Here is a 67,500-nt window from a genome sequence, read left to right as displayed (position 1 = left end):
ATCAAGTTATATATTTTTTTAACAAATTTTAACTAATTAAAAAATGTGCTTTTAACATTTCTCGTACATGAATAATCCATAAAAGTTATATTATAATAACTCCCCTCTTAATAAATATATCTCTGAAATAAATTTCATAAAAAATCTTAAGCGTCAAACCTGTGGTTTTAGGCAGATATAAATTACCTATCACTTTTTTTTTTTCACTGTGTCTTTATTCTTTTTATCAGTATCACTTATTTCCACCTCAATTCAATACTCATAATTCATAAACATGAAAGCAACATCACGTGCATACTCTCTTTCTGCTTTAATGATAGATTTTTCTTTTCCTTTATTAAGTCCAAGTGGATATGTCTTACCTGTCACTTTCCTTTCCTCAGCTCACTTCCAGAGGCACAAACAAGTTGAGGTTATCAAGACAAGGCAAGTATTTGTTGTTGCTGTTGCAGCTCGAAGAAACATTCTGTGTTCCCAGTGGTTGAGTTGAGGATGCTACTACCTAGGACCTTCTTTGCTTTCTTACTCTTTGCACTCTTTTGTTTCAGATGCCTAGAATATGCAGAATCCAAACTACCACAAGAGGAGGGTAAGAATCATTTTTTCTTTTTCATTCTAGTGTTTGTGGAATCCTGAACAAAGTGTCAAAAGGGTACACAAAACGCTGGTGTAGGGGGAATGACGGTGTCCCCTGTGCTTTGTTTTTGCTTGCATCATGAATCTTTCTTTATTCATCACCGTTCTCTTTTGTGTTGCTAGTAACACATCTTAGATACTTCTTCAATATTTGGTAGGTTAAGTTTGACGCATTTTACTAAAATTGTCGTTTTGCTGTAAAATGTCAGAAATTCTACCAAATAAACTAATTTGACCGTATGAACAGTCCCTTGACTTCAATTCTCCCTGCTCATCTTAATAATAGAAAAAGAATAAATGAATATATAAAAAATAAAAAAAATGGAACTAAAAATGTCTTCTTACTGTCCATTGGTATGATTTGTTTTCCTCAATTTTGAAGGGTTTTTTTTTTTTTTTTCCTCTTGTTGATCTGATTTGAAGGATAGGTTGTTGTTCCTATTTGTTCTTTACATGACAAGTGTTAAAGCACACTTGGTCCGGAATAAAAGGAATACGCCCCCTTCAGTTTATTAGCAACGAGGAAAGAGTTATGAATATTTTGGTCTTGGATAAACTTAGTTTATAAACATTTTTAAGAAAGCAAAATAGAGAGAAAAAATAAAACAAGTTTCTCCCTTAAATTAATTTATACATAAGTTATTTTATAAAAGTTACTTTTTTATTAATTTTTCTAAATTTATTTTTGATTTATATATAAGTTAATTTTAGTTTATGATCAAATTTATTTTAATTTTTTTTCCAATTGTTCTTTTTTAAAAATGCCTATAAAGAAGTTTATCTAATTAAACCTTCTATCCTTCTACGTTAGATTTAGTACGGGAAGAAGAGTAAGTCTCTATAGTTGGGGCCATTTTTTTTATTATCTGTAGTGATTTTAAGGATCAACCTCAGCTGGCTTGCTCTGGGTAAGACTCTGTTTCCTTTGCATTCCATGAATGCTTTTGCTATTTTTTGTCTAAGAATGCCATCAAGTTTGACTCAAGTCAACCTCAAAAGCCGAGTTCAAGGGGTGTGGGCTCAAGCATTATCTAATAAGCCTAATAACAACTACTTGTATAGCCTTCTTAAACAATCATAGAATTTGGGTTTGAGCCTAACTCTCAAAAAGTTAGATCTTGGAGTGAGAGTTGCCCCTAGTTAAACCAAAGACGTTAGTGAGGGTCTAAACAGTTCACTATTTTAATCGTAGTTAGTCAATGTAAGATCTCCGGCAAGTTTGTAAGAAACAAGGCTGCGATAGAAATAAACAGTTGACATTCAAAAGGTCATGTTGAGTAATTCAACTGAAGTTTTCACACAAATAATTCACTGAGAAATCATTTTTGATGGTATTAATTCTGAGGTTATTTGTTATAAACGGTGTCAAATTCTCTATAAGAAACTTATTGTATATTTTACCTTAGGTGTGTAAATATCTCGTTATTCTCTTTAGAATTTTCTTAGATTTTTCTATCAAATTTTTAAGCCAATCAATCATTGTACACAACTTATAAATATACATAATATTTTGTGCAGTTGACTGAAACTACTAACAACACTTGATCACTTCTGAAATGTTTTTACTCGTCCATGGTCGATACCAATTTAGATAGTGAATCTAGTGTCAGTTCCACATATTATATTTGGAGATACCTTATATCAAGCTTTATTAAGTTCCAACTTCCATTTTATTTTTTATTGTTTTTTTTTCTTATTCTATACAACTTGATTTGTTATGTCATAATTATATTGTCAAATTTTTTCAGTTGATGCTCTTAAGGAAATCACTAGCACGATGGGTGCCACCTATTGGGAGTTTGATAGTGATTCTTGTCATATTAAAATGCTGGGATTAACACCAGAGCCACATAAAGGAAATCCAAGCAGCATTGATTGTGATTGCAATTTTGAAAATAACACCTGTCATGTAGTAAGGATGTAAAAATCTCTATCTTAGCCTGAATGCTTTGAAGTAATTTATGTTCTTCTATATTCATTGATATAGCTAGCTGTTTATATATTTAATCTATTGTTTCCTTTTAGTCCTTTTAAAAATAATTTTCCATGTTTTAGTATCTTCAAGTGGTACAATCTTCCTGGCATGCTTCCACCTCAATTGGTTAAGCTTCCTTACCTCAGAGTGATGTAAGAAACTTTGAACACCTTAAAAATACTTCTGTATTTGTCTAATTAAAATTTAGATTCTTGTTTTTTTTGTCTGAGCTTATTTTTGTTCCCATCTTGGTTGAACTTGTCACCTTGCCAATTAAAATGAAATTTGCTCTCATCGTAGTGATTTTGCTTCCAACTACCTAAGTGGTACGATCCCAAAGGAATGGGGTTCAATAAAATTAACTTTCATGTAAGTTCTTATCAAATAATTGAATTATTCATCAAGTTACTTGCCTTTTGTATTAAATACAATATATTGTGCAGCTCTCTATTTGTTAATCGTTTATCAGGGGAAATTCCTATGGAGTTGTCAAATATTACCACTCTAACATATCTGTAAGTTAATAAATAAACTTTCTCACTTATTTATTTTCTGAAGATTTATGTTCATTGAAATTCAAAGGTGAAACTAAATTTCTGGCTCATATTTCTTTTGCCATAATATAATTCTGGAAGTTTCAAGCAGTATTCTGGCCATGTATTGTGATTACTTATCAAGTACGTAGTTTCAATTCTTAAAGTGTTGGAATGCAAACAAGTCACACATAGATAAAATAAGAGAAAAAAATAATAATTTATAAGGCACACATATTCCAATGATCGTGAGGTTTTTTGGATGATGATCAAAAACAAAATCTTAAGAATTTAGATCTAAAGCGGACAATATCTCAAATAACCCCTACTTTTTTCTCTCTCACTTTTTTTTTCGTCTGAACTCAAATCAGGAACCTTGAAGCCAACCGTTTTTCTGGTGTTGTTCCCCCTGAACTTGGAAGTCTATTTAATCTGCAGACTTTGTGAGACAATGAATTTCTATTTATTTTCCAAGATTGACAATAAATTTGAAAGATTGAACACTCGGTATCTGATGGTTTTTACTTGCAATGTTATCTTTGAAGGATTTTATCATCCAATAAATTGTCTGGGAAGTTACCAGTGACATTTGCTAGGTTGCAGAATTTGACAGATTTGTAAGTTCCGATTAACTGTTTTATTTTGAAAGTAAATACCGAAACATTCCCTGATAAAGATCATTTTATGGTGCACTACAGGAGGATAAGTGATAACAGTTTCAACGGGAAAATACCTAGCTTCATACAGAATTGGAAATTGCTTCAAAGACTGTGAGATTACATTTCATTTTTATTCTTCTTGTTTTTAACAATACTTCAAATGCACTCTAACTTTTTACAATAAAGTCTTTATTACTTTAAGATAGGCATTATCATTATAATGTGCATCATTGTAGAGAAATGCATGCAAGTGGACTGGAGGGACCTATCCCATCAAGTATATCTCTTTTGAGAAATTTAAGTCGGTTGTAAGTATATTGCCTACTATTTTTTTTTTTATTAGTTTAATGTTTCCTCCGGTTTATCTCATTACATCTATATTTAGCTCATGGCGCCAAATTTGATACAGGAGGATCAGTGATATCAATGGTCCAAGTCAGGATTTTCCTAATTTAAGCAACATGACAGGAATGACGATATTGTATGTTGAGTTCTGAGTTATAAAATAGTTGACATATTTTCTGTGCTATTGTTTAATTTAAAGTAATTCACGCTATTCAATTTAATTAGGGCTTTGAGAAATTGTCATATTACTGGAGAGCTTCCTGGCTACTTTTGGAATATGGAGAGTTTGAATATGTTGTAAGTAGGAATTTTAAATTTTTTATGCCAAGGTTTGCTTTTCTTTCTTAATTATTGAAGCAAATACAAATTCCTATACATGCATAGATACTTACAAAGATATTGGTACTAGTATATAAAAATATCGTTAAAACAAAAAGAAAAATAAGAGTTTATAAAACACATACATATTTCATTAGATAAAGGATTTTTGAGTGATGAATAAAAGTAAAACTATAAAGGTGTAAGTTTAAAGTGAACAATAATCTTAATAGGAGAGTCGTCAGTTGATTTGATGAGAACTAATAATCCATAATGTGACATCTTCTATCTTGTATGTCATAACACATAATATAATATAAAACCGAAATGCCTCTATATAATACATAAACTCAAAATTCATACGGGTAAAAAGGATCACAATGTTAACATAAATTATATTTAATGGAAATAACAAATTACAAATGAATTAAAATCAACTACTCAATTTAAATAACATGAATCAAATCCTAACTAATTCTCAGTATTACGTGTTCTATCAAAGCAAAATTCAACATTGAGAACTAGGCCTCATCAACAATATCCTCGACACCATGTTAATGATCACCTACAACAGCTACAAAAAAAAATAATACAAAAGAAAAGGAAGTGAAAAATATTTCACTTTGCCACACGGTGCAGGAATACAAATAACATAAACAATTACACATCATCATATTTAATTCATTCATAGCATAATGAACAACAACAAATAAGATTATAACACATATGCAATAGACACGGATTACATGTCATCATACATGTGACGCTAGTAAAAATATCATACTTGTGCATTAGTCTAGGAGTACATGTTTGTTGAGCTTAGGGGAGCTGAAGACTTTAAGAGTTTTGATGATGACAACCCATGAACTAATCCATGAACCAATATTCACTTAACTTCTTATTGTGCCATATTGTGCCACGAACCACCTGCACAACACACACACACAAGCACAATACCTGCAAACAACAACTAAACACACAATACATAATACCATTTCTCCCCCTTCGGCATTATCAAAAACAAAGTAAGCCAAGGTTAACAAAGAATTGCCATGTACAGATTCTCTCCAGCAATATTATCATAAATGAACCAATTTTGGTTCTGCAACTCAAACCAAATTTTAACCAATTTGTGATGCCAATTGTGCACCATATCACAAACCAAACCAAATCAAGTCAAGATAGTCATTTTCACAGTACAAAAACAGAGTATTCCAAAGCACAAATAATCACATGCATTAATAAAATGTCATCCCGAGACATTTGTGCATGGTTGTGCAACCTTGGTTTTAACATTCAGGCAATAATGAAAGAAATTAAACGAGAGTTTTTCTTCATACCTCCCGCCAAAAATTTCTTGTAGTTGGTGTTAGATGGAACCCTTTGACAGTCCCGGAATGTTGTCAGTTCTTCAAAATCCCCGAAATTGAATGGTTGGGGTTTCTCCTTTCCGGTTCCGCTCAGCCCAGCAACCGCTTTCAATGTAGGTCCATCCAGCCTGATTAACTTCCCCTTAATGACAGATTGCATAACCCCATCATTAGTGGAGGCAAAACAGAGGAATAACCTGATTAGCTCCGGATAATAGGGTCCTCCCATTTCCAAGAACGCCTTCAACTTCTGATGCTCCAAAAGGGTTGGAAAGCTAAACCCCTCGTTCTTGAACCAATCAAGCTTCAAGGTCTTCGGAGGAATGATTCTCCGACCGGCGTAACACTCAAAATAGTATTCTTGAGCTTTCTCATCCGCAAACCACTTCGTGATTAGCTGCCCAGAGGGAAGAGGACGCTTGCTCCCCCTCACTTCGAGCTTCTTGGGCCTTTTGGAAGAAGATGCCATGGTTGGGTCTTGTAAACCTTCTTGCTAAAAGATAGTGGATCAAATCTTAATCAGGTGGTGATTAAGGACTGGATGTAGGTCACATGTGGAGTGGCTGAACCAGTATAAAAGACTTGTGCAATCTTCTTCAACCTTATCTCTTATTTTGTAATTTTGTTGGTTGTGCTTTAAAGAAGATAAAACTTGATTAACATGTGTATGTGAATTTTGATGGTTTAAATCTATAATTGGATATTATATTTGAACCTCATTGTCTTGTAATCAAGTTGCACATTGCATTCATATCATTGTAACAAGTCTTTAAGAGTGCTTCATTTGAAAATTCTGTCATAGAAAAGTTTTGATTGAATTTAAGATCCAAAAACTCTAATAAATTTTTAAAGGGTCATTGAATCCAATTCATCCCCCCTCTTGGATTGGGCCATTCTTTTCTAACAATTGGTATCAGAGCTTTGTTTAACACGTGACAAGCAGTGTTAATAGCATCAGCCCAAAAATATTTTGGCAAGTTTGTTTCATTCAACATTGTTCTAGCAAGTTCTTCTAAGGACCTATTTTTCCTCTCAACAACCCCATTTTGTTGAGGTGTCCTAGGTGCTGAGAAATTATGGTTTATACCATGTTCCTCACAGAATTTTTGAAACATTATGTTTTGAAACTCACTTCCATGATCACTTCTTATAGAGGTGATGTTTGAACACTTCTCATTTTGAACAAGTTTTGCAAATTTTCTAAAGGCATTAAAAACATCATTTTTGTTTGCAAGAAACATAACCCATGTGTATCTAGAATAGTCATCAACAATTACTAAGCCATAGTAGTTTCCGCCTAAGCTCATTGTTCTTGATGGACCAAACAAATCCATGTGAATTAATTGCAAAGGTCTAGATGTTGAAATCTGATTTTTACTTTTAAAGCTAGCCTTCACTTGCTTGCCCTTTTGACAAGCATCACATAGTTTGTCTTTTCCAAACTTGAGTTTAGGTAGACCAACCACTAATTCTTTCCTACACAGTTTATTTAGGTGATCCATATGAATGTGTGCAGCTCTCCTATGCCAAAGCCATATGTTTTCTTCTTGAGTTATTAGACACTTAGTGTTTGACATTGTTATAGAGTGTTCTAAGTCAAGCATGTATATATTGTCAATTCTTTTACCAATGAATCTGATTTCTTTACTCTTTTTATCACATATCAAGCAACATGTATTATCAAATTCAATTTTAAAGCCTTTATCACTCAATTGACTAATACTCAGCAAATTATGTTTCAAGCCATCAACAAGCAAAACATTTTCAATCAATGTTTGAGAGGAGGAATTACCAACATTGCCATGGCCAATAATTTTGCCTTTATTGTTGTCACCATAGGTAACATACCCTTCATTCTTCAATTTCAGACTTGAGAATTTGGAGGGATCCCCGGTCATGTGCCTTGAGCAGCCACTATCAAGATACCACAGTAAATTTTTTGCCCTCAAGCATTCCTACAACATAAATTTAGAGGAAAAATTTAGGTACCCATGTGGAGGGTCCTTGTTGGTTAGTTCTCAGCCTTTGACTCTTCTCAACCCAAATCATTTTTCCACTTGGAACTCCATATTTTCTTGAATAGCAGTTCCTAATTGTATGACCTTTTTTACAATAATAAAAACAAGTTGCTTGTCTAGAAAAGTTGCTTTTGAGTTTTCTAAAATTTTGACTTTTCACAAAAGCTACTTTCTTTGACACAATTGGTATGCTTGTACTTGGATTAAAGCCAAGTCCACTCCTATCAAAAGTGTTTCTTTGTTTTCCCAAAAGAATATTCAAATTTGCATTTCCCTTTGTGAACCTTGCAAGTGTGGATTTTAAGTCAGCATTTTCTTTTTCAAAAACTTTGCAATGTTCACAAACATCTTTTGAGGAATGAGCTTCACTAAAGTTAAACATAGTTTGAAGATTTTCATGCTCATGCTTCAAATCTTCAAGCTCTTGTTCAGCTTCAATTAAAGCATTTTCATACCATTTCAGCTTGTTTTTCAACTTTGAATTTAAGGCACCTAATTTGACAGCTTCTTCATGAATTTGTATAAAAGCTTCTTGAAGCTGATCATAATCCGGATTGGATTCAAGGTCAGAGTCACTTACAATTGTGTCATGGTCAGTTCCAGCCATCAAGCACAGGTTGTTCTCCTCACATTCAGATTCATCACTTGATGTGCTTGAGTCATTATCTTCCCAAGCAATGTAGGCTCTCTTTCCTTTTGCATTTTTCTTAATTTTCTTCTCCTCTTGTTGCTTCTTCAAGAGATTTGGACACTCAGCTTTCATGTGTCCCGGTTTACCACATTCAAAGCAATTAAAGGAGGATGTGCTTGCTTCCTCTTTCTTGTTTGACTTCTTATTGAATTTGTAGGGGGAATTCTTCTTTCTTCTCATGAACTTTCTGAACTTCTTTACCAGCAGATTGAAGTTCTCGGTTTCGGAATCATCGGAGCTTGTTTCTTCACACACCTCTTTACCTTTGGCAGATTTCAAGGCTTTCAATGACACTCCTTTGCCTTTCTTATCTTGCTGCTCATGTTCATCAAATATGTGCAGCTTTTGCTCATGCTCCCTTAATTTCCCAAAGAGAGTAGCTAATGTCAAGGAGGTCAAATCCTTTGATTCTTCAATGACTGTCACCTTTGCTTGCCATGATCTATCCAAGCATTGCAGCACTTTTAGATTCAGCTCTTCCTTTTCAAATTTCCTGCCAAGGTCAACAAGGTGATTTATCAAGTGTGTAAATCTTTTTTGAAAATCAGAAATAGATTCACCATTTTGCATTCTAAACAGCTCATATTCTCTAATGAAAGTATGCTTTCTTGATCTCTTTACATCGCTTGTTCCTTCATGAGTGACTTGCAAAGTGTCCCACATTTCTTTAGCAGATAAGCATTGTGAAATTCTGAAAAATTCATCAATAGACAATGCAGATGTTATGATGTTTTTGGCTCTTTTGTCATGTTGGGCTTTTCTCTTTTCCTCATCACTCCACTCACTCCAATGTTTTTCCTTAAGCTCACCATCATCATTCTTTTTCATAGGGATATAGGGTCCATTTTCTATAGCATCCCATACAGCAATATCAATAGCTTCAATGAAAATTCTCATCCTAATCTTCCAATAGACATAATTTTCACCATTGAAAATAGGAGGTCTATGTATAGAGACACCCTCACCATAGGGTAGGTTGTTGTTGGCCATTTTTAAATCTTGAATAACTCTCAAGAACCTTGCTCTAGATACCAATTGTTAGAAAAGAATGGCCCAATCCAAGAGGGGGGGTGAATTGGATTCAATGACCCTTTAAAAATTTATCAGAGTTTTTGGATCTTAAATTCAATCAAAACTTTTCTATGACAGAATTTTCAAATGAAGCACTCTTAAAGACTTGTTACAATGATATGAATGCAATGTGCAACTTGATTACAAGACAATGAGGTTCAAATATAATATCCAATTATAGATTTAAACCATCAAAATTCACATACACATGTTAATCAAGTTTTATCTTCTTTAAAGCACAACCAAGAAATTACAAAATAAGAGATGAGGTTGAAGAAGATTGCACAAGTCTTTTATACTGGTTCAGCCACTCCACATGTGACCTACATCCAGTCCTTAATCACCACCTGATTAAGATTTGATCCACTATCTTTTAGCAAGAAGGTTTACAAGACCCAACCATGGCATCTTCTTCCAAAAGGCCCAAGAAACTCGAAGTGAGGGGGAGCAAGCGTCCTCTTCCCTCTGGGCAGCTAATCACGAAGTTGAAGGCGTTCTTGGAAATGGAAGGACCCTATTATCCGGAGCTAATCAGGTTATTCCTCTGTTTTGCCTCCACTAATGATGGGGTTATGCAATTTGTCATTAAGGGGAAGTTAATCAGGCTGGATGGACCTACATTGAAAGCGGTTGCTGGGCTGAGCGGAACCGGAAAGGAGAAACCCCAACCATTCAATTTCGGGGATTTTGAAGAACTGACAACGTTCCGGGACTGTCAAAGGGTTCTATCTAACACCAACTACGAGAAATTTTTGGCGCGAGGTATGAAGAAAAACTCTCGTTTAATTTCTTTCATTATTGCCTGGATGTTAAAACCAAGGTTGCACAACCATGCACAAATGTCTCGGGATGACATTTTATTAATGCATGTGATTATTTGTGCTTTGGAATACTCTGTTTTTGTACTGTGAAAATGACTATCTTGACTTGATTTGGTTTGGTTTGTGATATGGTGCACAATTGGCATCACAAATTGGTTAAAATTTGGTTTGAGTTGCAGAACCAAAATTGGTTCATTTATGATAATATTGCTGGAGAGAATCTGTACATGGCAATTCTTTGTTAACCTTGGCTTACTTTGTTTTTGATAATGCCGAAGGGGGAGAAATGGTATTGTGTATTGTGTGTTTAGTTGTTGTTTGCAGGTATTGTGCTTGTGTGTGTGTGTTGTGCAGGTGGTTCGTGGCACAATATGGCACAATAAGAAGTTAAGTGAATATTAGTTCATGGGTTGTCATCATCAAAAAGGGGGAGATTGTTGAGCTTAGGGGAGCTGAAGACTTTAAGAGTTTTGATGATCACAACAACTTGGAGACAACAAGTGTACAACAACAACATTGAACACAAAAACAAAGTCAAGGAAGAGTCAAGAAAAATACCTTGAAGTATAGCTATGTTACATAGCTTAGGAAGCAAATTGTTATGAATGAATTGTTATATTTGTGTCTGTGTGTGCTTTGTGCATTGAGCAAATCTTGTCTAGAATCAAGTAGGGAGTAGATGATGATGAGTTAAACATTGAAAAATTATTTTGAGACTTAAAATGAAGTTTTAAGAACTGACTCAAAATAATCGATTATTGTTAAATATAATCGATTATTTCAGCAAGTGGGCTAAGTGGAATGCCTTGCTGTAATAATCGATTATTTACCAAAATAATCGATTATTTCAGGAACAACTCTCTGGAATAATCGATTATCCAGCTAAATAATCGATTAAATTGTTCTTGATTGATTTCCAGAAATCTAAAGAACAAAATAATCGATTATTCTTTAAAATAATCGATTATCTGGGTTTGAATTTTTATAAATAGTTTGAACTCTTTTGAAACTTCATAACATTGAGTAAAAACTGATAATCAACTGGTAAAAACGTTTTAGAGAGTCTGTGTGACATCTTGGAGAGTTTTCTTTGTGAAATCCAAGAGAAAAACGTTTGTGAAAAGCTTGTGAGGAAATCATCATCATCATCATACTCTTGAAAGAGGAAGACAAAGATTTGTTCAAGAATTCCAGGTGAATTCGTTTCATTTTATTCTTTGTGAATCTTTGTGAAAAATCTTGAGAAGGGTTTCTCAAGTGGTGAAGTTTCTTGTAGTGGGTTCTACAAGGGTTACTTTCTTAGGGTCAAGAAAGTGGTTATCTTTTTGTAGTGAAGTATATGCATGTGTGTGCTTGTAAACCTTCTTGCTAAAAGATAGTGGATCAAATCTTAATCAGGTGGTGATTAAGGACTGGATGTAGGTCACATGTGGAGTGGCTGAACCAGTATAAAAGACTTGTGCAATCTTCTTCAACTTTATCTCTTATTTTGTAATTTCTTGGTTGTGCTTTAAAGAAGATAAAACTTGATTAACATGTGTATGTGAATTTTGATGGTTTAAATCTATAATTGGATATTATATTTGAACCTCATTGTCTTGTAATCAAGTTGCACATTGCATTCATATCATTGTAACAAGTCTTTAAGAGTGCTTCATTTGAAAATTCTGTCATAGAAAAGTTTTGATTGAATTTAAGATCCAAAAACTCTGATAAATTTTTAAAGGGTCATTGAATCCAATTCACCCCCCCTCTTGGATTGGGCCATTCTTTTCTAACAATGTTGAGTCACATCTTCCACACACTCTCACTAGAAGGACATATTATTAGGATCTCGTCAAGATAACTAAGTCGTGCAAGATACATCCCATGCTTACGAGGGCAAGATTGAGACTTCGAAACCGAGTTATCTCCGAGGTTGTTTCCCAAACTTTTACACAAGGGACTTCTACATTCTCACTAAAAGAACATACTATCATGGTCTCATTAAGATAACTAAGTTATACAAGATACTTTCCATGCTCACGAGGGAAAGATTGGGACTTCCAAACTAAGTTATCTCCAAGGTTGTTTCCCAAACTTTTACATATGGGACCTTTTCTAGCATTGTATTCCATATCATACCCCTTCAAAAACATTTTGTGCTTATGATACATGACAAACAAACTTTATGCATCACATTCACATGATTTCATAATCTCACATTTTACACATTCATCATATCTCATTACTCATTAGATGCCTTCATATATTTATCAATGGAGTTCAATTCACATCCACATCATTACATTACAAGAGTCAACTCACGCCCAGCGGAAGCGTCACAAGAAACCCTTGGAGTTTTTGTTCCTGATGAGGGTCATCCACACCTAATGCGAGAGACCCCGAAAACAAATTTTTCTCTCGACCTTGACGACACCCGATGCACCTCAAGTAGCGTTTGATGACATATAAAAAAACACATGCAACACAAAACATAAAATTTTGAGTCACACCCTAAATCACCAAAACATACAATTTAATGGTAAAAGAGTTCTATATCATGCAATTAATATTCAATATCCCTCAATTTACACATACAACTATTATCTCTTCACCATCATCATAACAAGTTTCCTTAGTGTTTCTCATGGGAACCTACAGGGCCCCAAATCATATAATTACCATCCCAAAATGTACGTAAAATTAATAATACATTTAGACAATTCATAACATTAATCTTGCACAAGAAAAATAAGAAGTAAAACAAAGGATTTTATAAGAAAACGCCTCTTTTAAAAATCTTAATCTCCCTCTTACCCTCTAGTTAAAACATAATAACCACCATGATTATCCCGAAATTTTCTTCTCTTATTTAATAAAATATTATATTATCCTTTAATAAAATATCATATATTATATTTTAAATATATTACATAATTAAAACAAATATATAACAACTCTTGTTAATAAAATAAAATATCAAAATTATTAATAAAATTCTTATATTATCTTTCATGAAAAATGGAGTGTTATAGATAACCCACACAAACAAAACAACAATAACAAAAATGCAATATAAAGACAAACACCTTGAATGGGAGATTAGGTCTTTTATTTAAAGGGAAGATTGTTGGTATACAAAAATCTTTACATCGTTAAGATTAAATAATAAATAAAAGTTTATAAAACACACACGTAGAACAAAATATGGAGAGCTGTGTGTAAATAATAGATAAAAATAAGATATAACATTCCTCCTCTAAATATATTCCTCTAGATATCCTGCCTTGTGTATGCAGCCGCGTTAAATCTTGGGGCCAGCTATCCCACCCTTTGAGGTGCCTCCAACGTAGCGAGGAGATTAGTCACTGCTGTCGGCGGTGGATACTCCAGGAACGAACCTAAAAAAAATATATCCCTCTCAAAACAATTACAAACATAACCTTTCATACATTAATAACATATAAATCCTCCTAATTTAAGTGTTAAAACAGTTTCTAATGATATAAATACGTTATTACAGATATTTAAATATTAAATTGCTACTATTTTCTAGCAATAATTGTCATAACTACCCCTAACACTCAGTTCCTATCGTCACTTCCAGCTGAAAATTCAGCCTTGTTTTCAAGGTTGAAAGCAGGAAATTAGTTCTTCATCATTATCTATATCATCTTTAATAGAAATTACTTCATCTTCGATATCTCCCAAAATTACCAATTTTAACTGTTTCTCTACACATGTAAGTGATAGAACTTAAAAGTATAATCCCCTGCTTTTCTTTTCAGTTTTCACCAATTCTTGGTATGCTAAATGGATCAAGCTCTTTTTGAAAAATATATCTATAAAAACAAATACAAAACAATCCATCTTTAACTCTGGAAATATTTAAACTATTTCTTCAACATTTGTAGGGACTTTAGTTTCAATAAGCTGGTTGGTAAAATACCAGACACTCCACATGCAGGGCATCTGAGATTTCTGTAAGTGAGCTTCTCTAAATTTTAAAAAATCATGTTTGGTATATCGGTGGTTTTATGTTGGCTTCTGTTCTCTAAATTTGAAATATGCTGCATTAAACTGAAAGTAGATTAAGTAATTTACCTTCTTTCTCTCAACTATCATAAAAGAGATGAAACTTCTCTCATAAAATTAAATGTGTTGTCACGATTAAAGGCAAGTGTGGGGTGAAGGAGGTATTATTTTAATAATTATCCTCAAGTTGAGTTTGTTTTTAGAAAGAACCATGTAAGCAAACACACTAAAAGTTCCCTTTTATTGCCTCGGAGTTAATAGTAAACCCTTTTCCATTGTTTTTTTTCCAGCTTCCTAACTGGCAACATGCTAAGTGGCAATATACCCGACTCAGTCTTGCTGGATGGAAGCAGTGTGTATGTTTCTCACTAGGTCAATTTAACTTCAATATTGCGATGTATCTTTTATTGTTCCAATGCAAGTGTATTCTGAGCTGTTATTCTCACAACAAGTAGGATGAAATTTAAATTTTAAGCCCACTGACTCTATCATTTTGCTGCTGTCTGTTGGAATTCCTAATTTGTTTTGCTCTATAGTGATAAAATGATTTTGATTTTGTTACAAATTGTTCTTGTTTATACATTTCTTTATTCCTCTGCCCAACACTACGTATTTGTTAGGATACAAACAAAGTCTTATATTGTTAGAACAAGAGGATAAACTTGATTTATAAGTGCAGTCAAAGTTTTCATTCGTACGAGACTTCTTAGGTGATGATTAAAAACAAATCCATGAGAGATTAAACTCAAAGTGTATAATATCATACCAATGTGAAGATGTGTGAAAATCCTCGGTGAACAAGATATAATACTTGCAAAACAACCCTTCAGTATCCACAGTTTTCTAGCCGATGAACTTTGTATAAGTCTTCTGGTTTAATTCTTGTAAAATACTTTTGGATAGACTCTGCACTAACTGAAGAACATGACCGTGTATATGGTGGTATAATTAAAACCATCTGATTGTTGATAATATATTTTTTCTGATAATTGTATGCAGCGACCTTTCTTACAACAATTTTACATGGCAAGGACCAGATGAATCTGCTTGTAGAGATAACCTGTAAGAATGCAAAGTCTTTTGCAATAATTATTCCTGTGACTTTGTTACTTGTACATTTAAATCCTTTCACTTTCTTCATACTTTTTTCTTCTTTTAGGAAATAAAGATAATGTATGTGTTTGTGTGTGTGCACAGTAGTGTGTTGGAATGTGAGTTTTTGTTGTTTTATTATCTAAAAGGAAAGTGGTGTAAAAATGAAGTGATGAAAATGGCTTAAAAATAGCATTACTGTTATTCCTATGTATCTTCAAGTTTGATGCTATTGTAAAACTGATGATTGTTTGACGTTGTTTAACTTGGGCAGAAATTTAAACTTAAACTTGTTCCGGAGCTTCTTAGGGACCAAATTGTAAGAACCTATCTTTTTCTGTTGTTTTAATAATTTGAGTGAACTATTTTTGTATCACTGTGGTTGTCAATTCTTGACAGAGGGGGGATTCTTCCATGTTCAAATATCTCCAGTTGTCCTGCATGTAAGTGGTATTATTCTATTGGGCCCTTTTTCTCCTTTATCAAGTCTCAGAGAACTTACATGACAACTCCTTTTGCATATTCACATGTGTTATAAGATCCTATTTTCTTCAAAAATGACTGATCAATTTAAAGTTTGATTCATTTTAGCTTTGGAAGTTATAGGCACCATTGCACGTCTGCTACTGTATATATGCATGTATTCACATCACAAATAAATGAACGTACATAGATGGATAAAATGGTAGATGCTCGTGCTTGGTATGCATGTATCTATGAATATGCATACTTTTTTTTCTTCTTCTTTAAGTTGTTTTCATTTCGATTTTTCCTGTTTTAAGTTAATTGCTCAATCTTATTTATTTATTTTTATATCTTTTTTTGTCTGTACCAAATCTGGATTTGTCAAGTACATAAAGTATGATAGCTTGAGTTATAAATTTTATAATTCTTTTGTTCCTGGATTTGTTATTTTGGTGAAGAAGTTACACTGCTGAATGTGAAAAATAGGAAATATAGAATTGGATAAATGTATCACTGAATATACTCTGACAACTTAAATTCATGCTAGAAGAGCTTGACTTTAATTGAAAGTGTGTATAGGTATATTTTATCGGTATAGAGTGTACTGAATATTGATTGTTATTATTATATCACAACTTTCAAGTTATTTGAGATTGGAACAGCCAAAAAAAAAATAGTACACCATGATCATCCTAGAAGTTCATCATGGTTGATGCACAACTGGTCTGTGATATATTTTTCTCACATCATTTTTCTATTATTGCAGATTCACATTGTCTTCATGTTAATTGTGGTGGAAAGGATTTAAAGGTGATGGAAAATGATGAAAATATTCATTATGTAGGAGATGGAAATGTGTTAGGCAGTGGTGCCGCTAAATATTTTATTGATTATGAAAATCACTGGGGATTTAGCAGCACTGGGGACTTCATGGATGATGGTGATTACCTAAATTCACGTTACATTAGGTCTTTGCCATCGTCAAATTTGCCTGAATTATATAAAACAGGCCGTGTTACTCCAATTTCGCTTACTTATTTTCACTATTGCTTGGAAAATGGGAAATATACTGTAAAACTCCACTTTGCAGAAATACAATTTACAAACGATAACACATATAGAAGCCTTGGGAAGCGCTTATTTGATATTTATGTTCAGGTATTGATCAAAATATTGAAATTATGTTTTGCTGGCCACATCAGAATTTAATAAGATTGCCCTGTTGCAGGAAAGATTAGTTAGGAAGGATTTTAATATTGAAGGTGAAACACATGCTGCTCAAAAACCATATATATTGTCCATCTATAATGTCACTATAACAGACAATATTCTGGAGATTCGATTATACTGGGCTGGCAAAGGAACTACAAGGATTCCTGTTAGTGGAGTTTATGGTCCCCTCATATCAGCTTTCTCTATTGTTTCTGGTGAGTTGTATAATGATTCAGTTTGTGTGTTGTAATTTTAATGTGGGTTGACTTTTCTGTTATACCTTTGATTATAAGATAGCATTATTGGATATTTTTTCATGAATAGCGTTTAGAGGGCAAGAAATGAAGTTGTTCTATCTTAAATTGTTGGAACTTTAGAATTTTTCTTACATGCTTGAATTTGTTACATTGTATAATATTGTATAGACCTTGGAAAGTAAACATGCTTCTCTATCCATTGAGCAAGTCAATCATTAATTATGACATGGCTAAGCTGCGTTTCTTTACCTTTCTTCTGCATCAGAACAGAGGTTCTTAGTTTTGAAGTTGTGGTTCTATACTTCTAATTTAGATCTCATGCTTTTTTTTCTTTTCCAGATTCTAAACCTTGTTCAGACAAAAACAATGTAAGGCGAAAGATAATCGTTGGAGTTGGATTTAGTGTTACAGCCTTATGCCTAGTCTCTATCATAGTTGGAATCTTTTGGTGGAAGGGATACTTCGAGGGAATGATTAGGAAAATAAAAGGTAAATACCATTATGTTCATATCTTTCTGAAATTAGTTCTCTTGATTTGCTTAATTGTTTCTTATTAATGATTTCCAAGTTCAAACTTCCTGATAAGTCAAACACTTGACTTGGCATCTAGGAGCTGCGAAGTTAGCTAGGTGCTGCAAGATGTGGTTAAGATCGAATATAGTGCCCATCATGATAGACCTCATTAGGGATTCACTATGGCCAAATGCAAAGAACTTGCCTGATTTTTTAGATTGTATTTGACAGCACCACTTCCCTTGTGTAAAAGAGAACTTTCCCACTTCTTAATGTTTAAGGAAGTAATTAAGTGCCTCCAAGGGAAACTCCACCCTTTATATGTGATTCTTTGGAAAGAGTCGAGGGAGGAAGAACACATGAGAGCAATCACTGAGCAGGGCCTGACAATAAGTGGGACCAAAAGCAAATTTTGAGAATTATTTTTTCCTTTAAATGAGAGATATATATTAAGTTTTTTTTCTAACATATGAGACCTTTTGGTCAACATTTATGGCCTTTTGACTAAAATTGGAAGCAAATAGTTTTTTGTTGGTATATTTGAGGCTTAAACTTTAACAACGTCGATCCTATGATCGAGACACTTTGCACACTGCACAGCCAGCTTCAAATTTCACTGCATTTAGCTCTCTTTTTCTTTACCTAGCCAAGGTTTGCACTATCTTGATGTGAGATTCCCAACAACATCATGAAGTCATATTGATTAATTTGAAGTACCCTTGATTATTGTAATAATCAATGTCATCATCATTATGGTAAAAAGTAAATGGTATATAGTATGATTCACCCCTGTATTCCGACCTTCCCTATAACACAAGAAAAGCTTTTTCTCAATGTTGTGCATTAGGGTTTCTTTTTATAATCTTTTAATAGGCCTCATTCCCGGATCCAATTGCCTTTAAGGATTAGAGATAACTGTTTTTGTCTTCTGTGGGTGGTTTTTATGCTTATAAATTATTTGCATCCACGTAGTGGCATTATGTTGACAAGTATATCTATGTACATAACAAGCATTTGTACTTGCCTTGGTTTATTGGACAGATACTGAAAGACAAGATTCTCAGAAGGGAACATTTACGTTAAAACAAATTAGAGATGCCACGGATGATTTCAATCCCGCTAACATGATTGGAGAAGGTGGTTTTGGTCCTGTCTACAAGGTATTAGAGCGAACACCCAACTTGCTTCCGAGCTTAAAAATTTCTGTTCATCATTAGCATGCAAGATTGTAAATAACTGCTGGATTGCAGGGTCAATTATCTGATGGTACATTGATAGCTGTCAAACAACTCTCATCAAGGTCCCAGCAGGGAAACCGAGAATTTTTGAATGAGATAGGCATGATATCTTGTATGCAACACCCTAATCTTGTGAAACTTCATGGATGTTGCATGGAAGGGGATCAATTGATATTGGTGTATGAGTACATGGAAAATAATAGTCTGGCTCGTGCTTTATTCAGTGAGTTTCTATCAGTACCCAAGAGTGTAAACTGTAAACTATTATATTTGTCTTTTGCGTTGTCATTCTTTATATGTTCCGTAAGATAAGATTGCAAGTGGTCATTATGAGATATCAGTAAAAGATTATCTGATTAATCATTAACCTTAGGAAGTTTGACTTAACAGAATTATTTCCTTTTTCATTTCTCTGGGTATAAACTTAATGAGTGAATGCTATTAATAATAAGCATTTTTTCTTCCCCCGTTTTAATTCAGTTATTATTTCCCTCTGCTTGGATTTTTACACTCTTAATAGTTTTCTTTTTTCCCATTTCTATCACTTTTTTAGCAGCAAGGACACAGAAATTTGCGATCATGATTCATATTAGTTCAATTTTAACTTCTTTTTGCATCTTCTATAGGCTCAAAAACTCAACTTAAACTTGATTGGGCCACAAGGCTTAGGATCTGTATTGGCATAGCAAAAGGTCTTGCATTTCTTCATGAAGAATCCAGACTCAAGATTGTTCATCGAGACATCAAAGCTACTAATGTCTTACTGGATGGGAATTTAAACCCTAAAATATCTGACTTTGGGTTGGCTAGGCTTGATGAAGAGGAGAAGACCCATGTCATCACCCGAGTAGCTGGGACAATGTCAGCCATCTCTCTCACTTGATAATACAACTCTAAAAGTTTTGTTGACCATGAATTTGAATCTGTTAAATTTGTTTTGCAGAGGGTATATGGCCCCAGAATATGCATTATGGGGTTACCTGTCTCACAAGGCTGACGTTTATAGTTATGGAGTTGTGGTCTTGGAAGTTGTTAGTGGGAAGAACAACAACAATCAGATGCCAAATGATAACTATGTTTGCCTTTTAGACAAGGTATTCTACTATGCTTAAAAGTTTGTTTGGGTAAGCTTCTTCAAAAGCACTTCTAAAATAGGACAGAAAAATAAAATAAGTTTATCCATAAGCTAAAATTAGTGTATGAATAAACTAATTCATAAAAGTTTTCTCCTATTCACTTTTCCAAATCATATTTTTAATTTATGCTTAAACTTATAGTAAAACTTATTATGATCTTCCCTCTTATATTTTTTCTTTTACGATTTCTTTTGGAGAAGTTTATCCAAGTCCTAAATCCCTTATCCACTTTTGGCATTATGAATCCCTTTTGTTTGGTAGTTATCCAATATAAATGTGTTTTTACCATGTAAAAGAAAGTTTACAAAATTCTCATTGCAGGCATGTCATCTTCAGCGTACAGAAAACTTGATAGAGCTGGTTGATGAAAGGTTGAGATCAGAGGCAAACCCAAGTGAAGCAATAAATTTGATGAAAGTAGCTCTCTTGTGCACTGATGTATCGCCTTCAGTTAGGCCTACAATGTCTGAGGTTGTAAACATGCTTGTAGGAAGATTGAGCATTCCAGATGCTGTCCCACAACCCAGTGATTTTAGAGAAGATATAAGGTTTAAAGCCATGAGAGACATACATCAACAAAGGGAAAATCACAGTTTGAGTACAAGCCGAACAGACAATTCAAATGGAGTCATTACACTTGGCTCTCCCTAAACATTTGGCAATGACTTGGTGTTGGTTCGTCATTTCATTGTTGCTGGCCATATTACAACAACGTGAGATATACTTGGAGCATAGCTGAGGTTTAATCTTTTAGGAAAACCAACCGTAATGATCACTATTTTAGGAAATAGCAATTTTCTGCCTTTGACAATATATTCGCATCTAGACCCCTGTAAATTTCTAACTGCTCTTGAAGTGTTTTTTTTTTTTTTTTTGTTTATTTCTTTTGATAAATTATTATATGGTTCAGGATCAGATGGTCTTGGTCAATCTCGACATGATGTATAATCATATTTTTCAATTTACAAAAAAGAATTAATAATTTATCACATAGAAGTTGGTCAAGACTACGGTCCAAAATCATGTAATAATTTCTCATTTACGAGAGACTGAGTGACTCACTCACTATATAAAAGCTTTTGGTGAAACAATGTACATATCACCCCCTTGAACTTCGGGGTTAATGTAAATGTGGTGTGAATAAAAATGAGTTATTCCATATTTATATTTTGTAAAGATATATATATATATATATATATTTTTTTTTTAGAGAAACGTAATCTAATTTTAATTATGAATTTTTTATTTATAAAAAAAATGTGATACAAAACAAATTTTAAAATAATTGAAACAATTAAATCTAAATATTTAAAATATAAATAAAAAATTCCTATTAAATTTTTTTTAAAAATTATTTAGACATATTCCCAAAAAAACGCTTAATTTTACATGTCTTATTCTTATTAATCTTTTCAGCTGCCAGTTTTTTACTTTCTTCGGAGTATTGATTAACATAACGCTGGGATTCTCCATTTAGTATACACCCGTTATGCTTGAATCACAATTAACCAAATGTGTAAATTTGATTTTCACTTAATCAAGTGGTCACGAGTAATTGAATGGGTTCTTATAAAATTATTAATTCAGCGTACTACGTTAATTGAAGAACTTCTAACTTACATCATGTTAGTTGCATTTTCACAAAAAGAGAGAGAGAAAAGAAGAATTAAGATAAAATTAGAGGGTGAAATAAAATAATGATGTGAAGAGACAGAAAAATTGAAAATAACTGGCATATTTTCATTAACACATAAGATTTGAAATAGCATAAGTTGATTAAAAATGAAACAAAAAAACGTTAGAACAAAGTAGCAGCAAAACGAAAAACAACATCCTCAACTACTAATAGTTCAAAACAACAAATAGCTTGGTTATTCAGATCGGGATAATATAGGTAAAATTGATGAACTCTTAATAATCTCCATAACTCCCAATACGGTCAATGATATTGGCAACAGTTTCCTTACTCTCCCTGAGCACCTTGACACTCCTTTGAAGCTTCTCACGCTTCCCAGAAATCGAAGGAGACTCCTCTAACAGCCTTTCAATACCACCACCACTTGGAGATAACAGATCATGAGCAATTTCCTTCTCCAAATCACGGTTTACAAGATTATTAACACTTAACATCAAATGCAGGGCTATAGTGTCAATAAGCCTTTTCTGCACAATCTTCCAATAAGATATCATTCTCACCTTCAAGTCAAATGCTTGAAGCAGCATAGAAGGGTAGTTCCTCAAATGACCAACTTCAATCTTACCCACACCTTCAAGATTTACATGGGATGGATTGTTCTCATTTTTTAAAACTTCATTCACAAAGACTTCTTGCAGAGATATAAGCCTATTGTATTCCAGAGAGAACTCTGGATTACAAGTATAATCAGTGTACTTCTCCATTTCAATGGCTTCAATGACATGCTTGATTGAATTTTGCTTTTTCTTTGCAATGAGAACCTGGGCAGCACGCCTAGTAGACAACAAAAGCTGATAATAGTTTTCAGAATGACGATTTATGACAGAAATCAGCACATCTTCAAGATAGTTCCACACATTCTCAACAAAACCTATTGGCATATCAGCAATGCCTCTAACCTTAAAATTCAATATAGACAAAAAAGCAGTACGAGGCATGAAATTTGGTAGACCGATCCACTTAGATTCCTCCAACACTTTTATCTCATCCATAAGAAAATTTTTGGTGGCATCACTTTGAGCACAACTGTAAAGATCATTTGAATACGAATCCAACATCTCAACCAACCGAGCAGTGCAATGCATCTTTTTGTCTTCTGGGTACTCGTCAAATTCTCCTCTAAGAAGAATCTTTCTAAGTGATTCCTTGGTCAATCCAATAATATGCATGAAAGCAGTCATAGCATCAGCTACAGAAGTCAAGTTTGTTGGCAGTTTTTCTAACTCAGACAAATTATTAGAAAGCTTCTCATTGATTTTCCTCACTATCTCTGGCAAGGTTTTGGATATGCTCAAAGCCTGAACCTGAACCAGTTTTTGAGCCAAAACTGGAATCCCCACAATAGACTTGTCAATTTTAGAAAGCATAGGGTGAGACTCAAACAGCTTGAGTTCTTCAATACGTGCATCCTCATAAGACTCATCACCAATTCGATTTCTCACACATACATAGCCCAGACCAATGTTGACATCATCAGCAGTAACCTTCTCTAACAAGCCTTCAGGAGACTTATCAGCCTTTGTCACCACAGCCAACGTCCTCAACCCAGTTTTGTCAACACTCTGAGACATCCTAATGGACTCACAAGTAGTAAAATCAACACTAGCAGAAAGAACATTCAAGATAATACTTTCTTCTGGCTTTATATACTCCATGATCATGTCCTTAATCTGGTCATAAATATTCTCAGGTTGACCATGAACAGGAACACGAGTAATACCTGGAAGATCAACCATAGTAAGATCAGGAACACCATTTTTCTTCACCAACAAAGTCAAGGGATTGTCGGAAATCCCTTTGCCATGACCAGCAAGCTCTTCTGTTGCAGCATTTATAGCACTAGAAACATGTGCTTCATCGGTTGAAACAATTTTGCCATTGTACTCCAACACCAACTCCGGTTGTGCAAGAGGGTGGTTTTGTAGCCTCATTGTTAGGTACAGCTGCGTACAGCTGCCACCACCTTTCGGTGGTTTTCTAATTTTATATTAGAAGCGGGTCCCACATAATAATAAAATAATATTAAAAGTTTAGGAGAAATTACGAAAATGCCATTGGGACTTTCCTATAAATAGGGAAGCTGAAAATCATAATTTTCATCCCAAATCTTCTTCTCTTCTCTCTTCCTCTCTTATACACCTTGAGATCTGTTCTCGGTAGTAGTAGTCTCCTAATTCAAAGGAGTAAGTTATAGAGAGAGAAGTGTTGTAATTTCCTCCCTTTCAGTAAATAATATTTTTACTGTGGTTATTATCTCCCTTGTCTCTTTTTTCTCATCTCTTATTTTAGCTGTGAGTAACTATTAAGCCTACTCTGGACCTAACAGTGGTATCAGAGCCACTAGGTTGTTTATTATTCCGCTGTGGTGTACATTGGTATAGTATCGGAGAAAATTCTTAGTATGCTCTGTGGCTGCAGTATTGTCTGATCAGTCACATCAGAAAAGAATTATTCTTGTTACTGGATTTTATCATTGTTCCAGTAGGCGGTACTATTCTAGTGGAAGTTACTTAAGTCGGTTTAATAGAAGAAATTATGGCAGCAAAGTTTGAGATAGAGAAGTTCAACGGGAACAATTTTTCCCTGTGGAAATTGAAGATAAGAGCAATTTTGAGAAAAGACAACTGTCTTAAAGCAATTGAAGGCAGGCCATCAGATATTACTGATGAAAAGTGGAGAGAAATGGATGACAATGCTGTTGCCAATTTGCACTTAGCAATGGCTGATTCAGTTTTGTCGAGCATAGCAGAGAAGACAACTGCAAAGGAGATTTGGGACACGCTCGTAAAATTATACGAGGTCAAGTCACTTCACACCAGAATATTCTTAAAGAGGAAACTCTACACTCTTCGAATGAGTGAGTCCACAGCAGTGACGGACCACATCAACAATCTGAATACGCTATTTGCTCAGCTTTCAACAGCTGATTTCAACATAGTGGAAAATGAACGTGCGGAGCTTCTACTTCAGAGTTTACCAGATTCATATGATCAACTCATCATCAACATAACAAACAATAATGTTGTTGGTCGTCTATCCTTTGAGGATGTTGCCGGAGCTATTCTTGAAGAAGAGTCCAGGCGAAAGAATAAGGAAGACAGACTGGAAAGTTCAAAGCAAGCAGAAGCTTTGACGATGATGAGAGGAAGATCAATGGAACGTGGCTCCAGTGGGAGTCAAAATCATGGTAGATCAAAATCTCGAGGAAGGAAGAACCTCAAATGCTATAATTGTGGCATGAGAGGGCACATGAAGAAAGATTGTTGGCACAAGAAGAGTGGAGGAGGGAAGAATTCTGAAGCGTCAACCTCTCAAGGTTGTGTTGCTAGTACCCAAGAAGATGGAGAAATATTGTACAGTGAAGCAATAAGTTCTAGAGGCGAAAAACAACTCCATGAATGTTGGATATTGGATTCAGGTGCAACCTGGCACATGACTCCAAATAGAGATTGGTTTTGCACTTATGAATCAATCTCAGGAGGATCCGTATTTATGGGAAATGATCATGCTTTGGAAATTGCTGGAGTTGGTACTATCAAATTAAAAATGTATGATGGTACTATTCGTACAATTCAAGGGGTACGACATGTGAAGGGCTTGAAAAAGAATCTATTGTCCATTGGGCAACTAGATGATCTCAAGTGCAAGATCCACGTTGAAGGTGGAATCTTGAAGGTAGTTAAAGGCAATTTGGTGGTGATGAAAGCTGAGAAGATCACATCAAATCTATACTTGCTTTTGGGAGAAACGTTGCAAGAAGCAGATGCATCAGTTGCAGCAATAAGTCAAGAAGAGGCAACGATGATGTGGCATCGTAGACTAGGACATATGTCAGAGCGAGGCCTGAAAATTCTTGCGGAACGTAATCTCTTGTCAGGGCTTAAAATGGTAACCTTACCATTTTGTGAGCACTGTGTGACAAGCAAGCAACATAGATTACAATTTGCCAAAGTAACTACAAGGAGCAAACACATACTTGACTTGATCCATTCTGATGTCTGGGAATCACCAGAAATTTCCATGGGAGGAGCAAAATATTTTGTATCATTTATTGATGATTATTCCCGGAGATTGTGGGTGTACCCAATCAAAAAGAAGTCAGATGTGTTCCCAGTATTCAAGGAATTTAAAGCACAGGTGGAACTTGATACTGGAAAAAGGATTAAGTGCTTGAGGACAGATAATGGAGGAGAATATATAGATGGTGATTTTCTGGCATTCTGCAAGCAAGAGGGTATCAAGAGGCAATTTACAGTTGCTCATACACCTCAGCAGAATGGGGTAGCAGAGCGGATGAATCGAACTCTCCTAGAAAGGACAAGAGCTATGTTGAGAACTGCAGGATTAGCCAAGTCTTTCTGGGCAGAAGCAGTAAGAACTGCTTGTTATTTGATCAATCGCTCACCATCAACAGCAATTGGTTTAAAGACACCAATGGAGATGTGGAGTGGAAAACCATCTAATTATTCTTCATTACATGTGTTTGGATGTCCTGTGTACGTGATGTACAACTCCCAAGAAAGAACAAAGCTGGACCCAAAATCCAGGAAATGTATATTCTTGGGTTATGCTGACAATGTTAAGGGGTATCGCTTGTGGGATCCCACTGCCCGCAAGGTTGTTGTTAGCAGGGATGTAGTGTTTGCAAAAACTGAACTGCAAAAGGAGCAGGAGAATGACAGCACTATCAAAAACACTAGTATAGTGGAGATAGGAGGAAAGTCTAAAAAGGATGACACCTCTGAAACAGAACAAGAGCATGAGGAACAAGAACCAGATGAAGCCAATGATGAAGAAGTTCAACAAATAAGACGTGAGAGAAGGAGACCATCTTGGCATTCAGACTATGTTATGGCAAGTCATGATGCGTACTGTCTCTTAACTGAAGAAGGAGAACCATCAACCTTTCAAGAGGCGTTGAGGAGTTCTGATGTTTCTCAGTGGATGGCAGCAATGCATGAAGAAATAGAGGCCTTACATAGAAATAAAACATGGGAACTTGTTGATCTTCCAAAAGGTCGAAAAGCCATTGGTTGCAAATGGGTCTATAAGATCAAACGTGATGACAATGATCAAGTGGAGAGATATCGTGCAAGATTGGTGGTTAAGGGATATGCTCAGAAAGTGGGCATTGATTTTAACGAGATATTCTCGCCAGTTGTCCGATTAACCACAATCAGAGTTGTTTTGGCTATGTGTGCTGCATTTAATTTACATCTTGAGCAACTTGATGTAAAGACTGCTTTTCTTCATGGGGAACTCCAAGAAGAAATATATATGCTCCAACCAGAAGGCTTTAAAGAACAAGGAAAAGAAAACTTGGTTTGTAGGTTGACCAAATCTCTGTACGGTTTAAAGCAGGCGCCAAGGTGTTGGTATAAGAGATTTGATTCCTTCATTATTAGCCTTGGTTACAACAGACTGAGTTCAGACCATTGTACGTACTACAATAGGTTTGATGACAATGATTTCATCATCTTGCTGTTGTATGTGGATGACATGTTGGTGATAGGCCCCAACAAAGATCAGATCCAAGAATTAAAGGCACAATTGGCTAGGGAGTTTGATATGAAGGACTTGGGACCAGCAAACAAGATTTTAGGGATGCAAATTCACCGAGACAGAAAAAACAGGAGGATTTGGCTTTCTCAGAAGAATTATTTATTGAAAGTCTTGCGGCGCTTCAACATGCAAGACTGTAAGCCAATTTCGACCCCACTTCCTGTCAATTACAAATTATCCTCAAGTATGAGTCCTAGCAACGAAGCAGAGAGGATGGAAATGTCTCGAGTGCCGTATGCATCAGCGGTGGGAAGCCTTATGTATGCCATGATTTGTACGAGACCAGACATTGCACAAGCAGTGGGAGCGGTCAGTAGGTTTATGGCAGATCCTGGTAGAGAGCATTGGAGTATTGTAAAGAGGATCCTTAGATATATCAAAGGAACCTCAGATGTTGCATTATGTTTTGAAGGATCGGAGTTTTTTGTCAAAGGCTATGTTGATTCAGATTTTGCAGGAGATCTGGATAAAAGAAAATCTACTACTGGTTATGTGTTTACACTTGCTGGAGGAGCAGTGAGCTGGTTGTCTAAGTTACAGACTGTTGTAGCTCTATCTACTACAGAAGCTGAATACATGGCAGCTACGCAAGCATGCAAGGAAGCAATCTGGATTCAAAGGTTACTGGAAGAACTCGGGCACAAGCAGGAGAAAATTACTGTGTATTGTGACAGTCAGAGTGCCTTGCACATTGCAAGGAATCCAGCCTTTCATTCCAGGACAAAGCACATAGGAATTCAATATCACTTTGTTCGTGAAGTAGTAGAAGAAGGAAAAGTGGATATGCAGAAGATCCATACAAAAGACAACATAGCAGACGTAATGACAAAGCCTGTCAACACTGACAAGTTTACATGGTGTCGATCCTTATTTGGCCTATTGGAAACATAAGCAACATGAAGTATCAATAAAGAAGAAATGGTGTGAAGATATGATTAACTTAATCATAATCTTCAAGTGGGAGAAATGTTAGGTACAGCTGCGTACAGCTGCCACCACCTTTCGGTGGTTTTCTAATTTTATATTAGAAGCGGGTCCCACATAATAATAAAATAATATTAAAAGTTTAGGAGAAATTACGAAAATGCCATTGGGACTTTCCTATAAATAGGGAAGCTGAAAATCATAATTTTCATCCCAAATCTTCTTCTCTTCTCTCTTCCTCTCTTATACACCTTGAGATCTGTTCTCGGTAGTAGTAGTCTCCTAATTCAAAGGAGTAAGTTATAGAGAGAGAAGTGTTGTAATTTCCTCCCTTTCAGTAAATAATATTTTTACTGTGGTTATTATCTCCCTTGTCTCTTTTTTCTCATCTCTTATTTTAGCTGTGAGTAACTATTAAGCCTACTCTGGACCTAACACTCATCACCAAGGGCACCCTGGTGCAAATGCCTTGGCCACGTGGCAAGCTAATACCAGCCAAAGATTCAAGAACACTGGACTTTCCTGAAGATTGGTCACCAACAACAACAATAGCAGGAAGCTGAATTCCCTCTTTTGTAATGTTAAGGCGCCTCAGGTTTTCAACTGCATCCAAAACTGGACGAATTTTTTCATTATAAGATGAAACTATAGGTGCAACTATAGCTAGTGGCTGTGGTTGAGTAACAACAATAGCTTTACTGGGCACAGCTCTTAATCCTCCAGCCATTTTCACGTAAAAATCACAAAGTTGGAAGCTATAGAGTGAGACTGTGAGAGGTATTGTTTGGTATGCTTGAGCTTGTTTTGAGTGAGGGCATTTTGAGCTTGAATGCGTATTTATAGAGAAGCTAAGGGGAAAATGAAACGAAAGGACCGCTTGGTATCTTGAAATTAAGCACGCGTGCATGATTTGAGCTTTTCATGGGAATTGGAGTTAGTAAACTGTTGGGGTCTTCCATGTATAGGAAATTGAAAGGGTTCCTCTCTAAATGCTTGCATGGCAGTAACCGCTCTGTATATATGAAGGAAAAACGAAAAATCTTACATTCATTCATGATTCAAGTAGTAAAACTTGAAGGGAATACGGTGATTCAAGTATTAAATATTTCGTGTTATATATATATATGATGAGGAGAGTTTATAATATATATTTAAAAGTAAAAATATACAATCATATTAATTTAAATATAAAAAAGTATATAACTATAATGATAATATTAATATATTCTTAAGAAATTAAAATGATAGTAAAAAGTTAAATTTAATAACTTATTGTATTTGATAATTTTTTTTAGTAATTAATATAATAAGATATTTCAAAATCAGAATTAAAATGGGTGTTTATTTATTTTTTAAATAATAAAAAATGTTTTTCTTTTTCGTCATGTGCCTTATTAAATAACACTTCAAATTTATATGGGTTACTATTGCTTTTCCTTTCTCAAAGGGTTGTGCCATAAACGAAGAATGTGGGAAATACTTACCTTGTGTAGCCGCCATTCGTCAAACTTGTGTAGCCAATACAAGTTTCATGGCTTTTACGTCTTTAAATCTTTAAATCTTTCTTTTGGCAAGACAACTTCTAGAGACGAAATTTTTGCAACCTGATCAACGTTGAAGTGAACTAATATTATATAATGAAAAGTAAAAGTTCAACGAGTAATTTATAGTTTACAAAACAAATATATTTATATATATCTATATATGTTATGTTTTTAGTTTTTTATTTATTTTTAAAATTTAAGTTAGTTTCATTATTTTTAAATGGTTCAATTTGATCTTCTAATATTTTTAAAATGTATAATATTATCCTTTCACCTAATTTAACATTAATGATATTAATGACATTAGATGAAAAGACAACATTTAACACATCTTTTAAAAATTGAAGAACTACATTGAATTATTTAAAATTATTGGAACCAAATTTAATATTTTAAAATTAGAGGGGTTAAATTAAACAAAAATTCATCTAACATTTTTTTGTCGAGATAAATTTGAATGTTCTTTTACCTATTCAATAATTTCTTTTATTAGATATATTCTTTTTCCATTTTGGATCATTTTTTTAATTCAAAGTACTCAATTTTTTGTCATTTATACAGATAAAAAATATAGATAATCTTTTATTTATTTATTTAATTTGATCCTATTAATTTTAAAATATTTAATTTGGTCTCTATTTTTTTTTTAAAAGTTCAATTTATCATTTCATCTAATTTTATTAATGTAGTTTGTATTAATTTAGATACAAGAATAATATTTAACATTTTTTTAAAATCAAATGACTAAACTAAAGCCTTTAAAAAAATAAGATTAAAATAAATTTTCAAATAAATAAAAGACTAAAAAATATAATTTATTCATTTTAGTTTAATTGTAATGCCGTATAAATAGTTTACTAGCATATTATTGAAAAGTGTTAAACTTGATACTAAGAAAAAACTAATAATAATACTCTAACTATTTTACGTCTTAGTTTGATTCTATAACTTATATTTTGGTTTAATTTAGTCATCAATAATTTTTTTCATGACAGCTTTTAATCTTTTATAAACTTGCATTATAGTAATGTTAATGTTACTTCACCAAAATTTCGTCCAAGATACTAAATTATCTCATTAAAGTCTCTATTAGAGTTAGTCTATTGAAAAGTTTGGATAACTTTGTTTTTAAAATTTATTGTCATCATTATATATAAAAAATATTAATGAGAATTTAGTTGTAATATTTTTTTTTCTTCTCTTTTTTACTTGAGAAATGTTAGGAAATACATCCTTTAAACATATTTTCTTTAATTAGTTAAAATTTGTTGAAATTATAAAATTTGATAAGTTTTATATTCTATTTAATGAAATTTTTTTTATCATGATTTTGTAGTTTTGAATAAACTTTCACCAACAAGATAGTGAAATGTGTGGGAGAGTGTGCTTCTAAAACTTTTTTTCTTACTATAAAGAGTGAGATAATAGTTAAACCATATGAATTTATATATATATATATATATATATATATATATATATAATAAGTATTTTCACATATATATTAAACATATGTATTGGTTTGTGTTTATTACATTGTATTTGGTTAAAGAAAAAATAAATGAAGAGAAAAAAAAAGAGAAGAAGAAGAGAAATGTGAGAAAATGTAAAAAAAATAGAGTAGAAATAAAAGTTATTTGATAAGAGAGAAATGGAAAAGAAATAGAGTGAAAGTTAATTATTTTTGATATTTTATTTAAAAATAAACAAATATAGTATTATAAAAAATTTATTTAAACATAATAAATATTTTTATTATAGTCATATTATTTTTAAAAAAAAACTATAATATTCATAAATAAATTTATTTTAAAATATAAATGAAAATTGTTTTTTATTATTATATTTTTTTATTTTTTTTACTTTATTATATATATATATATAACATAATCACTCCTTTTATTTTAAATATAATAAATAAAAATTATATTCATTATTTATTATCATTAGCATTATTTAAAATTATATGATTATTATTATTTTTATCTCAATAACCTCCCCACACTTTCCCTAATTATAAGTGACAAAATAGGTTACAGTTTGTGAGTTGATTTGTTGGCCCGTAAAAATATTGGTGGATTGGGTTAGGTATTCTAGTCTGTTACCTTGCTTGACTCATCTTGCTTAGTTTGCTAGCCTGTCGGGCCAAATGGTGAGTCGAGGGCCGACTTATCCACTAACCCACTTTTTTTTTAATTTTTTTTTATTTACTATTTTTAATGTAATTTCAATTAAGTCACTTCAGATTTATTTTGTGTATAATATATGATTTATTGTACAACAAATTTGTTGTGCATTTGATTTATTTTATTATATATAATTTGAGATTTTATTATTATTATTTAGATACACTAATTTATGTAAATTCTTTAGATATTAAAAAAATATGTTGAAAGAGTAACTCAAAATAAATATACATTTTTTTCCTTTTTCATTTTTTCATTTTTTAATTTTTTTTTGGCAAACTGGCCTGCCAACCCGCCCTTAGGCGGGTGGACCAGGGTTTGTGGCCTATAGTCTTCTAGAGGATTAGTTTAATCCAACCCATTTTTGACGAGCCAATGACAAATTGACTCATTTTGTCATCCCTAAATGGGTTGAGTTGTTGATTTTTACTTGTTTAAAAGCAAGTAATGATGTCATCATAAGCTAATGACATGTCTGGTTGGATTGGTCATAGGTCTAATTCGTAGTTAAATCATATGTGTTGAGCTAGTAAGATCAAATGCAACAATATTAATGTACAATGCAAATAAGCATGGTGATAAGTGTCCATTTTACTTAGAAAAAGTAATTTTTTTAACACTTATTTAACTAGATTTAAAAGAAAAATATGTTTAACTCCTAAAATATTCAAAGAATCAAAAGGATGTGCAAATAGGTTAGCTTGTGAAGAGTTGATAGATTTTTGACTTATGAACCCTTATCTTTTATGCAGATTTGATCAAATCTCAAGATCTCAAAATTTTTCAAATTTGCTCAGTTGATCTGCATGCGTTTAGTGGATTAGAGATGGAAAGTAATGATCTGTTGCAAGAAAAATTTTCAATTATTTGTAAGTGGCTGAACATATTTGGTCCAAAGAAACAAGAAAATTTTGATTCAGAAAGGGCTCACTGAATCATATTTGGCTCAATAGATGGAACTTTCTTTATCTTGAAGAATTCAAAAATCTGCTTAATTGTTTGAAAAGGGCTAAGCGAATTTGTTATGTACAACATACTCTTTTTTTAATTTCTTGGACATTTATAAAGGACAAAGAATGATAAAAGAAAAAAATAATAGAACAAAACACAGAGAGAAATAGAGCTGAAAAAAAAAGCTTCAAGAAACATCTAGGGACAAGGATCTTGGGTTCATCTCTTCCTTCTATAATTTCTTTGTATATGGAGATTGCTCTCACCACCTTGAGTTGCCAATCTTCTCTTTTGTTGGGATTGAATGTAATAATCACACTCTTATGTAATTCTTTTAATTTATATATATGATACTCTATTATTCAGTGTTAGTGATTTGATTTTATTTTTAATACTTGATGTGAATTGATCACTCACCTTTTGATTTGTGATTTAGACTTTAAAAAATATTTTCTAAATCCAATTTGAAACAAACCACCTAATGATTCTAAAGGTTAGGAATAGATTTAAAGTCATTATTTGAACAAATTCTTAAGTTTAATGCAAGGACTCTAATTTGATAAACTGAGGAATTGATTATTAAATTAAAATCCTTAAAAATTCTAAAGACAAAGAATTAATTTAAAATGACTTTAAAAATTCAATAATACTAACTGATAAAAATCATATGTAAATAATCTTAGGAGTGTATAGGAGTTAAGTGAAATTCAATCTCAATAATTTTTCTCACTGTATTCTTTTCAAATTTGCACTTCCTTTTTATTATTAGTTTATTTACTAACTCAATGTTGAAATGGAAAACAATATATTTATATTTAACTGTAAATCTTTATTTTACAGGATTTAATTAGGATATCAAAAATTATAAAATATATTTCAAATCCCTATGCATACGACAACCTGCATTTCAAAATTATATTACAACAAACTTAGTATGCTTGCTAGAAAATTCCAACACTTGTGTTAGGTAAGTAAGATCAAATGTGCATTGGCAACAATGCTTTAAACACTATGCAAAACCTTTTCATATTGCTTGAAAAGCATGACTACATGGACTATGTCACCTATTTTCATTGTTTCAAGGGAAAACCAATGACATCGTCACAAATTAATGCATGTCTGGCTTGATTAGTCACATATTTGATTCTTGGTTAAACCAGTCAGGTCGATTATTCCAATCCAAGTTTTAAAATATTGTTCCTTAATTTATTTCCTTCTCATCTTTAATGAAACACACTCGACATTATTCAACAAATTTCATCACATATTCACATGCACACTTTACCCTAATATCTCTCTTTTACCATTACACATTATATAAAGATCAAAGCAAAAAACATAAAGGGACTTCAATGAAGTGGTTGTTTTTCACTTTCCATGGAAAACCCTTCATCAACCATGAAATTAATGACAAACCTCAATTCAAGCACTAACCTGTTCATCGTAATAAAAGTATGGAGTTGAGATAGAGCTAAATTCTATCCTAACTTGTCAAAATGATTGACTAAAATCAAAAGCACCAAAATCACCATAAAAACATAATCAAAGTCATTAAAGCTTTATTTTAGTAACAAATAATCAAGAAATCTCACTTTTATCTTATACCTTATTATCATCAACTATAACCAATTGTTATCTTAAATGCTCACATAGAGCCATTTATAACATCTCATCCTTTTCATTGCTAACCATATGAAAACTTCATCATCTCCTTTAAATGCACCATATTATGTATGGTTAAAAAATGCTTCTATTCTATTTTTTTCCTTTCTATTTAATTTTGATTAGTTTATGAGCAATTTAACATCTTTATAGATTACTAGGATTGACCTAATAATGAGAGATCAAGATAATACATATTAAATTATAAATTTAAATTTTGATATTGTCAATGTGATTCTGATGGATAAAAAACATATGGACAATAATAAGACATCAAGTCAAAATTTATAAAATCTAAACTTATCTTAAGTATGATTATGAATCTCAAAATTTATTTGAAAATTTGAGTTGTCTCAAAAACTTATTTTAAAATTTAATTTTAAATATTATAATAATTCAGTTGTTGGACAACAAATTTAAGAGAGACTTAAATAAAAGCTTAAAACTTAATATATATTAATTTGAGTGGTATTAAATTCTGGATCTTTAAATAAAGTTTTGAATTCAAATTTTATATATAAAAATAATGTGATTGGAAGAGAAAAGACTTTATTAAAAGTAGTAAAAAAAATTTATATTAAAATTTAGCATTGGTAAATTCAATTCATGCCAATAATATTCTTAAAAAGAATATATTTAACTAAAAGAACTTTTTAAAATCCCAAATTCAACCTTTCTATTAAATAGACTAAGTAAAATGAAACCTAAAAAAGTCAGCTTATGAACTCTGGGCAACTCACGCAACTGATTTCCACTCTTAAATGAAAGTTAATAGAAAGATAAATATGATATAAAAATCCAAGTTAAAAAGAACATGGAATGATAAAAAAAGTCAAATGAAAACATGGAATAAAATCAAAAGACTAAAATGGTAATTCCACTTAAAAATAATCCAACTTTTTATAAATCACAACACATCTCACCTTATTAATACTAGTACTTGATGGGCCAAACCAAAGTTCAAAAGTGAAGAATTTTCCAGTCAACTCCGAACAGATTACAATAAAAAAGACGCGTTTTGAGACATGATTGTTATTAAAGTCAAACGCACGTCTCTTTAGAACAACAGGAAAAGCAAAAGAAAACCAAACAATCTTACAAACAAAGGAAGAGAGCTTCAGTTTGGATGCTGTTGGAGACACCAAAACAAAAGTGCAACCAATCAAACCATTTCCTGTTTCTTCTGCTGTTCTGTTCATCTCACACACCACAATGGAAAACCCAACACCAACATCCTCAGATTCTCTCACTTCCACCCTTTGCAACTCAATCCAAGCTCTGGGGCGTGGCTTTGATGTCACCTCTGATTTTCGGCTTCTATATTGCAAAGGGGCACCTGGCTCTAGGCTTGTTCACCTTGATGAGGACCGTGTCACCGATCTTGTTCTCCCTCATGGTATTGTTCTTCCAAATGTCTCTTCTGACATTCGTTGCTTCCCAGGGAAGAGTTCCATGGAGAAGATCCCTGTATGCAGCTTCCCTGAGGTGATTTCTTTTTACCCCTTTTCTTGCTGGATTTTTGTTTTCTGACCTGATTGTCGTGTGTAATGGAATGTATTTTGAGATTGGGAAGAAAAGGAATCTGGGGTGTGACAAATTTGCAGTTTTTGTCATGCAGGGATTTCCTTTTGCTTTGTATACCATGTTTGATTTTGAGAAAGTAAATTTGGTTGCGAAAATGGGAATGATGGTGCTGCTAATGTGTTACTAGTTTCCTGACATAGGAACTGTGTGGTTTAAAAATGAACTATTTTATGTCCTCTTCCGCGTGGTATTTTCTTTTTGGAAATGATGGGTCAGTGGTTATGTAGACTGATTGTATTAAATGATGTCTGGGATTGGTTTATGATCAAGCATAACTTTTTGGAAGTGTTGTGTGAGGATTTGGCTAATGTGCACTTTAAATGGATGAGAAATGTTAGCAACACACTCTTTTGAATACACTCTCAATTATTAACTGAAATTTGTAAGAAAATTACAAATTTTGGTGGTTCCATTTCCCATTTAATGAATTTCTGTTTTGATTTGATTATTTTCAATAAATTTTAACTAACATTAAATTGTGTGTTTGTGAGTGTGTTGCTAACACTTCTCTTAAATAGTAAAGTCTGTTTGCTTATCTCCAGCAGGCAGCAAGGCACATTTTATCATACAACCTGTGCATGTTACTACTATGTTGTTCCTTGTAGTGACACTATTTTTTGAAACAAGCATCTCAGCCCTAGAAGCTGTAGAGATACTTTTAGAAACTATTCAAAGGATATATTCTCGGTAGAGGAAAAAAATTGGATTCATTTTTAAATACCCAATATGCTGAAGAGTGATGTAGCAAATTCTTTAAAAATATGGGAGTTGTAAAGTAGCTGATAAGTTGGGAATTGGGATTTGTACTCTACTTGTAGAAACTATTTCAAGACAGCTTAAGTAGTATTACAGCTTTAGCTTTTCTCAAAATGATGGGTCACTTACGTCACTGAATAAAATATAGTTTGTTATTTGTTAATTCCTTTTGGACATTAGGAATTCCTGCTTTTCAATTATCTTTTTGTTTTGCAACTTGTTAAAGGTCTCGTGAGATAAGATAGATGGATAATCTGAGCAGTCTAGTTGGTTTGAGAACCCATATATTGTTCACATAGATTCTATTATACTCGCATGCATTGTAATGTTTGAGCCTTGTATCAACAAAGTCTCTCCATCTTTTGTTTCTTTACCATATTTGATGATTGGCTTTCCAGATGGCAAAATGTTTCAATGAGAAGTCAGGCCTAGCAGAACAGATTCCACTTGGAAGCTTCAATTCTATGTTCAATTTTACTGGATCCTGCACAGTTGATTCAGCAGCCACAAAATCCCTTGCGATGGTTGGGCATTTCATTCCTCTGTTTGAAGTTAAACTCACCAATCTGAATTTAGTCTTGAAGGAAGAAATTAAGCATTCTGTTCCTCACTATTGGGATCCAGCATCCTTGGCTAGGTAAACATGTTTCATTGTAGCTGCAAATAATATTTATTCTGTTTTCAACTTATTGTAGAAAATGTTTTTGGTTTGAATTTTTGAATACCGAGAATTTTGTATGTTTAATAATTTGTTTGGATACAAGCTTAGAAGAGTTTTTGAGAACTTTTCTACTGAAAATAAGAGTTTTTTTTTTTTTTTTTTTAATGGAGAAGCTCTCCAAAGCTCTTTTAAGCTTGTATCCAAATACACTTTAAGTAGATTTTATTCATATAAACACATACTACCAAGTATACACTTATGCCAGGTTTTGATTCTTGCACTATAGAGAAGAAAAACATTTTTTTGAAAGTTATCAATAGTGCACAATAATGCTGCTATCTTGTGTTAACTCTGTCCAGTCCTGGATTTTTTGGCTCAGTTTTGATTTGATTTTCATTTCAACTTACTTCAGTAATTGTAAATTGTAAATTCTAAAACTTGATTTGGAAATGATTACTAATGCATTGCTCAAGTTGTGATTATGTAGTTTTACTAACTTTCTTTCTTGTTGGGGAAATCATAGATATATGTATTCTTATAGATGTGCTCTTTTACTCATATGGAAGGCTTGTGAAACAAAAGTTTGATGTGCTATATACTTGTCTTATTATATATGATTTTAAATTACTAGTTACTTTTCTGAATGCTGGATGTTACACCGATATGTAAATTGAAAAAAGCCAACTTCAAATATACCTTCACAGGGTATCAAGAATAAGTCATATACTTTCCATTGGACAATACAATTTCACCTGTTACATGTATTTATCTTTGAGACCCAATATTTTATGTTTTAGACACAGAAGTTTTTCCTAGTTTAGGTACAAAATCAATAAAGATTGTACAAGCCATTGTTGTAATCGGACTTGCCTTGATTATACAAAAGACTTATATGCCTTATATACTATATCTGTTAGATTTGATGTACAGGGTCAAGTACTAATACATAATTTCTTTCCTTTCTTCTTAGTTTTATTGAAAATTATGGTACACATATTGTTACATCAGCAACAATTGGTGGGAGAGATGTCATATATGTCAGGCAGCACCAATCATCTAGTTTGTCGCCCTCAGACATTGAGAATTACATAAAGGACATTGGAGATGATAGGTTTCATGATGGCCAAAATGTATCTGGTCCCGGTCCTTTAAAATACAAGGAGAAGGTTTGTATAAGAAATGCCTTTTCCCTATGATTACTCACTGAACACATGACATTTTTCTACCTGTAATTATGTATTAAACTTGCCCTTCTTTATTCAAAATAGGTTCTGGGATAGCCCTTGTTGCATCATTTGATTTTTGCTTCCTATTGCACTCTCTATCTCATTGACAACTATGTAGTCACTGATTCCATACATAAAGTACAGGAATCCGATGATGTGAGTTTCATTTTCTTGCCGCAGGATGTCACTGTCATTTTTAGGAGGAGAGGTGGGAATGATCTTGAGCAAAATCACTCTAAATGGGTGGAGACCGTAAAACTCGCACCAGATATCATTAACATGACATTCACACCCGTGGTTTCTCTTCTTCAAGGAGTACCTGGTGTTAAGCATTTGGATCGTGCCATTGATTTATATCTCAAATGTAAGTTCTAATCCAATTATTAAGATTGTGGAGTTAACTTTATTTATTGGTTATGATAAGTATTCTGAGGTAATGCACTCAGTGACCCCTAGAAGCACTTAAATTCATAATCTGTCAAAACATAGGTAAAATGCTGCTTGAGAATTGAGATATAAAACCATTGTTGGGCGTCCACTTAGTAGCTTAAGCTTTGAAAAGAGTTGGTCTTTCATAGGGCACCACAGCGTCTATGGTCCTATGATTCAAGATATGATACGGATCCACTAGTATCTGATATTTACGACTATTCCTAAAATATAAAGGATACAACATTTGTATCCAAGGTAAAATGGGCTTGAGCATTTGCTTCATGATGAAAGGACTCCACCATGAAGGGGCATGTTAGTTTGTCTAGTTTACTTTAGTGCCTTAATCATTAATTACTTTTTTCCCAGTAAATGTTTATTGTCTAAGCTAATTGAAATAATATTCTTCAAAACTTTCCAAAAAACAACAACCAAGCCTTATCTCACCAAGTGGGTATGCAAGTGAGCTACAATAATCAATTAATGCTTTTGGGCATCATAATCCAAGTTTTCAGTGAACAAGGTATTGTTAATGGTTTTTTCAAACAAATAAAGGTATTGTTAATAGTTTATTGGTTTCTCCTAATGTTTTCTTAATTCATCCTCTGCTACTTTTAATCAGTTACCTTCTATTCAATACTTTGTTCATTGGAATGTCTACTCATGTCTTCTTTTAAACGTAATCAAAAGAGAAAAGTAAAAAATAATAAATAAATTTAAAGAAGACACAACTTGTGGATAATTTGATGAGTTCTCCATTAGATATGCAGCCACTTGATTGTTTGCCACCTAATTGATTGATATTGGTTAAAGTTATTCAAATCCTTTTTACAATTTAATTAAATCAGCACCAGATCTTGATGGAGAGTGAATGATATTAAGATGATGGATATAGCGGTCACAAAGATGACATTTGATGATTTTCCTCCTGCCTGTATATATGCTGTAGCCCTCAGCAAGTTTGTGGAAATTTGAAAATTTCTTGTTATTTTCTTACACTTGCTTACTTTTATGAGTGCATAACTGCATATATGTGGGGTTTACCTACGATGTTAAAATTTGGGAGTAATTGTTTTCAATTCAGTAAGCCAGAAGCCTATTTATAGATTTACTTGAAATTTATGGACATTCACATTTTACATAATGATTTCAAGACTAGTTTGATAAATAATACTGAAGAAATATAGATATATGTTTCTGTTGTTTTACATAATGTAGATAATTCACTTGTCTTCTATATCCGCCAGACAAACCTCCCATTGAAGATCTACAGTATTTCTTGGATTTTCAAATAGCTCGAGTGTGGGCACCTGAGCAGACCAATCTACAAAGAAAGGAGCCTGTCTGTCCTTCCCTCCAGTTCAGCTTGATGGGACCAAAACTTTTTGTTAGTTCAGATCAGGTAATGTTAACTAAAGCTTGATTACACATAGCGAAATTTGTCAAATAGAATTAGAGGGCGGCTTCTATATAATTTACTTAGGCATATGAAAGCATCGTATGAGTTATGACCCTCCCATAAACTATTTAAATGGATCTCTGTACATTGAAAGATTAGTATTTGGCTTTAGCTGGAGCTCTAAGCCGGAGGATACCTTGGGCACAAAAACAAAAGGCTTTTCTTGTTTTTTGCAATCTTGTTTCAGTAAGTTTCACAGTCTAAGCTTATGAATAAGCCCTCATATGACAAGTTCTTTTTGAATAATTACTTACATAAGCTATTTGCTTAAATGTGCCAGTATTCACAAATTCCTTATAGAAAATATTCATAAAAGTATTAAAACTGTGTTTCTATTCCTATTTGAGTGAATTGAAACTATCTATCAGGATGGTTGTTGAGATTTCCGTTGAAGTACTTTTGTTATAATTGAAATTTAGTTTAATTCTATCAACGGTCTCAAACACGGCAAGTATACCGGCCGTTCAAGTAGTAAAAATATCGTATCCACAGGGATTAGAAGGTAAAATAAGCATTTATTGACTATTCGTGACTAAAAAATAATTCCAATTTCATAATTTGTCATGTGAATTCAAAGTTAAGACTATTGGAATGAAAGCTGTAAATAAATATTGGTTTGTGAGTGGAAAGGGTAGAAATGATTTTATGGTTTTGTGAGATTGTGGGGTCAGATTTCACCAAACGTCAAACTAATGAATCCTTAATCTCTTGTTAAATTCATTGCTTAGTCAACCCAATAGTTTACTCAAACCTAATCCCTTAGAGCAAGAGCCTAGATGTGGATATTGAATATCAATCCCTTGAGTACCCAATATCTACATCCGCATTACGGGTTAGGGTTTAAGACTACTAATGGGCTAAGCTCCATTCCTAGATACATTTCCCACTAGGCATTTGTTTCAGAGCTAGTTTCAAGGGTTATTTTCCAATACCCAATGGAACCTATATCATGCAATGAGATTAAATCCAAAGCAAGCATTAAGAATAGAAACATAAACAACAATGAATGAAACAACATGTATATATATCATAAAAACCGTAAGGATTACAATAGAATTCGTTGGTTACATCTAACCCCACAAAAATGGGTGAAACCACTCAACAAAGAGGGTAAATACAAAATAGAGATGAAGGGAGAAATGAAGAACCGAAGGAAAGACCCACACACGAACGGCTCCAAGCTCCGGGAATCCCTTCCACAGCTCCCAAAACGCGCCCAATGTGTGAATGGGGGTTTCTCCCCCGAAAATGGCTTCAAATACGAGCTTGGGGAGTCAGATTAGGGTTTCGCGCCCGGCGCATAAGTCTTCGCGCCCGGCGCGGGGCCTTCCAGATACTCTCTGCCTTAGGACAAGCCCGGCGCAATTCACATTACGCCCGGCGCAATGGCTCCCAGAGACGAAATACTCTGCTTTGCTCGCCTGGCGCGGATCACCTTGCGCCCGGCGCAGAACCTCTTCTCTGCTCCTTAGCTTCTTAGATTTCCAATCCTAAGAGTCTTCAACCCTCAAGTCTCTAGCTCAATACCTGCACAAAAAATGAGATGTATTAAGGTATTGTTAGCTAAATTTGGGTTAGTTATATCTGCACACAAAATGAACCAAAAAGAGAACAATTATATTGCAATGGTTTAGAGGATGACCGGAATTTGTTTAATAAGTCTCATCCAAAAAGATGTAAAATTGAGACTTAACAATGGTTCATATTCTCTTGTGGTCTACATATATTATTGATGACATATTGACATTAAATTGAACAAGCAAACCAATAAATTGAGAATTTGAATTTGCCTGGTTCCCATTTTAATGTGCGAGAGTTTTACACGTAAGTTTTTTGTTTGTTAATGGCCTTATTTATGATCTTCTGGGTAGTGTTCAGCATTGATTCTTAATGTGATGCGAGTTAATTATAAAACTAGTGAAATTGACTTCATGATTTTACAATTATCACGTGTTAGAATTGTGAAGAAAAAAAAAATATTATAAAAATCCTTAAATCAAATGACATGACAGAAGTTAGCTTGTGCCAAAAAATGAGATTTTACATCTCTAAGTTGTAGCATCTCTTTTATGTGTGTCATACTAGGGCTCGTCAGTTTTGAAGAATATATCATGTCTTGATGTAAAATTAGTAAATCACCTGGATTAATTTTTACGTGTGGATACTTAAAACTGGAGACATATATTGAAAATTAGGTGTTGAAACTGTGTACCTGGCTCCAAGGCTGATCCATCTTTCCGTTTGATCTTGAGAGTGAATTACTCTTTTTCTTGAGGATAAACGACTATATTTCTGATCACCAAACAAGTTTCATTCTAATTGGGTGACTAGAGAAGATTAGAGTAGGGTCCTTTTAATTGGCATTATATGAATAGCTCAGCCAATAATGTTGGTCATTTGCTACATTTGATGTTAACATAATAGTTTTTCATAATAATATTATTTAATAATTCAATAAACAATTCTAAACAATGGATAAACACTGATCCATAAACAAGGTAAAATAAAACAATGAATAAACCATCAATTTAATCTCTGAAGTATATCCCTCTCTCCTAAGTAGTCCTATAAAGTAATGAAATTATATATGTAGTCCCTACAGTATTAGTCTATTAGAAATCATGCTGCATAGTCCTTCAGGTATGAGAAAATATTTCAAATTAAACCCTCAACATCAGTAAAATATATCAGCGCAGGGATTAAATGGGTGGATTTTCAATACTTTAGGAATTAAGACCACTTATATAACTTCATTACTTTAAGGACTGTTTAGGGGAAAGAGTAACACTCGAGGATCAAATTGATGGTTTATTCATAAATCAACATATCAACATATGATGGAGTTAACATTACAAGTCTGCATGCATGTTTGGTATTTATTCCCCAGCCATTAGCCAAGTAACAACCATGTGACTTGATTTTTCAGGTAACAGTTGGACGCAAGCCTGTGACTGGGCTAAAACTTGGTCTAGAAGGCAACAAACAGAACCGGCTTGCAATTCATTTGCAGCATTTAGTCTCCCTCCCGAAAAACCTCGTACCTCACTGGGATGCACACGTGGCGATAGGCGCTCCTAAGTGGCAGGGTCCCGAGGAGCAAGACAGCCGTTGGTTTGAGCCAATCAAATGGAAGAACTTCTCCCATGTAAGCACTGCACCAATTGAGTACACTGAAACTAGTATTGGTGACCTCTCTGGTGTCCACATTGTCACTGGGGCTCAGCTTGGTGTGTGGGACTTTGGTGCCAAAAATGTGTTACACCTCAAACTTCTTTTCTCCAAAGTACCAGGGTGCACGATAAGGCGGTCTGTATGGGATCATAACCCTTCCACTCCTGGCTCATCATCATCATCATCATCGACAAAGAAAGCCTCTGATGACAAAAAGGAGGATAGTTCAAGCCACATTGGGAAACTGGCAAAAATTGTGGACATGACAGAAATGTCTAAAGGTCCTCAAGATATTCCTGGCCATTGGTTAGTCACAGGGGCTAAGCTTGGAGTGGAAAAAGGGAAAATTGTACTGAGGATAAAGTACTCTTTGCTTAACTACTGATTGGTTTTCTTCTTTTATTGTTTTGTTATTTCTTCCCCCCTATTCAGTAGAAACTATAGTCTAGCATTCTTTTGCACAGAAAATCTTTTGAATTACTTTTTAAGTAGATTTTATTTGTTAGTCAGCTTAGTTGAGGGTCATATGTGTTCTATACTTTGAATTCAATTTTGTTTATTTATTGTACAAGTGATATTGTTGGCAGATGTTGACCTATTGTTCTTATATGTTATACGTTTCTTGCCTGAGGACTTACTCAAATTATTTTGTTGGCTAGCGAGCTAACAAAAACTAAATGAAGAAACACAAGGGGAGAATTTTCAAAAAAGGAAAATTATTGGTTGCATTAGGTGTGTGTGTCTGTGTGAATTTGACAGGATAAAACACAGTATGATAATAAAATAAAATGAAAGGAATAATTGATTTAGCCATAAACAAGTTTTTTGAATTTGTTATGAGCAAAACATCTACGATTTTTGCCCCCAAAAAAATAGGTTTAGTACGAGAGGAAGTTCCCCCTATTTTATGTGGCAAACTATGATAACTAGTACTTCCTAAGCGAGGATTCATTCATTCGAACTTACCTTATGTAATTGTTATCTAAAATTTGAAAAGGGGGTTTAATTTTCATCGGATTTGTTTAAATAAACTTTCTCATAAACACTTTTAGGAGAAGAAAAATTAAAATAAGGTTTTTTTATGTAAGTTAAACAAATATTTTTAAAAAAATTAACACAAGAGCTGTTAGAAATTAATTTGTGCATGAATTAATTTTAATTTTTAGAATTTTTTAAAAAGTATTTCTGAATTTTTTTTATTTAAATAAATCCAAAGTTAGTATTGTTCTAGATCTACATCAACAGGGCTAAACCCAGTACAATCTAATAAAGAGTGGGTGGTCAAGCCTAAATCCTTGCTAGGCCCACTAAAGGCCCACTAAACCATTCTATGCCCAACTTAGAGGATCCTTATTCACCTACTCACACTATACTTGTCAAGGGACTCCCATAATGTTCCAAATTGGATGGTTGCACTATATTAACATAATAACATACTAGTCCCTATCTTAGAATGAAGTAGACCTAATCGTTTAGGCTTCACTAAGGACTCTCATTGGACACGGATTGATAATCATTGTTAAAATAATATTTAATCAACAAAAAGTTGAAATATTATCTCAATGTGTATATAAAATTAAAATAAAAATTTCACCCGCAAAAGGCAAAATTATATATGACCACTCACATGTTACCATCTTAGCAGCATACTATTATTCAGCCGGCTGGCTATTTGAATTTGTAAATACTATATTGACACATTACACATACGAGTGGCTCGAAGTCATAACAAGTGGGGTTCTGCTACCCCACCAGAAAGAAAAAAAATCAATAAAGCAAATTGTTGTAATTTTTATCAAATCATCGAAATTTATATATTGTATGACGTGAACCCTTGATATATCTATATCTGTTGGTATTCTTTTAGATTTTATGTAAAATATAATGACAAAACTTTATTTTCTTTGCGACACTCAAGATACACTGCCTCCAAAGAAGAAGTTTCTGTAGAGTAGCTTGGACTTGGTGCAAGAAAGGGGGAAAGTAGTTGAATAGGCACAATCAAGTGTTGGGAAGCTCTTGGACTATCCACAAGTTTTTTTCTAGCTGGAGAGTTGCTTTGGTTACATGCATAACATACAAAGAATATTTCAAATGCCAATATTTTGTGGAACTTCTTCGGTTCTTTCTATATCCCTGCTTCCATTTCCTCACTTTCACCATGGGATTGGGTCACAAATGAAGACAGTTAAGTGATAACTTTTTTCATAAAATATATGGTTCTTATATAGTTAAATCAATTTTATTTTATTTTGTTGAATTTAAATTTTACATTTTCTTTTTAATTAGTTCATCCTCAGTAATTCACATGTCACATAATTAAACATCAGATCATATATAAAGAATCATATCATAGTAACTAAAATGTCTTAAATTAAAATTAGTTTATGTATAAATTATTTTTTTTAATAAATTAGCACAATAGAGTTTTTATAAATTAACTTATATAAGTTGATTTTAGTTTATAGATAAATTTATTTAATTTTTTTTATAAGTATTTATGAAAAAAAAATATTGAAACAAGTCATTTAGAAAAATATTTACTATTTCATGTTGTACTTACAAGAGTATATTTCACATAAATCTAATAATAAATTACTAGAGTCAATCTAATGGTTAAAAGTTGAGATATAAATGTATGAAAATTTAGGTTTGATCTTTATAAAAGTAACATTAACAACTTGCTATAGCAAAGATATTTTAAAAATAAAATAATTTTGTATGTGTCATGTTCTTACATTTACTTGATAAAAAAGATGTTAACTTTCTTTTCTTTCACTTTTCTATATAATCAAACAACTGAAAATAAATGATATTATTATTCCTTTTCTAATTCTATTAATCTGATTAAAGAACATATTTTTTCACCCATATTTCGCTTTAATCAATTTTTTTATATCTTTTCACTAAATTTCATTTCTATATGCCTTTAAAACTTCAATAAAATTATAATAAAAGTTAACTAACTTATTATATAATATGATTTATATGATTAATTGACAATATGTAAACCTTTTATACCGTCTCATGTTCATATTATTTAACACTACAAGAAATGTTATATATTGTCATCAAAAAATGTCATTATTGATACAATATATATATATATATATATATATATATATATATATATATATAATTTAGTATTGATTTTGAATGAGATTCAACCATATAAATTATATGTTACTATAACCTATTTCAACACTTTTTAACAATATATCAATATAAATTATATTTATAGTATAAATAAAAATAATTTTTAATAATAAATAATTTTGTTATAAGATGTGTCATTACATGAATTTTTTTTATAATGTGACATGAAGTTATCATCATGCAAAACAAAATTTTGAAAAGCTAGTTGGAATTAGAAATATAGTTATTTTAGATTTTAGAAACCAATATATCATCTTCACTGCAAACATGGATTATCTAACAACTGTACCAACCTATTCGCTATCAAATTCAAAAAAGCAGACTTACCAATATATTATAATGTTTCCCATGTATATATAATGTAATTTACATATGTGTGAAATTCCTATATTTTTTATTAGAAAAAATCCCATTAGAACTTGTAAATTGATGCAGATTGAATCACTTTCCAAATATAGATGACGTATATCCTTTATTTGGTACGTACAATAAATGAGATGTGTTGTGTCAAACAATTCAGAAATTCAAGAAGTTTTCCATAAAATTTGCGTGCCTTGCTTGATAAAGATATAAATTAGTCGTAAAATTAATATCCTAAATCTGGAAGTAAATTTTTTACAAAATTGAACTTAGATTATAATCAACCCTGTGAAGTAAGCAATTAAATGAGAAAATTGGGTAACTAATCGGATGTTGCCATTTGGTACTCGTCATTATGGTTGTTTCTAATGCTGATGCTGATAGAAAACTACGTTAGAATCGTTCTTATTCTGATTCCATGTAACTCAATGTCGCTATCAACCAAGAACAGTGCATTCTTCTTCTGCACAACTAATATATGATAGAGACCTAATTATGAGGTATATATTTTTGGTATGAATAATTATATTGCTAAGTTGGAAGTATATATAGGGAAGGGAATGGTCTTCCCCTGTTGTATTTTCCTTTTCTTTTGAATTGGCTGTTCAAAAAATTTCTAGAGCCATCATGGTATTTCATTACTTTTGCTTTGTTTATAACTTTAATTATATTACATGCAATGCACGCACCCTTTGTTACTCACATATTCATTTGAACACAGGAAAACCGTATTGTTGATGTGAATGTGGAGCGGATGCAGCGGGAGGAGAGAGAAGAGTTGGTTGATGGAAAAGTTGATTGGAAAGGAAGAAAAGCTTTGAAACACAAACATGGGGGAATCAAAGTTTCATTGCTCGTACTTGGTAAATACTAACCAAGACCAAAACAAAAACATATCAACACTTTTTTCACCTTAAGAGTCACTGTCTAGTTTGAGAAATTAGTGTTGCAATAAGGGAACTAATTCTCAAGTGATTGATACCATAGAAACAAAAGTCCTTTATTTAATGACCAATTTTTAACCATATGTATATATAAAATCATATAAGTTTCATTACAAACTGTAGAGTCTTTAATGTTTAAAGGAATTAATTCTGCCTTGTGCATATACACTACTCGTGTTTTTTGGTGGTCATTGTATATTGATGCAGAAAGTGTTTTTGGGTGCAGTGGCATTTGGTATGGAGAACATGGCAACTCTGTCACTAGCAGTGAACTTGGTGACATACTTCAATGGAATAATGCATTATGAACTAGCTGATGCAGCTAACATGGTAACCGATTACATGGGTGTTAATTACATGCTATCCATTGTGGTGGCTGTTCTTGCTGACACTTGGATTGGAAGATACAAATCCGTCCTTATTTCTGGATTCTTTGAGTCTTTGGTACGATCCAAAATTACCTTCTCATTAGTTAAAGTTATTAATCATTATTGGTAAAGGTAGTTTTTTGTATTTATATTTATATTTTTTAAAATTAAGTAAATCAACTCGTAAATCAGATTATTATTCACCTAATTTAATTACTAACTCCTGATTAGTTGAGTTAAATTATATATTTTTTTGAATCGATAGGTGGGCCTAGTGGTGAAATTAAAGTAGTATATACAAGGTTTTGGTTTGAACTGTTGTCATTTTAAAAAAAATTATAAATAAAATAAATCATATGTTTTTTGATTTATCAAATTTAAGTTAAGTTGACTCGCTTTTTAATCATGTTGTGGTGATTTAACTCTTCACACTCTTCGTATACTGTACTGAAGTAAACGAGTAGTTTCAGACAACACATCTAGTATTACCCCTTTAATGGCTAGCTTATCCTATCCCTAGATTAAGCCCAAATGAGACATACTAACCCAGAACAGAAGATCCTGGCCTTTAGTCCTTCAGCCCAAATACATATGAAAAAGTTTAATTATCGTTTTGGTTTCGAGGGATTAAGTTTTACATTTTAGTTTTTATAGTTAAAAATATTTTATTTTAGTCTTTATGCATATTATTTTTCTTCTGTTCTTGTATTTTACTGTTAAAGGGACTAAAATGTGAACTAGTATATATAAGGAGGTTTGACTGGTGTGAAGAGAGAGACATAAGATTAGAGTAATACAAAATATAACTCACTAATTACTAATATTTTTTATTAAAAAAAGAATTTAAATTAATTTCATGAAACTATATAAAAAAGATAATTAAACCATTTAAAAATTATACAAATAATCAAAGCTATTAATTAACAAAGGTGATTTGATATTTATATTTTTTTAGATTTAATTTTCAACTTGGACATAAATTCAATACTAATTTTATCTTTAATTGGATTGGTTTGGTGAAAGGAAAATAATATATCCTAATTATATAAAAAATAATTATACAAAACAAGAATAAAGAAAAAAGATGTAGTCAATTTTTTTTAAAACTTTATTAAATGTTTTAGGGTTTAATGATAATTTTTTTTTGATGTGATTGTTTTTACTTTCTAAAACTTTAAAAGGTAAACATTATGTGAAAAATTTGTTAAAGGCGATTTTTATTTTATAGATTTGATGTTTGAAAAGAAAAACCAGAATAAGCTTTTTCTTTTTTTCCTTTCAAACTAATGATTAATTTTTAAATTTAAAGATCTAAATATAAATTATACGGTTCGTATCTGAAGAACTAAAAACATGTTGAAAACCAAAAGAATTTCTACGTAAAACATATTAAATTACAGAAGCCGGAGTTTGTTGTAGGGACTTGCATTGCTTACGATACAGGCACGCATGGGTAGCCTGAAGCCAGCGATTTGCAACTTGTACGAGAAAGATGCACATTGTGAAAAGCTTAGTGGCAACCAAGAAGCTTTTCTCTACATTGGCCTCTACTTGTTGGCCTTTGGCAGTTCCGGTTTGAAGGCTTCCTTGCCATCACATGGTGCCGATCAGTTCGATGAAAGAGACCCCAAAGAAGCAATGCAAATGTCCACCTTCTTCAATGCTCTCTTCTTAGCACTTTGCATTGGTGGTGCAATCAGCTTAACGTTTAATGTGTATATACAAGACAACAATGGTTGGGACTGGGGCTTTGGAATCTCCACTGTTTCTATTGTTTTGGGAACCATAATCTTTGCCTTTGGATTGCCACTATACCGAATTCATCTTGCACATACATCAAACCCCATCATGGAGATCATACACGTACGTACCCTTTTTTAAACCATTTCTTGTTCTGCATACTACATATATTATTTATTCTATTTTTATTCACTTATAGTATGATACTTTTTCTACCATTGTCTATCAGTGATAAAGATCAAAATAATATATATACATGAAAGACAACTCTTACTTTATAATTTATTTTGTAAAGTTTAGTCCAATCTATAATAGTTTAGATCTTATCTTAACAATTGTTGTCACATGTATCATATTTGTTATTGGACCACTTACAAATGTGTGATTGGGAGAATGTGTTGGAGATTTCACATTCTTAAAAAGATGTAACAATATATTGAAGTATGTAAGGTTGATATTGCATTGATAAAGCTGTTTGATTTAAATACTTGGCTTTCTATTTTTCAGGTCTATGTTGCTGCAATTCGCAACAGAAACCTTCCCCTTCCAGCAGATCCTATAGAACTATACGAAATTAAACAGGACAAGGAAGCTGCAGTAGAAATAGAGTATCTACCCCATAGAGATATTTTCAGGTCCAATCTCACTTTCGACCATATATGTTACTTGTAGATAAGTACTAAACCTGATGCATGGTCAGAGTAAAAGGTCTTAGTTTTCATTGTATATAAATCAAGATGCTTCTTCTACCTACTATACCACACCAATTCCAACGTATATAGCTAGTTCTAATGCTTAAAGTTCCTTTTTCACAGGTTTTTGGACAAAGCAGCTATCCAAAGAAGATCTGATGTGCAACCTGAGAACCAAGAGACTCCAAATCCGTGGAAAGTATGCAGAGTGACACAAGTAGAAAATGCAAAACTCATTCTAAGCATGCTCCCTATATTCTGCTGCACAATCATAATGACCCTTTGCTTAGCACAACTCCAAACCTTCTCTATCCAGCAAGGCTCCACCATGGACCCTAGGATCGCCAAGCATTTCAAGATCCCACCAGCATCCATACCAATCATCCCAGTTGCATTCTTAATCATTTTTGTCCCTTTCTATGATCGCATTTGTGTGCCTTTTCTACGTAAATTCACTGGCATTTCCACTGGCATCACACACTTGCAGCGCATAGGAGTAGGCCTAATACTCTCTTCCATCTCCATGGCAATTGCAGCAATCATAGAAGTCAAAAGAAAAGGAGTTGCAAGAGACAACAACATGCTTGATGCATTGCCAGTAAAACAGCCATTGCCTTTGAGCATATTCTGGCTCACTTTTCAGTATTTTGTATTTGGCATAGCTGACATGTTTACCTACGTGGGGTTACTTGAGTTTTTCTATTCAGAGGCACCAAAAGGCCTCAAGTCCACAGCAACATGCTTCCTTTGGTGCTCCATGGCCCTTGGCTATTTTCTAAGTTCCATAATGGTGAAAATCGTGAATAGTGCCACCAAGAATACTGCAAGTGGAGGATGGTTAGCAGGGAACAATATTAACAGAAACCACTTGAACCTGTTCTACTTGTTGCTTGCCATATTGAGCTTGATCAACTTCTTTGTCTATTTGTTTGTTTCAAAGAGGTACAAGTACAGGCCTCAACAACCTGCAGTTACCAGTGGCAATTCAGATGATTGAATACTGGGAAATAAAGATTTAGCTTGATATAAAACAAGTGAAAAATTAGAGGCTTGTACTTTATGTTGTTTGTCCAATGTATGTTAGAAGTAGAGGACTGTACATTTCTTTTCCTTGTAATGGCTTAAGTTAGAGATATAGTTTTCAAGAAATCCATGTGAAGTTTTTATTTTACGTAAGCATTTGGACACACTTGATTTTTATTTTCACTTTTGCGATAGATTTTTAAAAATTAAATGAAAGGTTATTATTATTATTATTATTATAATAATAATTATTATTATTTTTATGCAAATGTGTCTATAAAAAGATATAAATTTAAAACTTGTATGATTGTATCTATTTATAAAAAAAGGTACAAATATGAAAGGTTTTATCGTTAATGAAAATGTGTGTTCTTTCATAAAAGAATGTATATTTTTAAGTTGTATTTTTTTTTGTCAAAAGACATAATATATAATGACACAACAATAACTTAGAAATTAATTAATTTTTATTTTATTTTTTCAATTGTTTTTTTTCTTCACATGTGTATAGAGATAATTGAGGAAAACACTATTTTATTAACTATCATTGACATTGATAGAGTGAAATCACGTACTATATATACCCACTGTTATGCTAAGAAAACTATCATTAAATAGCTAAAGAGAACAAAATGAAGACTTAATATTTTTCATCATGTCTTCAAAGGTATAAAGAGATGCATCTTTATAATATAATAATTTTAAGAATGATTTTATAATTGTCATCAAATTATTTTACTTTAGAAAAAATAAAATAAAATTAAATTAAATACAATAATATCCTAATATATAACATCATTCTATAAAACCTTTATGTGATTTGATTTTCGTTTTATCCTAAACTATATAAACTTTTGTAGGTGTACTAATTATATTAGGAGACTCTATTGTATATCTCAGAGAACCATTAAACTATTGCTTCCATTTTGAATAAACATTGGTGGTTGAATTGAACTTAAAGTAATTGAGAGTTTCACAAACGCTTTTTTTTTTCCTTTGATATATATCCTGTCTTTGTTGTAGAAACCATCAAAATATATTTTTCTTCTTTGTTGCACAATCATCATCGCGAATACGTTCCAATAATTTTTAGAATCAAAATTATTTTAACAATACCTAAAACTTTGAAGGATCAATGACTTATGATATTAGCAGGCTTTAAGATATTTAATGGTGAAAATTTTATTTATTAAAAAATAATATTATTATTATTGGAGAGTTGACCACCAAAATTAATAAATTATATAAGTGAATTTGACATTATATCATAATCTAAAATTTTAAAATATTAAGTTGATAAACCTTTCTTTCGTATTTATATATAGTGACAAATCCAAAAACTGTATGTTGTGGAGACAATAATTATACATAAATTTATAGTATTAAAAATATTAATTACTTATCATTTATGAAAGTATGATTATAAATTATATATAATTATTAATTATATATAATTTTTTTATGAATTTTTATTTCATTACTACAACCAAAATAAATATAATTACAATTAATTTATTTTCACATGATATCATGTTTCTTTTAAAAACAAGAGTGTAATTTTATAATGAAAAAATAATACTTAATTTTTAACTATCTAGCTAATACAAAAAAAAAAAAAAAATTATCATGACAAAATCAGAAGAAAAAAATATAACATTTAGGGATCACTTAAGAATAATTTAACAAAAAAGAAAAAAAATACATTAATACTTCATAAAGAGAAAAAAATAATAATAATTGTGAGTGAGAAAGATACATAGAACTCATTTATTATTCAAAAAATTTTAACTATGCATGCTTAAAAAAAAAAAGATAAATGAGTATGTTGCAAATTTCGGTTTTCTAAAATTTTGACTTTTATTTTCTAAATATATTACATTATATATGAGGACATTATATATATATATATATATATATATATATATATATATATATATATTATAAAAGACTTTCAAAAGTCTAAGTATGTTACTTTTTTTTTACAGCAAGTTAAATATATTACTTAAATATTACATGTTTATTTTTATCAAAATTTAATTTTTATTTTTAAAACAATATATTATCTATGAAGCATTATAGTAAAATATGTACGTATATTATATAAAAATTAGTAAAACTTCCCCCACGATTTTTAAGTTTTTTAAGTAGATCTATTATTACTTATATACTATTCTATCTAATATGATACAACTCCAACCATTATAATCCATTATTACTTATGTACTATTCATTATATACTATTCTATCTAATATGATACAACTCCAACCATTATAACTTCAAATATGCATACCACGAATACTCCATAACAAAGAGATATAGAACATTAGACTCGTCACTCGAGAAAAACACAAGTGGACAATGATGACTACATTCGCGTGAAACAGTATAAGTAATATAATGATCGATAACGTGCCTTAACTCAAATGATTTATATTTTCATATATACTTTCTCCCTCAATTTTAAAAGTCTTATATCTCTAATTTGTTATTATTTAATATAATAAATAGTTATTATTAATGATGAAAAATATGTTATTATTCTTCTTAACTGGTTTTCATTTAATTGATACATTTTATTTAAATTTATATGTAAAAAAAAATAGTAATATAATATTTCATCTATATCCCGTACAAATTAAATAGCTCCCAAAAAATTAATTACAGGTATAGCTAATTATATCCAATTGCTTGTGAGGAGTAAAGAAGCAATCAAGTATGACAAATGAATGACACCACATTTTGAAGTGAACTCGTGCGCCGCCATACACTATATTACTTAGCCGGCTAGCCAGTTGAATTTGTAATAGATTGAAGACATCAACGAGTGACTCGAAGTGACAACTAACGATCCCACCTTAAAAATAGAATAATCATTGATATCTTCACCATCATCTATATATGATGTATATCGATCTGTTGCCACTCTTTTAGATTTTATGTAAAATGTGACAACACAACTTTCTTTTCTTTGTGACACTCATGATACGTACATGGGACATTTTAACTTAATATAATAATACTGAACAGTTTTTCTCAGCAAGTGGTGCCATTTTTTTAATAAACGGTCTCCGAACAAGAAGATTAAAAAAGTAGCCTGGAGTTGTTGCAAGAGAGGGGGAAAATAGTTGAATACATACACTCAGGTGTTGGAAACCTCTTGGATTATCCCCATGTTTGTTTCTTGCTGATGATTTGCTTTGGTTATTACATGCATAAGTACATGGAAGATTTCAAATGTTAATATAAGCTACTTCTTCCAATAACCATGTATCCATCAGCTGTTAGCTAGATTTATTTTTTTATTTTTGTCCAATCAGCTGTTAGATTTATTTCCTCCGAAATGAATGAACAATAAAGTAATTAATTTTAGTTATTGATAAAAAAATTAATTAATAATGTTAGATTTATTACGCATGCACATATAATTTTCTCATGAGTCACTAATGTCGACTTAATAATGAAGAGTTAAAGATAGTATGTTCTGATCTAAAATTCATATTTTAGTATTGTTATTGTCATTTAGATTAAAAAACTTACTATTCTCTTTAATAACTAAAATAATTTATCCTATCTTCTACTGTAGCATCGTAATTTTAAATTTATCATGAGATTGGACCACAATATTTTTATGAAATTTTAATTTTTTTTAAAATGGTCCCTCTCACCACGTAGTACTTTTACTTGTTATTTCTGCGTGTTAACAACAAAGAGTTCTTTTAATTAGTTAGCAGCATTTTGAAAATATTGTTAAATTATAGATTATTTTGTCTAAAGTCTATGTTATAAAAGACTTTTAGCATAACTTCTTTTACGTATTAATAATGACATAATTAATTTAAAAAATATATATCTAATTAACACATTTTTGTAAATATATTTAAACTGAAAGCAAAACTTGAATTTAGTCTTGTGACGTATGCTAAAACATGATTAATTAGTTACTTAGATGATAAAGAACGTTGGGAAGTAGATAATTAAATAAGGAAATTAACCGGACATAGCTAGTTTGTTCTCGACATTTATGCTTGTTGTTGATGCTGATTGCTGATAGAAAAGCAGCATATAGAATCTTACTGTTCTAGAGTCGGCAAATTCAATTTCGCAATCAAACAAGAACAGTGCATTTTCCTTCCGTAGAATCGGTCATTAGCCAATGTATGATGGTGATTGAATTATGAGTCATTACGCATTTGGTGCGTGCATATTTATCTTTATACTGCTAACTTGGAAGTATATATAGGGAAGAGAATGGTTTTCTTTCCCCAATTGTGTTTTACTATACTTTTTTTCCCTTAAGTTCTTTTCTTTTCGAATTGGCTATTCAAAAGTTTTCTGCACAATCATGGTATTTCATTATTTTTGCTTTGTTTATTTTACATGCATGCATGCACCCTAATTATGTGCCTAACCGTTTTCAAGTTTCTTGCATGCATGCCACTTACTTATTCAGCTCATCATTTGCATGCAGGAAAACCATGTTGATCGGAATGTGGAATGGATGCAACAGGAGGAGGAGAAAGCAGAGCTGGTTGATGGAAAAGTTGATTGGAGAGGAAGAAAAGCTTTGAAACACAAACATGGGGGGATGCAAGTTTCATTGCTCGTACTAGGTAATACCAACCAAGACTAAAAACATATGAATACTTTTTTCACCTTTTTACTCCTTTTCCTTTTGGAGTCACTGTCTAGTTTGAGAAATGGTGTTGCAATAAGGGAACTCATTCCTGAAGTGATACCGTGGTTACCACTAAGAAAAAAAAAAACAGAAAAAGATAAGTCCTTAATTTAATTACCAGTAATCATGCATATATATATTAAAGCCATATAAATCTTTTTCTTTGGGTGCTCTAAGTTATCTTTAAGTCGAAACAAATCTTTCGTGGTATTAAATTTTATTTGAGATACTAACTACTCTTAACCGGTGTATTTTTTCCTACACATAAAACTATAGATCGAAATCTTGAACATATAGTTAAGGAACAAGATTATATGCTATCCACTGTTACACCTTGTTGGTAAATAAATCGGATAAGTTTCATTACATATTGGGATGTGTTTAATGTTTAAATCAAATAATATTGATGCAGCGAGTGTTATTTGGTTTTGGGTGCAGCCGCATGTGCTATGGAGAACTTGGCAACTCTGTCGCTAGCAGTGAACTTGGTGTCATATTTCAATGGAATAATGCATTATGAACTAGCAGATGCAGCTAACATGCTGACCGATTACATGGGTGTTAGTTACATGCTATCCATTGTAGTGGCTGTTCTTGCTGACACTTGGATTGGCAGATACAAATGCGTTCTTATTTCTGGATTCTTTGAGTCTCTGGTATGATCCAAAATTTCCTTCCTCGATGCATAAGACCAGTCATTAACCATTATTGGTAAAACTAGGGTAGGTAGTGGTATTTTTTCGGTACATAAAGGTAGCTACTAGCTAGCTGGTATGAAAGAGAGATCAATATTTTTCCAAATTTAACTTTGTGAATATAATAGGTTTCATAAGAAATAATAAACCTTTGACCGCTGTATAGTGGAAAGATACATAGAAAAGAGAAAACGATGATATATGTAAAAGATGATAAGATTGGAAAGAAAAAGAAAGATTAAATAAAATAGATATAAAAACCGAGTGCCAAAATATGATGATGATGATGATTCGTAAGTAGTACATTTGTGTTGAGTAGATTTGATTTTTCTAGTGCACCCACCACAAAAAAATAATATATATATATATATATATATATATATATATATATATATATTAGTAAAGAAATTTAGTGATTTTTTTTTAATATTAGCATCACAAAAATTTTAACGACATTTTTTTAAATGGTACATATAAATTGTTTTGTCACTGGTGTTAATTTTTTTAGCGAGTTTTTCTTTTCCCTATTTTTGTATAAATTTTAAAAATATATTTATGGGACAAAAATGAAAATATTTAAGGCAAAATTGGTTTTTTTTTAATTTTAGTTTTAAATGCTTATTTTGATTTTAGAAAATAATTTTAAAATTAAAACGGTTCGCCCAAACAAACAAAAAACCAGAAGACCAAGGCCCTATGAGTATAACAACTACATATTAACTAGCTAACAAGAAGACCTGGAATACGAAATAACATTTCAAAATTATATCCAAAAAATGACAAAGGAAAAGATACAGTTAACACATATGTCAATTGTCAAACATTATAAAATGATATCTTTAATAATATTTTCCTCAAAATTAGGGTGTATGAATTTTACTTTTTTTACTTATTAAATTGTGAAGTAAAGATATTATTCCACATCAAAACTTTACTAATACCAATAAAATTAAATTGATAAATAACAATTACAGAACTTAAGAGGTGAGAGACAACCTTTATTTATTAATTCTCTTCTTAGTATTCAATAATAAGAAGTATATGTACTCATAATCTTTAATAAGGAAAAAAAATTAAAAAAAAATTTCATGCATTTCCTTCTGAAATATGCTTTTAGTAACGACTAAAGAGAGTAATATTTATTTAAAACAAATTGAATAGTTTTAAATCAGTTTTGAGATCAACAAACACCTCTTTTGTTCTGTCTTATTCAAAACCTGTTGAATCACAAATACACGAATGTGTTGTGAACTGTGTTGTAGGGACTGGCATTGCTTACGATACAGGCACACATGGGTAGCCTGAAGCCACCAATTTGCAACTTGTATGTGAAAGATGCGCATTGTGAAAAGCTTAATGGGAAGCAAGAAGCATTTCTCTTCATTAGCCTCTACTTGTTGGCCTTTGGCAGTGCAGGTTTGAAGGCCTCCCTGCCATCACATGGTGCGGATCAGTTTGATGAAAGAGACCCCAAAGAAGCAATGCAAATGTCAAGCTTCTTCAATGGTCTATTATTGGCAATTTGCATTGGTGGTGCAATCAGCTTAACGTTTAATGTGTATGTACAAGACCACTATGGATGGGACTGGGGATTTGGAGTCTCCACTATTGCTATTGTTTTGGCCACCTTTATCTTTGCCTTTGGATTGCCACTATACAGAATTCATGTTGCAGATACAAAAAATGGCATCATTGAGATCATACAGGTTGGTAACTTAGTTTAGTATGTAGACCCTTTGTTAAGTCTCAATTTTACCTCTTTTTGGATGAGACTTATACAAGATTTAATGATCAAATTCTTCCATTCTTTGTATCATTGCATATAATTGTTCTCATTTTGGTTTCTTTTGTATATGCAGGTATTCAAGTAGAGAATTGAGGAAAAAAAGGGTTAAAGGAGTGGAAAACAAAAGAATTAAGGAGCAGAGCAGGCAACCGCGCCAGGCGCCGTATTAATCTCGCCGGGCGGGCATAAAATAGAGTACTCTCAGCCTTTGGGAACCTCGTGCCGGGCGCAATTTATAATTGCGCCGGGCGCATTTCAAGGCCGAGAGCACATTGAGCATCAGGGGAAGCCCGCGCCGGGCGCGAAATGTAACGCGCCGGGCGCAATAACCCTAATTTGTCTCCTCGGGCTGCATAAAAGGAAAATTTCGAGGGTTTTCTCAAAAATTCGCCCAGGGGCGCCTCCAGGAGCTCTGCAGGAGGGATTCTCAGGCTTCGGAAGCCTCCCACGGTGGATCATTCCTTCGGTTCTTCCTTTCCTCTTCCATCTCTATTTTAGTTTTCCCCTCTTTGTTTTGAGAGGTTCTATCCATTGTATTGGGGTTTTGATGTAACCAACAAACTCTATTGTAATCCCTTTGTGTTTAATGATATATATGTTTTGTTTCATTCCTTGTTGTGTATGATTCTATGCTTAATGCTTGCTTTGGCTTGATCACCCTTTGCATGATTTAAGGTTTCATTGAGTATTGGGAAATATCCTTGAAACTAGTTATGAACATATGCCTAGTGGGAATTGTACTTAGGGATAGGGCTTGACCCATTAGTAGTCTTAAAACCCTAACCGGTAATGCGGGTGGAGGTATTGAGTACTCAAGGGATTGATATTCAATATTTTGCACCTAGGCTCTTTTTCTAAGGAATTAGGTCTGAGTAAATTTATGGTTGACTGAACAATGGATGTAACAAGAGACATAGGATTCACTAGTGTTTGTTTGGTGAAATCAAACCCCCACAACTTCAAGTGTCCATTTTACCATTTCTCACCCCATTTCATTTCTAATTCATTTATTTGTGTTTTAACAATTCCAGTAGTTTTGTTCTTAAATTCATATTCATATTTATTGGGATTGTTCTCAAGTCACAAGTAGCCAATGAATGCTTAGTTTACCTTCTAATCCCTGTGGATACGATATTTTTACTACTTGTACGGCCGGTACACTTGCCGTGTTTGAGTCCGTTGAGGGAAGTAACCTAATCTATAATTATAATAAAAAGTACTTCAACGGAAATCTCAACAAGTTTTTGGCGCCGTTGCCGGGGATTAGAATGGCAAATTGAGTATTTATAGCTATTTGTGACTTGTTTGTTTATATGTAAATATATTTTGTGTTATATGTTGTTTGTGTTATGTATTGTTTGTGTTATTTGTTAAGTGTGTGAATCATGTTTGAAATGAGTAAATATAGGCTATACTTTGTTTGGAGTGTGAGATATGAGGTAATTCTGGTTCTGGTTGGTTACAAGGCTCCTTTCAAAGCAAATTTAGGCAAAATGTAACCATTTCAGAGTACCACGCCCGGCGCGAGTTTGTGCTGCGCCCGGCGCGGTATCAGAATTTGAACCTCGTTGGCCTTTTACTGATATGGAGCCCGGCGCGAGTTTGTGCTGCGCCCGGCGCGAGCACTCTCCTGAACCTATATTTCTCTGTTTTCAAGCATGTTTCTTTGTGGTTAATTTTGGTCTAAGGTTGTTCTTCATTTTTGATATAATTGTATGGTCATCATTGTCTACTATGCTCACCATGTTCTTCATGATTATACTCTTTCACAACCTCTGGTTACTAGGACTTGCAGGCATATACTGGTTGGCCTGGGGACCAGGCTTCTAAATGTGGGGGAGTGGAGCTGCTGATGCAGATGCGGTTGAGCACTTACTGAGGAAGATGACCAAATTTGATGGAAATAGATGAAGCTCACCTTAGTTCACTTCTGTTTGCAATTTATTTTTCTGTTGTTATTTTCAGTATTTTAATTGTTTTTGGATTACTCTGGTTGGTACATCTTTTTGAATATCCTGCTAGAGCATGGTTTTTAATCTTGTTGAATACTTGTTTTGTATGTGATCAATTTTGGATTGAGGTTTGCTTAATGTTTATGGTGTGTGTACTTTAGACATTTTCAAGTCATATTAGAGCTTTAGTTCATGATTAGTTGCATACGGGTTTCAATGTTGATCATAGACTGAGCTGAGCGTGATAATTTGTGGATGCCAACCGAGTGAGGTCTGAGCCTAAATACTGATGAGAGAAACTACACTTATGTTGCATGATAGACTTTGCTTGAGTTTCCCGGGTGGTTTGCTAGTGTAGTGTATTTACATGATCAAGGCATTTCTATATTTTGATAACCATCTAAGCCAAAAAGCCATATTTATTTTTCTTTTGACCCATATCTTCCTAAGCTTAAACACTCAACCTTCCACTTATCCCAACTTTGAAAAATTAACCATAAATCCTTGTTTTGGTTAAGAGAGTATATTGATGACATCAAATAAGTTTGGGGGAGTTGAAGAATGAAGAAATTTGAGAAAGAAGAAGTATGTGGTCAGTAAAAAAAAAAAAAATAAAATAAAATAAAAAAAAATAAAAATAAAAAATAAAAAATAAAAAAAATAAAAAAATATTTGATATAAGATGCAAAAGTGTACAGATGCATCATATAAAGGCTAATGGCTGGAATTGGTTGAGGGCATGTGCTAAAATGATACATTGGGGTATGGAGAAAGAAATTATTGAAGAAATTTCAAGTACTCTCTTAAGCTATAGCACCCTTATTCCTTGAAAAACCATGAAACCGCTATGCTTGACCCTAATTACCTTAAATTGCCCTAATAAAGCCCTTGTGATAAGTGCCTGCATGTGTATTACCATTGGTTTCATTTGGAAACGAAGAGCAAAGTTGAATCCTGTGGCGTGAGTAGTAGATATGAGAGAAACACTCACCCCTATACACTAGTGTGCATATGAGAGAAACACTTTCCTAGTGAGGATGCATTCATAGATAGTCATTAGCTTTTCTCAGTTCTTTGATCTCTTTTGAAACTTTTGTTTGCACATTGTCATGTTCCATTGCAATAATTGTGGCTGAAAATTCGTTTAAGGTTCATGCTTGTGAAATGAAATTGTAAGTGAACCAAGAATAAGGAATTTGACACACATGCATTGCTTGTTATCTGCTTGATTAATTACCTTTTGCTTGAGGACAAGCAAGGTTCTAAGTTTGGGGGAGTCAGTAAGTAGGAGCCTCTTCATATCTTTGTCTAAGTAACTCAAACTTTATAGTCTTACATTTGTCCTAATTAGTCCTAATTAGTGCTTATACAAAAGATTATGTCACTATTTCAATTCTAAGCACCATGGTAATAAACATGAATTGTTTTTGTTACATTTATAAAGTTTGACACAGTTTAGAATTGTATATATATATTGTTTTCATTGATCAAGCTGTTTGTTTTAAATTTCTGCTTCTATTTTCCAGGTCTACATAGCTGCAATTCGTAATAGAAACCTTCCCCTTCCTGCAGATCCTATGGAATTATACGAGATTGAACAGGACAAAGAAGCTTCAGTGGAAATAGAGTATCAACCTCATAGAGATATTTTCAGGTTCAATATGTCTAAAATTAGTGATATATAGCCACATAAGTTACTTGTTGATAGTAGTACTAAACCTGATGCATGGTTAGAGTAAAAGGTCTTAGATTTCATCCTTTATGTATCAAAATGCTTCTTCTGCCTGTTATGTCACTCGAATTCCCATGCACCTAGTTCTAAAATTTGAGGTCCGTTTTCACAGGTTCCTGGACAAAGCAGCTATCCAAAGAAAATCTGATGTGAAACCTGAGAACCAAGAGACTCCAAACCCATGGAAAGTATGCAGAGTGACTCAAGTAGAAAATGCAAAAATCATTCTAAGCATGCTCCCTATATTCTGCTGCTCAATCATAATGACCCTTTGCTTAGCACAACTTCAAACCTTCTCTGTTCAACAAGGCACCACCATGGACACCAGGATCACCAACCACTTTAACATCCCACCAGCATCCCTACCAATCATCCCAGTTGCCTTCTTAATCATTATAGTCCCTTTCTATGATCGCATTTGTGTGCCTTTTCTTCGTAAATTCACTGGCATTTCCACTGGCATCACACACTTGCAGCGCATAGGAGTAGGCCTAATACTCTCTTCCATCTCCATGGCAATTGCAGCAATCATAGAAGTCAAAAGAAAAGGAGTTGCAAGAGAACACAACATGCTTGATGCATTGCCTGTTAAACAGCCATTGCCTTTAAGCATATTCTGGCTCTCTTTTCAGTATTTTATATTTGGCATAGCTGACATGTTTACCTATGTTGGACTTCTTGAGTTTTTCTATTCAGAGGCACCAAAAGGCCTTAAATCCACATCAACTTGCTTCCTGTGGTGCTCTATGGCACTTGGATATTTTCTAAGTTCCATATTGGTGCAAGCTGTGAATGGTGCCACAAAGAATATTACTGCAAGTGGAGGCTGGTTAGCAGGGAACAATATTAACAGAAACCATCTGAACCTGTTCTACTTGTTCCTTTCCATATTGAGCTTGATCAACTTCTTTGTCTATTTGTTTGTTTCAAAGAGGTACAAGTACAGGCCTCAATACCCTGCAGTTACCGGTGGCAAATCAGAGGAGTGAATACTGGGAGATAAAGATTTAGCTTAATATGATTAAATATATAACGAGTGAAAAATTAGTGGGTTGTACTTAATTTTCTTTGTGTGTCAAATGTAAGTTAAAAAATAGAGGATTCATATTTCTTTTCTTATATTCTTCAAACATACCACACGAGTTAGATGGATGATTTCTTTTAAATGTTGCCTATTATTCTAGCTTGTTCTCATTTCTAGTAGAATCATTCCATTATCTCAATCTGATACTTATTAAAGTGTTCCTTCTTGGTCACCATGTCATTGGTGAGAATATTTTGACCGGCTACTTTTGGTAGAGCTACTCTCAACCAAGTTTTTCTTGCCGAAGATGTTGGGGGAAAGGTAACAAAATAATAACAATTTAACGCAAGTAAAAATCGAATCTCCTTTTTCCTTACACAAATAACAATAGGCTTCAAAAGTAATAACATGCACAAAACAGGAAAAAAAAAATCAATAGGCACCAATGTGAGATGAAAAAAAATAAAAATCAATAGGCACCAATGTGAGATGAAAAACCCACAAGAGTAATCTAGTACAAAATCCATTAATAATAATCAATGAATACATCACAAGTCATCCTAAAACCACTAGAAATCACTAAAAATAGCTTCTCACTAAAAGGGTTGATAAAAACATAAGAAAACCTTAAATGAGTATCTAACCAAACAATAAAGAGAACCAAAATATGCAGAAATTGATACTAAACACTTTTTCTTGAGCTAGATACTGTTGGGATACAAACAAGTCTCGCATCGATAAAATAAAAGAAAAAATAACAATTTATAAAGGACACACATACTCTAATGACAAAGAGGTCTTTTAGTAATGACCAAAAGCAAAACTATGAGAGCTTAAGTCCAAAGTTGACAATATCTCATTATTGTGGAGTTGTGTGTGAAATAACTTTATAAAAATAACTATTATAAAATATTCCCTCAGATAAATACCATAAAATAACCCCATTAGATGCTACACTCTTTTTTAGGAAATTCTTCTTTTCTATATTTACAAAGAGGCACAACGCATGCATGTAAATTTCTCCTCTCTTTTAGGGTTGATTTCACACCAAGAGTCACTACACTTGATGCTAATAAAAATTAGTATATTGAAAATAATGGACTTTTGACCCATTCTCCAAAATGTAGTTTTTTTTTATAACAAAATCAGTGTGAACCCGTCGTAGTCAACCAAACCCACCTTAAAGTAAGGTTTTTGTCATCATATCAAAGCATCAATATGGATTTTCTCCATTGATAATTGTTTTATCTTCAACGTATCGTGTATCCAATGATATCAAATCTCAATATGCTTCAACCTTGAATGAAAAGTCAAGTTATTGCTAAGATGGATTGCACTTTCACTATCACAACACAAAACATATTTTTCCTATGAAAGTCCCAAATTTTGTAGGAATTTTCACATTTACAACCTTGGCCATTTTTGCTATGGCAATATATTCTACTTCCGTAGAAGATAGAGCAACTCATTACTGCAATCTAGATTACCATGACATTGTTCCCACTATAAAATTCATCATATAACCCAAAGTGAACTTCTTTGAATCCACATCACTAACCATGTTTCCATCTATGTAATCGTTCAACATAGGCTCACCACTTCCAAAAAACAAACAAACTCTAGAAGTGCCTCTAAGATACCTAAGTATGTCAATGCTTTTTAATGGGATTACAGAGGAAACGACTAACTAAACTAATAACATGAACAATATTTGGTCTTGTATACACCATCACATTCATCAAGCTACCAATTGAAGATGCATACGAAATCTTCTACATTTCTTCTTTTATCTTTTTCACTTGTAGGACATTGCTTAGGACTTAACTTGAAGTGACTTGCAAGTGGAGTATGATAAGTGTCTAATTAGCTTGATTTAACATTCATTTGAGACACTTATCTAATAGTTTTTGTGTTGTTATTAATGTTATTTTGATTTATATAGGCATGGAATCAAAGAGATACTCTTGATCAATGTTAGCACATAGAATAGGAAGCCTTTGATCTAATTTTGTGCTTATTTTGTAGGATTTGAAACCTGGAGAAGAATGGCTCAGCCATTCTGAGGCGCTCAGCGGAATAAGAACAGAGAGTTTCCACAATGAAGGCGCTCAGCGGATCATATCCGCTCAGCGAATTGGTCCCTGGAAGAAAAGGAATGCTCTCTGCCTCCAATCCGCTCAGCCATTTCCAATCCGCTCAGCGGATTTCATCCAGAAATGTGAAGGTGCTCTCTGCCTCCTATCCGCTCAGCGAATAAAAGGCGCTCAGCGCCTAGGTTCCTTCATGGTGAAGAATTCAGGTTTCTTCATGGTGAAGAACTCTCAATCCGCTCAGCCGTTTCGAGACGCTGAGCGGATTCATATCTCTCTTGCTTACTCTGTTTTCATATATAAGGAAAGAAAGAGAGAGAAAGGGGAGACGGACACGAGAGGAAGAAAAAAACAGAGTACTCTGGAGCTCGTGGGAACGCGAATCTTCAAAGGATCTTCTTCTTCTACCTCTCAACTTGTAATTTGGTGATTTCTTTTAATATGGAGAGCTAATCTCTAGGGTTGGGATAAGAAACTTGTTAAGATTTTAAATAGGCAAGCGCACCCAAGTCTCTGTAGTAAAAATAAAAGGTTGTCGAACCTCAGGGACTTGTGAGATAACTTAGATTTCTATTATATTAATTGATGCTTATAAATTTAAAACTGGAATAGTTACACATATTCAAATTTGATATATATGATTTTCCAACTTCAAGAAACCAAAGAGTAATTTGATTTAAAGAAAACAGATATAAGAAACAGTTGGGATTTGATTTCATCAATCTCCCTCCTATGTATTCCTATTGATTCTTTCTAAAGATTCCATTACTCATTGTCATTGAGTTCCCTAATTTCATTCAAACCCAATTCCTTGGCATAAGAAATTCTAAGATATTTAACTCAATGAATGATTCCTCACTTCATTAAGTTAAACATCCCGCTGTAAGAATCAGAACCTGATACAACTATTAATTTCAAGACCATTCCTGGCTCTCGAAGTTAATAGGTGATTCGTTCCAAGTCTGGTTTCAGAAACGTTTTCCAACCAAATCCGAAATCCGAGATCAGAGATAAGTGATCAGATTATCAAAGCATTAAGAACAGGACAGAATCACTAACATAAAGTAATGGATGATATATATATATA

General features: G+C 32.8%; 5 protein-coding genes across 9 annotated transcripts; 4 read left to right on the top strand and 1 right to left on the bottom strand.

The window, feature by feature from the left end:
• The first annotated feature begins 259 nt into the window (after nt 1-259).
• Nucleotides 260-21,528, top strand: LOC109815503 (putative LRR receptor-like serine/threonine-protein kinase RFK1). 5 transcript variants are annotated; one of them, XM_020380250.3, is made up of 26 exons: nt 260-426; nt 549-589; nt 2,385-2,556; nt 2,692-2,763; nt 2,912-2,980; nt 3,055-3,126; nt 3,516-3,587; nt 3,690-3,761; nt 3,843-3,914; nt 4,040-4,111; nt 4,213-4,284; nt 4,374-4,445; nt 14,334-14,402; nt 14,745-14,810; nt 15,454-15,516; nt 15,821-15,865; nt 15,946-15,989; nt 16,778-16,951; nt 17,102-17,169; nt 17,240-17,438; nt 17,820-17,969; nt 19,035-19,153; nt 19,244-19,454; nt 19,858-20,092; nt 20,175-20,325; nt 20,689-21,528. In XM_020380250.3, exons 1-26 carry the CDS (start codon nt 275-277, stop codon nt 21,016-21,018), a joined length of 2,934 nt encoding a protein of 977 aa, XP_020235839.2. In that variant the 5' UTR covers nt 260-274; the 3' UTR covers nt 21,019-21,528. The 5 variants fall into 5 exon arrangements, with proteins under 5 accessions (XP_020235839.2, XP_020235838.2, XP_082924876.1 ...); XM_020380249.3 differs by having other exon boundaries at nt 16,778-17,169; XM_083068750.1 differs by lacking the exons at nt 260-426; nt 549-589 and adding an exon at nt 1,457-1,544 and having other exon boundaries at nt 16,778-17,169.
• A 558-nt stretch (nt 21,529-22,086) lies between these two features.
• Nucleotides 22,087-24,031, bottom strand: DRP4C (Dynamin related protein 4C). The gene has a single exon (XM_083068751.1). The coding sequence runs from the start codon at nt 23,992-23,994 to the stop codon at nt 22,279-22,281; it is 1,716 nt and encodes a 571-aa protein (XP_082924877.1). The 5' UTR covers nt 23,995-24,031; the 3' UTR covers nt 22,087-22,278.
• Nucleotides 24,032-35,915: 11,884 nt separating this feature from the next.
• CAD1 (MAC/Perforin domain-containing protein) lies at nt 35,916-44,761 on the top strand. The gene is made up of 6 exons (XM_020352009.3): nt 35,916-36,374; nt 37,628-37,866; nt 38,861-39,056; nt 39,297-39,480; nt 40,793-40,947; nt 43,931-44,761. The coding sequence occupies exons 1-6, from the start codon at nt 36,102-36,104 to the stop codon at nt 44,558-44,560; spliced, it is 1,677 nt and encodes a 558-aa protein (XP_020207598.1). The 5' UTR covers nt 35,916-36,101; the 3' UTR covers nt 44,561-44,761.
• A 3,496-nt stretch (nt 44,762-48,257) lies between these two features.
• On the top strand, nt 48,258-52,669 carry LOC109792586 (protein NRT1/ PTR FAMILY 4.5). The gene is made up of 6 exons (XM_029270168.2): nt 48,258-48,321; nt 48,413-48,554; nt 48,862-49,079; nt 50,423-50,866; nt 51,251-51,378; nt 51,559-52,669. The coding sequence occupies exons 1-6, from the start codon at nt 48,319-48,321 to the stop codon at nt 52,430-52,432; spliced, it is 1,809 nt and encodes a 602-aa protein (XP_029126001.1). The 5' UTR covers nt 48,258-48,318; the 3' UTR covers nt 52,433-52,669.
• Nucleotides 52,670-56,736: 4,067 nt separating this feature from the next.
• Nucleotides 56,737-67,158, top strand: LOC109792588 (protein NRT1/ PTR FAMILY 4.5-like). Its single transcript, XM_020352007.3, has 6 exons — nt 56,737-56,804; nt 56,928-57,069; nt 57,573-57,790; nt 59,092-59,535; nt 63,094-63,221; nt 63,412-67,158. The coding sequence occupies exons 1-6, from the start codon at nt 56,802-56,804 to the stop codon at nt 64,286-64,288; spliced, it is 1,812 nt and encodes a 603-aa protein (XP_020207596.2). The 5' UTR covers nt 56,737-56,801; the 3' UTR covers nt 64,289-67,158.
• Nucleotides 67,159-67,500: the final 342 nt, after the last annotated feature.

The sequence above is a fragment of the Cajanus cajan genome, chromosome 2 (genome assembly GCF_000230855.2).
Source record: "Cajanus cajan strain Asha chromosome 2, NIPB_CcT2T_4, whole genome shotgun sequence".
NCBI classification, from domain to species: Eukaryota; Viridiplantae; Streptophyta; class Magnoliopsida; order Fabales; family Fabaceae; genus Cajanus; species Cajanus cajan.
The sequence above is the reverse complement of the archived record's forward strand: the minus strand, read 5'-3'. Positions and strand labels throughout refer to the sequence as shown.

What these genes read in the sequence shown, in the direction of transcription:
- LOC109815503 (XM_020380249.3), top strand. Translation starts at nt 275, where the DNA reads ATGAAAGCAACATCACGTGCATACTCTCTTTCTGCTTTAATGATAGAT. An exon ending in TGGAAATTGCTTCAAAGACT is followed by an intron (nt 3,915 to 4,039) that starts GTGAGATTACAT and finishes GCATCATTGTAG; the next exon opens with AGAAATGCATGCAAGTGGAC. An exon ending in GCAGGGCATCTGAGATTTCT is followed by an intron (nt 14,403 to 14,744) that starts GTAAGTGAGCTT and finishes TTTTTTTTCCAG; the next exon opens with CTTCCTAACTGGCAACATGC.
- LOC109792588 (XM_020352007.3), top strand. An exon ending in GCATCATTGAGATCATACAG is followed by an intron (nt 59,536 to 63,093) that starts GTTGGTAACTTA and finishes TCTATTTTCCAG; the next exon opens with GTCTACATAGCTGCAATTCG. An exon ending in CCTCATAGAGATATTTTCAG is followed by an intron (nt 63,222 to 63,411) that starts GTTCAATATGTC and finishes CCGTTTTCACAG; the next exon opens with GTTCCTGGACAAAGCAGCTA.
- DRP4C (XM_083068751.1), bottom strand. Translation starts at nt 23,994, where the DNA reads ATGAGGCTACAAAACCACCCTCTTGCACAACCGGAGTTGGTGTTGGAG.
- CAD1 (XM_020352009.3), top strand. Translation starts at nt 36,102, where the DNA reads ATGGAAAACCCAACACCAACATCCTCAGATTCTCTCACTTCCACCCTT. An exon ending in CTGTATGCAGCTTCCCTGAG is followed by an intron (nt 36,375 to 37,627) that starts GTGATTTCTTTT and finishes TTGGCTTTCCAG; the next exon opens with ATGGCAAAATGTTTCAATGA. An exon ending in GATCCAGCATCCTTGGCTAG is followed by an intron (nt 37,867 to 38,860) that starts GTAAACATGTTT and finishes CTTTCTTCTTAG; the next exon opens with TTTTATTGAAAATTATGGTA.
- LOC109792586 (XM_029270168.2), top strand. An exon ending in AGTTTCATTGCTCGTACTTG is followed by an intron (nt 48,555 to 48,861) that starts GTAAATACTAAC and finishes TTTTGGGTGCAG; the next exon opens with TGGCATTTGGTATGGAGAAC. An exon ending in CCCCATAGAGATATTTTCAG is followed by an intron (nt 51,379 to 51,558) that starts GTCCAATCTCAC and finishes CCTTTTTCACAG; the next exon opens with GTTTTTGGACAAAGCAGCTA.